Here is a 66,196-nt window from a genome sequence, read left to right as displayed (position 1 = left end):
AAAACAGTGAACAAGTGTGTGATGCTTCAATCCATTTGCTTTAGTGGGTACGGAGATACCATCTTACATATAAAAATTTAACAAAAAAAATCTAAGTCGAAAAAGGGGCAGAATTTTGTAAAACGGCAAAATAGCGTTATTGAACATGTGCAATGTAAGTAATTTATCACAATGAATCAGTTTGTGAAGTTTCAATTCATTCCAATAAGTAGTTACTGAGATAACAGCTTTCATACAAAAACTCAACCAAATCGGGACGCCGACGCCGACGCATGAGTGAGTCCAATAACTCTACCTATTTTTTGAATAGTCGAATTAAAACACGTCTTTTTTCTTGCCACAGACTTCGCAACCAATCAAATCGTCTTTTGTTTGTTCAGGGTCATTTAAGAAAATACAGCTCTGAAGTTTACATCTGAACATGAAATAACCGGGAGTGTTCGGCCTCCACCAGCGTCTAAAATGCAACTATGTTTTTCATATTCAAATTGAAATTATTAAACTGTGATCTTGTATTTTCAGCTATGGATTTCTAGTGTTTTCACATTAATGCGGCTAATTCAGTGTTGCATACTTCTAAAGATCTTTAAAGCAACAAAGTCGCCAACTCAGTGTGGCTATTGTAAAGCAAATGTTTTCCATTTATGACGGGCAGTAAAATGCACGTATCTTATATGAAGTATACCATTGTGTACCATTTCATGTGTGTGAAGTTGGCAGTGAGTTGTGATATTGGATACTGTATTTGTTGAAAATTGTCAAAAGTGAGATGAATATTCGTTCGAAATGTATTGACTATTTGTCAGATCTGTCAAAAAAAAGTTGATCTTTCACTAAAAGGTTCTGAACATTTTACAGAAAGGAGTTCAGCTCAGGTTTTACATTTCTAGTGAATGTTAACTACTTTGTTGACTTAACTTCTTGCGATTATTCAACCTCTTCCTGGCCAATATTCATTTCCTTTCTAGCGACTCCTTTTTAACGACTTTTCTCCTCACCTTTTGCGAATGTTCATCTCCATTCTGGAACTGTCCATCTCTTATGTGACGAATGCTTCATTCATTTCAAATGCATTCACCAGTGATACTGTATAGGTTTCATAAATAATATTATATATGCGTACACTTACATATACAAGTACATTGGCAAATATATACTTGGCATTTACAAACTTTGTAACATTATGGGTCATGAGAATTTGCCAGAACTATATGGTTAAGTTATAAAAGGTTTATTGAAGGCTGTTTCGATAGTTATTACATAATTGGTGTAACCTTTTACAATAGGACGCTTTCTCCTTTGATTATGGCTAATTAAGCATGGATTACAATCCTGGTAAGCAGTTCTAGAAGTCCATAGGGACTGGCCTGCTTTGATATTTACCTTCTTGATGGCTTTGTGGAGTCTCTGATTGTGGTTTTCGTGATGCTTTTCTGTCCGCAAAGCATTGAGTACATACGTTTATTGTTAGTTAGATACTATAATTGTTTTAGGCACAGTTGTAATAAGCTAATCACTTAAAGTACAAAGACATATACCTCGTAATTAAGCTTGCAAATCATACTGCTTGATAACTTATCATATATAATGTAGTTACAGTAAACATATCTACGGTCATGTCAGAATAATTTGTATATTTAATATATTGCTAACCTAACAAGTTAGCACAGATAGTACTTGACTCCTTTTCGTTCTATCATTGCTTTAACTATTGTTGATTTGTTGTAAATAATAGAATTTCGGTCATTTATGATAATTTTGGTTAGTTACAGTGTTAGCTGGATCCCAGCATCACAAATCATATTATATTCAATAGTTAAACGGAACCAAATATGTTTTAAAGCAGGTACCCGTTGTAAAATACTATGTACTAATTTGGACCAATCAGAAACAAGTTCTATAAATAGCACAAAACAAAACTCACTTCTGCTATAAATAGGTAGATGGATGACAGAGAATTCATTCTTCTTCTGAGCTGCCGAGACTTTCATGTCTTGGAGAGGGAACATATGTCGCTTACTAGGTCACGCCTGACCTAGTTAGCGGACATGACGAACATCAGTGGCAGTGCCCGTAAAAAGGGACCAGTAGCCGAAGGAAGATCATTTCGCCAAGATACTGTTGATCTTGTTACCGTGGCGCCTGGATTCGTATTCCCTATTCGACGACTGCCGGCTTTTATGTTGTTTTTATCGGGGCTTGATGTTACATGGCGGCGTGTTCATGCGGTTCCGCTGTTTAATCCACTACTGCCGGCTAGCGTTCAAGCATATTTTCAGTATATTGTCAAACGGTAGGAGAAGATATGAGTTCCGGCTTATTGGCTTGATGTAACGTTGAAATGTTTGAAAATGGTGAACAAGAAAATTTGAAAAATAGTGAGAAGAGTGCGTAACGATTATCAAATAATAATCTTAAATAAGCTTTTTCATAGCTTCATTTTTAGAGCAGTAGTAATTCAAAATAGTAACTATATCTTGTTAAATATCGCTAGTTGTTTTACCTATGCAACTGCGTACTGAAGTATGAAATAACTACCTCAGTTGCTAACTAGCAGAAAATAATAATAAATATTGAAAATTGGCGCATATGCGAAGTATAAAAGAGAGGTAATTTTGAAAAGAAAGTAGAGAAGATTGAAGAGTCGGGGAATGGTTAGGGTTCGAGTGACTTATCAGACCGAACATACTTGGCATACTAACTGTTGTCAAATTGCCTTGACGCTATAATGAAGCGATGTACAGCGTCAAATATCAACTTGTTTTGTTGCAAGCTTAAGTTACCATCGCCGTAGAGACGATTCTTGAGCTTGATGTCCGCTAGAGGTCTCATGCTGTCAAAGAGTTCTATTCTGATCGAGAAGTTGGGACAAAGGCATAGATAATGGTATGTAGTTTCAGTGGCACCACAAGCGCAGAGAGGCGAATGAATAATGTTTTTTGAGAATAAATCTTGGTTGAGACCGCTACAGTCAGTTCTAAGACGAGTATGAAGAACCTGTGCTCGCCGAGCACCATGATATAACAGTGAATTTGGTTTGGGTTTATTAGGGTTTAGGTAGGACTTGAAATAGTCTGAATTTCTGATCTCTTTGGCCTCGTTGGGTAGAGCATTCCAGCTGTCAATTGCAGATGGGAGAAAGGAATTTATGTATTAGACAGTTCTACCACGGATATTGAGAAAATCGGCCTCATTTGTGTAGCCTGACCTACCGTATCTGGAGTACAAGGGACGACAGGTAGTCAGGAACAAGTCCATTTACCATCTTAAAGAAAAGAACAAGTTTATGTTTGTGTCGCCTTTCCCACAGGGGCTCCCATCCAGTTTCTTGCTGTAAGTTACGAATGGAGCATAGTTTGTTGCAACTCGTTTTGAATTTTCTCCAGAACATCTTTTTCGTATTGGCTACAGTTGTCCCAAACTACATCTGCATATTCCATTATTGGGCGAATAAATGAAAGATTAATGACTTCGAGTGATTTTCTATCTAAAAGGTATCTCAATCGTTTCATGATGTTGATTCTGGTCCAGGCCTTAGCTTTGATCAAATCAATCTGTTGATGCCATGTGCAATTATTCGAAATCACTACCCCGAGATATCTGTGACTGTCGACAGAGGGGATTATAGAATTGGTCATGCTGATGGAGGGATGAAATGGTTTCATCCTTTAAAGAGAGATGACAAGAGATTCTGATTTTGCTGGATTACAATTGACAAGCCATGTGTCAGCCCATTCCGTAATCCTGTTTACATCAGATTGTAGCTGAGTAGCGGTCGTAAGAGGGGAATCTACGATCATAAACAGACTGGTGTCGTCTGCAAAAAGGTTTATATTACATTCGAAATCAGTGAAAATGTCGTTGAGTTATACAAGGAAACCTAAGGGACCAATAGTGGACCCTTGAGGGACACAGGCTTGTGTTTTCGCGATGCTTGAGGAAGCTCCAGGAATGACGACCCATTGACACCTGTTAGATAGATAGTTGGAGAACCAGCGCAGTAGATTTCCACGGATACCCGCGCGCTTAAGCTTGTACAGAAGACCGCGATGCCAAACCTTATCAAAAGCCTTGCTAATATCAAAAATATAACCCTGACTTCTAGTTATTTATCGAGAGCACTGCAAAATGTATTGTAGAGGTAAGCCAATTGATTCACAGTGGAGTCACCTGGCATGAAACCAGATTGGCAACAAGTAAAGAAATTAGTGTCGTGGAAGAAATTAAACAGATGTTTGAATATGATTTTTTCGAAGACTTTCTCAATAGTATCAAGAAGTGAAATGGGGCGATCGTTGGATGGTAAAGATGGGTCACCTTTCTTAAATATGGCACACGCATTCGACAGTTTCCACACTGAGGGCATTGTTGTTGAGCTCAAAGAGGCATTGAAGAGATTGCAAAGGGGATGGAAAGCTGATCACATGCTTCGACAAGAACTCGGTTGCTAATACCATCAGGGCCAGACGCTTTGGCTACATCTAAACACTTGATAGCATCGGTAACTTCCGAAGGGTGTATTATAACTGAGTCCAGAATCTGTTCAGGCTCTTCAATTGGAATAACTGTAGCTGGTTGTTTGAGTCATCGATTTGGGATTGTTGGGCAAAGAATTGGTTCAAAACGTTGGCCTTTTCCTGGTCGTCAAAAACTAACTGGCCTGAGACTGGGTCATAAAGAGGTGGTATTGATGAGGGCATAGAAGGAGATATGAAAGATTTAAGAATTCTCCACCAATCACGAGATGAAAGGTTACTAGACTTTAGTTTTGAGGCAAGAGATTCGTAGTATAAGCTTTTGTGAAGACGTATGAGACCTACAACACCATTACAAAGTTCTCGAAATTTTGTCCAGTGAGCATTTGAGTTTGAAGATTTAGCCTTTCGGTAAGCGCGTTTCCTCTGCCTAAGGTTACGTTTGATGTCCATATTCATCCAGGGAGGTGCTCGGGGGTTGATAGAAATTTTCTTATTCGGGATACACTGGTGAGATATGTCAACAATAGCGGACGTGACATTGGAAGCATACACGTTTACATCATCGTTTTTCAGACCGTTCCAATCAGCTTCTGCAATTTTCCGTCTCAACAAGTCGAAATTGTCCTTGTATCTCCAGATATGTCGCTGGAGATTTTGTGAAGTAGGTTTACGGAAATTGAACAATCCATAGATCGGGCAGTGGTATCGAACATTTTGTTGAAGGAAAGGGTCACCGACACCCGAAAGAATTAGTGAAAGAAAAACAAGGAAGAATATCCACCAGGGAAAGCCACGTTCAAAAGACACAGCCTCCCCAAAGACACACGAACAACCCTCGCACACCACACACAAAAAATGAAAAACACAAAAGGACAAAACAAACACATACAGGAACACAGTGGGGTACCGCCTTGGAACGGTCAGTGGCAAGACTTGTTAGAAACAAAGGGAAGATCAATGATAGTAATAGAGTGTTCTGTGAAATTTGTCGGTCCTTCAATGCACTGATTCAGTCCGAACTCTTGACACAGAGAGTCAATTTTCCTATAACTACTATCGACCAGTGTGTTCAGATTAAAATCGCCCGTAGTAATAATATCTCTAATTCCTGTATCAACAGCAAGTCCAACAGAATTTTCAATGAGAGTAAGGTAGTTGTCATTTAAGTTCGGTGGACGATACAATATGCCAATTAATACCTTTTTAGTGTTACACAGTCTCAGTTCCAACCAGATGCATTTAACATTGAGAATCTCTAGGTCCTGTCTTCTGACGAAGTTTATATGATCTTTTACGTATGCTATTACCCCGCCGTGGCTGTCGCCAAGACGGTCCTTACGAACTGGCTTGTGAAAACCTGGGAACGGTATTTAGTCAGCGGAAAAAGTCATTTAACAAGGTTTCAGAAAAGGTCAATACATCAAAAGAGCTCAGGTCAGCTGCAAGTAGGTCAACCTTATGTTGCAGGCTTTGGACGTTATAATGGATTACTGATAGATGCTTTGGAACATTGAGAATTCCATGAGCGAATCATTGCTAGAATTTGTTTCAGAAGATGAAGCTATTGATGTTTGTCCCGGATTTGGATGAACGTCCCCAGCAACTACTAAGAGCCAATAAATCCACGTGGCAAATGTAATAATGAAAAGACATTCACCTGCAATAATGCTAAATTGCGTATTTGATCGGAAATTTTTTCCCTTTGGTCAGGAGTTGATGAGTAGCGCTGCATTACATGAGACAAGAATATTGGATTTCATAGAGCATAAGTACTGAATGTTGCAAAAGTTTGCAAAAATTAGTAGTGAGCTGAAAAGAAGCGAAAACTTTGAGCAAGGGCGATAATATGGCATGACAAGGGTTATGTACGATTTACGAGGGACTACGAAATACCTACTAAGTACAGGAGAAACCGATAACCCGATGTCATGCCGAATGAACAAGCTACATGTTTGGTGGTTGTATGCTGGCGTCCGAAAAGTCGTCTACCTTCACTCCCCCCCCCCACTCCCCCAACCCCCACGATAATATGCAAGCAAGAAAAGAAAAAGTAATTAAGATGAGAAGCATTTGTGCTACAAGCGTAGGCGTGGGGCACTGTTGCCGAAGGTAAAATATACGTTTACGCTTAAGTAGTTAATTCGCGAATGATATTTGTGTTCAGTAAAAACATATTGACAAGCGCACATCACGTGCTAATATGTATAATTTTGTTGAATTTGATGAGCCATCTGTATTATATAAACTAAATACGAAAGTGCCTCTAATCAAAGAGTAGAAACAGGAACAATGTTATTGCATATCGGCTAGTGTATAAACAAGCGCGTAAAAGATATTACTGGGCAAAATGCATCAACATGGCATTCATTAATATAAATATTGAATCTATGTCTGTATGAAATATCATGATTGAAATTTCTAACAAACGTTCTTAAGATTTCATGTTATCTTCATCTACAACTGTAAATAAGTTCATTAAAATAAACAATAGCAGTTTATGAATACGCATTTTACTAAACCTATGAAAATTGTGAATTATACAAATGATAGTACCTGTATTATTCACCGCAGTTAATCGCTGTAAAATATACATATATACAAAGTTTGAGCTTTGTAACAGGTATTTATCCTACAAACATACCAAACTCAAAATTACTAAACTTTCAAATATGCACGCTGCTGAATTAAACTCTACATCGTGCAAATCGCTGTAAAATATACATGTATACAAAGTCTGAGCTTTATCTACAAACATACCAAACTCAAATTGCTAAAATTAAATTATGCACGCTGCTGAATTAAACAGTAACAGGCATCTCGAACGTGCATTAGTAAGATTCTATATCAGTCTGCATGTTGCTATGTTCATTTATATCTGTATGAAATATCATAGTCAAAATTTATAGGATTTACACCTATGTCTGTTAATAGTACCATGAAACACATGGTAAAGTATTTAAGTAAATTCCTGAAAATTGCACATCTGTTCATTAACTGATTCATTTACTATCGTATAAAGTATAATACAGTACACAAAAGTAGTACATGGGAAAACATAAGAATAAACCACTGAAAATTATACATCTGTGAGCTAAATGACAGATTTACTTATATACATGATGTAATAAACCATATAGCTTCTCTTTTCACAATGAAATGCTATTTAGACATGGTAGAATGTTGATAGTAAATGATGATACATGTTATAGATAAGTACCGTACAATCACATGCTTCGTTGATTCGTTATTCAGTTGTATATTTAAAGTAAGAATATCAGGTCAAATGCACTTGCCCAATACACTTAGCAGTGAACTACACTTCACGTAGAAAAATAGCTTGAATTTCAACACAGTTTGGTGAGGTCCTCCACAGTGTTCACACGATGTATTAGAGTGCTACCTGGAACTTTCAATGATGGTACCATCAAAGGTCCATGCCCCCGCGAGCTTCTTTTCTTTAACACGTTTCCTAGAGAGGAAAAGCAAGCGAGAACGTTTCTTTGTTAGATCTTCGTTCACGTATACATGGGCGTATTTACCGATGTCCTTTGCCTTGGTTCGAGCCTTATACAGGCGGTTACGCGCACAGTATGTAGCGAACTTCACAAGAATGTCTCGATGATGCTTCGTACCATTACCCACACGGTGTGACCTATCGATATCAGAGAGGGACATATCGACGCCAAGCTCTTGACACATTTGCATGACGTAAATGTCAGTGTTTTCTCTCGGTTTAATAGGAGGTGCTAGGCCATCGTTATGGGTCGAAAATGGTTTGTTGGTGTCCTGGGAGTCACCGGAAGGCGGAGGGTGCGACATAACCTCTGCAATACCGTCGAGAGTATTGCTGTGCTGCGTCCGCTTGATTCTCAAGAGCCTTGATACGAGTCCGTAACTGAATATTCTCATCTTCCAACGTATTGATGCGATCACCGAATGTAGAAGATAAAGCTTCAATAACACGAGAGGTTAACAATTCAAATCTATCATCATTTAATATATCAGACTTAGAGAAATGTTCATGTAGATGAGCAGCAATAGACTTTAGATTGTCTTCTGAAAGCTCAATTTTAGGTACACTTGACATTTCACAGGACTCAGTTACAGCAGCTACAGACATATCACTTGAGTCACTTCCAAAACGATTTCTCTTTAGATCGGCAGTTTCAATATGAGATGTAATAGGTCTCTTTTTATGCCATGTGTCTGGTTAACAGAAGTATCATTCATTACGTGATGCCGGTTATTTTTATCTGCAGTATACTTTTGATTTTTTTAGCGTCACTGGTTTACAATTTAACCTTCGATTTTTCATACATAAACGTTTTTACTTCAAACTTAGTACATGTCAATTCATCCGAGAATACATACGGAGTATACTTTCGGCTTCATAACCCTTTTTAAAGTCAGAAGATCATAGTTTACATTTGTTTTATCCGAGCGAAAACAGTATCATTGTTTAGCCGGCCATTATCGGAAGCAGATTGTTTTGAGTACAACATTAAGTTAGCAGAAGACGGAACTGAGGTCAACATAATTGCGTCTTTAAAAGTCGGACAACACAGATTGTGCCACGAGATGACTTGAGTATAATAACAACGTTAGAAGACTACCAGCGAGAAACAAATCAACATTAGAAGACAAACATTGCAGACGACTCAACTTTAGATGACGAAAACTTAAAGACGAAAAACTTCGAAGCTAAAACTTAGTTTTTATGATCGCCCATATGGGTTACATTCTACCAATTCAATTCCTTATTTATTTCATATTAATAACACAACATTCAGACCTCATTTCCAGCACTTTAGAGCATTTCAATGATATGAAAATCATATATGGTCATTTAGTATAACATGTCTTCTTATCAAAAAATAGAAAAATATTGACAAGTTCTGTTGAATATAAGAAAAATAATCTGTTCTGAGAAACATCACCCTCTAAAAATGCCCCCATGAAAACAGCCGTTTAGCAGTTACGCGTAGGTAGACATTTTTCGCAAAGAATAAAACTTATTCCAAGAAATTTACAATGAAAATGGTCTAGATCTATTCTCAATACTATAAGCAATAAACATAAGCCAAAAATTTAACTGTCACCTCCTCATGTCACTCATTATACCAGATTTCATCCATAGCATGGAACTACATTTTGGACTACTTCACATGTAACACTGAGTAGTCACTTCCGGTTTAGTGTAATCCGTCCTTTGGCAATAGCCGGTGGCGAGGGTAAATAAATGCAAGAACAACAACAGAGAATTTATTCTTCTAGCGATTGATACAGACACATCGAGGATTCAATTAATATTTTTTCCCAGTATCTTAATGATAACGTTATTGCAACTACGCTGTCATGGCGGATAAATTATTAAAAAAAAGTGATTTCACCTTCTATGACTAAATAAAGTTACAGAACTATATCTAGGTTTCGAGCAATAGGGCCAGCGCATACATGTAGGTGTTTTACCTTAACGGCAGATGAATACTATATAGCCTACTGGCATCGGAAAGCTGAGGCAGAGACACAGAAGTTGGTAATCTACTGAGATAGTAGGAGAGCTCCAGCTTATAGTTGAGGTTCAGCGTTATTTTCGAAGTACAACCAAGCCATCGGATGTCAGAATAATTTTTACATTTGATGTATTGATAACATAACACATAAGCACAGATAGTGCTTGACTCACTTTTCCTGCTATCATTGCTATAATAATATCTGAATTGCTATAAATAATAGGATGTAGGTCATTTATTGACGATTTGGGTTAACTACAGTGATAGCTGGATCCCAGCATCACACTATGGATAAGTTCACATCGGAGCTCTGGAAAAGGGTAGGCTGTTGTGTAAATGATACTTACTCCCACCAGTAAAGTAACCGACCAATCAAAAATTGGGCCCTGGAAATATGTTAAACTTTTTCTTCCCAGCACATTGAGCGCTGTGATGAAAAGCAAGGAACCAGTAAACCCCACCTCGCCGTGGAGTTTGCAGAGTTCAGCTCTTCAACAGGGAAGGTACGATTGGTGTACTAAGTTATACCGTTCAAGTGGGTTATCGAGTACAGAGTCGGTCTCTACTCTACCCTAGACCTTCGATGTGAACTTACCCATTGTGTCATATAAAATAGTTAAAGGGAACCAGATATTTAATAGAACACGTACTCGTCGTAAAATACTATGTATAAATTTGGACCATTCAGAACACGTTCTATAAATAGCAACAATCAAAGCTCACGTCTGCTTAAGTAGAAATGGGTAGATGGATGACAAAGAGATCATTCTGTATCCAGCGATTGAAGAAGACACATCGAGGATTCAACAAATAATTTATTCCAGTACATGTACCTTGATAAGGAATTTATTGCAATTACACTGTCAGTGTGGATAATTTAATATTAAAAAGAAGACGTTTGATGTTAATAGACTAAAGAATAGTTGAAGAATTTCAAAAAGGTTTCGAGCTATAGGGCCAGCGCATATAAGTTTTACCATAAACGGTAGTTGAATGCTATAGACGATAGCAAATATAGGCTGAGCATCGGAAAGCTGAGATAGAGACCCAGAGTTTGGGTGACCTACTGAGATAGTAGAAGAGTTCCGGCTTATAGACGGTTCAGCGTTATTGGCAAAGTACAGCCAAGGCATCGGGAATATACTTATATGGTTATTGAATGCTACATGTGATAGCATATAGGCGCTGAGCATCCAGGAGCCAGGGCAATTATATAGAGTTGTAACTTCAATTGAGAGGACAGAGGCCGAGCATCTATGCGATGGGACTCGTATATTGTTGATTCAAAGACATTGTCTGACGGAAACTTCATCAAAAAGACCAGTCCAGCCTATAGGAGTTTGAGCTAATGTTTATTATTTGAAGATTGGTTGTTTGAAACGTTCAGTGATTTGCCTGATCCCTGAAATTATCTAGCTCATACTTGAAATCATTTACAAATCATTTAGGCAAGGTAGTCAGAGGAAAATTTAGGGACGAGATATTTGGTCTCACCAGCTATACGTTTTAACAAAGAACATTTTATTACGACACGCCCGCTTAGCTCAGTAGGGAAAGCGTTGGTCTATGGATCGCGGGGTCGCGAGTTCTATCCTCGGGCGGGGCGTATGTTCTCCGTGACGATTTGATATAAGACATTGTATCTGAAATCACTCGTCCTCCACCTCTGATTATTCATGTGGGGAAGTTGGCACTTACTTGCAGAGAACAGGTTTGTACTGGTACAGAATATTGGTTAGGTTAACTGCCCATCGTTACATAACTGAAATACTGTTGAAAAAACGGCGTTAAACCCAAAACAAACAAACATTTTATTACGATTGTCAGCTAGTCTAAGACATAGTCACCTTAGCGGTTGAACCCATTTCTTTGTTCAAGTTACTCAAGGCGTAGGCACTTTCCTGGGTCATATACTCGTATCCTGACATCGGAGTTTTACCTACTATATGATAGTTGAATGCTATATGTGATAACATATCAGCGTTAAGCATCCAGGAGTCAGGGCAATCTTCTTGAGTTACAGCTTCAATTAAGAATTTATGAGGACATAGGCTGGGCATCTATGCGATAGGTCTCGTATGTTGTTGATTCAAAGACATTGTCTGACGGGAACTGCAACAGAAATACCAGTCAAGTATATTATCTCCAGCCTGTATGAGTTTGAGATGATTATCATTAATTGAAGATTGTTAGTTTGAAACATCTAGTGACCTAAGCAAGGTAGCCAGAGAAATTTTTTATTATAATATGAGATATTTAGTCATAACAGACATTCAAAGTCCAGTTTTGAAAGGCCTAGACACTCTCAAGTGAACAGTCTTTTTCAAAAGTATTTCTTGTATTATATATTTATAGGAACATCATCAACTATATGCGATATTGTAATAGCTCCTGACGGTCTCTCTTATCAATTATCACTTCAAAATAATCAAGGGAATAGTAGTGTTGCACTTGGACTGACTTTGAAGTTGTATTGATTGGCGAAAGATACTTTTTTCAATTATTCTGCAATGACCAAAGTTTATGAGACTTTGTAACATAGTCGAGTTTATGATTATATTTTAACATCAGCCGGTTGCATATAGTTTTCATGTTCTAGAATGTTACATTCTTAGGCAAGTTGTTTTAATTTTAGATAATACTCATTTCGTAAGAGCGCTGCCATTATACCAGGTCACGCTGGCATTATACCAGGTCAATTATATTTTAGAAATGGTTATTTCGTAATAACATTGGAATTTTTCCATGAAGTGCATCATTTGTAACCTTACATATCGAATTCCAACACAGAATGCAACATGCGTCTTTTCAAAGCGCTCCATTTGAATACATCTTCGGACGTCAGAAGGGGAGTACTGCTCTTCTTAGCAGACGGCATATCGTAAAGCCTATAGCGGTAATCGACATTCATGGGAATAACGAAAACATGAACAAACAGTAATATAAGAAGTGACACTAAACTAATTTGTTGAGTTAACGGCACAGAATTAAATGTGCAAATTGTTAGTTTTTCAGTTATAAACGAACATCAAGAAATGCATGATGTTATTGATTACTTGTATGTTCTGATTATTTCATTTAGATAAGAAATGAAAATAATTTATAATCGTATGAAAACTGTTTCAAAAAGTATTTAAGTTAAATACAATGTTAATTTGATCTGACTTGTGTCCAATAATGACAACTTTTTTCTCATACCCTGTCTTTGTCTTGCTTTTTTCTAACATACCGTATTCTGCTGTAGGTATGTTTAACCTTCATTCAATGTCATCTATAAGTGTGTGCCCAATATACGTAATCAGTTCACATAGAAACAAGAAATATCTTTAAAAATGATGGTCGGCGAATTGTTATAAGGAAAGAAGTTTATGAATTTTTCATCTAACATTCATCTTTCATCTAACATTTTTCAAATTGCAAAACTAAACACCGCACTTTAACAATTTAAATGGTTCTCTTTTAATTTTTCGCAAAGGTTTCGTAGGGTTGCAATTTTGTTTCGTTTATCCTTAGACAAATAATTACAGCAGTAGTTTGATGAAGATTCATAAAGCGGTTCATGAGAAGAGGTCATTAAACGTGTTTATATTTTAGCTAAATTGGTCCCTATCCCCATTTGTAACAAAATAGCAGGAGACCTTACGATATTGTTACACATCGAGTTTGATAAAAATCCATTACATTTTAGTGGTTAATGCGAAGAAAGAAGGCATATCTACTTTTAGCTATAGTGGTCCCTAATAGGGCCCAAGTTCCTATATAAATAAATTTGGCAGAGGACCTTATAATGATGCTCCAGACCAAGTATGGCAAAGATCCACCAAGCTGTTCATGAGACGCTGCATAAAAGCATTTCTAGTTTTAGCTCTAGCAGCCCCTAAAAGGGGTCAAATGTCCCAGCTGAACAAAGTTGGCTTCGGGCCTAATAAAGATGCTACAAATCAAGTTTGATTAGAATACATGAGAAAAAATCAATTAAAGGATTTTTTATTTATTATTTTTATTTATTTCTAAAATAGGCCAACTGATCCCGCTTTAACAAATAGCATATTCGCTATTCATGAATCTTTGGACAATGACGTCACACCTATAAAAAAGTGAATGTCAAGCAAAACATACAATTGTAATTATTTCAATATTTCTGTTTCATAAGCAAAGTCTGACCGTAGTCATATCATAGATAAACTGCATGCAGCGTACCTTCATTTCAGTGTAATGAGATTCAGTCATTATATAGCATATATATAATAAAACAGTTTTCAACTGAGTTCAATATTTGCATATCATACTAACGAAAAATATTCATATATAATAAATCAGTTAAATAATTTATAACAAATATATCAAAGCAAACAAGTACTCATTTTAATATGCAATCTGAATAAGTCACAAAAGCAAGAAACCTTTTCATATACAGACGACAATTGTAACAAGAAAAATCTTTCAAAAAGCACTTCTATACATAAAAGACTCTTATCACACCCTTATTCATGTGATACGCAGACCGTATTCAGCTCTTTCTTTAATTTGATATATGTTGGTATTTGAACAGGTTTTTATCATATTTATTAAACTTACTTATCATTTTGAGATATATCAATATTCTTGCTAAATATACTGAGCCAAAGTTAGCTTTAAAACTGTGAACAGCGTCGTTTAGGATAAACGCTTTGTCTACATTTCACTCAGCGTAGCACAATCAACAGAGTGAAAGAAATTGACACTCTCGTCCAATCAGGCAGAGTGTTGCATAAATCTTCCATTTTGAGAAATTATCTATAATGCGTTATCAAGTAGTTTGATTTGCAAACTGAAGTCACGTGACATAGGTAACGAAACGAATTTAGACGGCGTCGCCGAAAAAATATGATATCCATATATATGCAGGAAAAGTCTGGTAAACTTATATTTTGAAAATACTGGTCCGTGTATTCCTCGTATAAGAAAAACCTAGCCCGTATATAAAAAAAAAGCAGGTCCGTATATCCCCGTATATCAGATGCAAATACAGTCCATATACTGTAAGTGTATATATTAGCGGGGTATAATTTTCGCGATATTGGCGGAATCGGACATGCGCTAATTCATGTTTAGCGCTAATATTAGACTGAAATAAAAGGCTTTCCTTAAAAAAAGTGATATTTATAGTATAGAAAATACCGTAATTGCAATGCAACAAAACACAGAGAAATATATATTTATTGTGTAAATATGACAGTAACTACATTCGTAACAAGTATTCTGCAGAAAGTTTTGAATAGAATAATTAAACCTGTTTGAATATTTAGTACAAAGGTCATCTATTTTTGTAAATTAAGTTGCATTTTTTTATCTTCGCCATTGTCCGTAAACATGGTATATAACACTTTCGGAGTAGATCGCCAGTTTGTCCTGTCGCGTTTATTACGAGTGTCATAACATTTTACTGCTTTGAAAACCAAGTGTAAATTTGAAAACAAACAATGATATTATCACCATTCTGTACTGTATACGTGTACAAACTTACAGTGTACCGATTAACACTGATCTCAATTTTATGTCATACTGTAGACCTATGCATGTTTATTTGCGTGCCTGGTCAATTTTTTTACGAATACCATTTAGCCACCAACTGGCTATTTTAGCGCTGGTAATACTGCGGTAATACAAGTACGCGCTAATAAGTCAAAACTACTCAATTTAAAGCGTTTGCGCTAAAATTTAACCGCGCTAATATAAGTACACTTACAGTATGACACAAGTACAGGACTTTTATTACGTATACGATGCATATACGGGACAAATCAGCCCGTATATCAAAACATACAGTTCCGTATACTAGTATTCCCCCTATATAACAAAAGTACGGGATCCGTATACTAAGTATACCATGCGTATACGGAAAAAATTTGAAGCCCGTATATTAGAAAATACAGGTGCGTATATACCCCGTATATTAGATGCAATCGCAGTCAGTATATAACAAAAAAAAAACGGGATCCGTTTACTACGTATATCCAGAATGTACAGGTTCGTATACTTGCTCCGTATATTCTAAAATAAGGCAAGTATACGGGAAAAAAGTCTTAGACCCTTCGAATACATGAAAATAAAATTTATGTTAAAGCATGACACGAATAAACACCATTTCTATAGAGAATTTCTGGAAACTCGTATATTTTATATATACTGGAAATAAACATATATGTATATTCGGCGTATACGGGATCCCGTATATGCATGACAAATATACGGACTTCCCGTATACTAGATGTTCCGAATACGGGATCGTATACTAGACCCGTATTTTTTATCCCCCCCGCCAAAGGCGAAGGGGATATAAGAAATGCTCTCGGTCCGTGCGTCCGTCCGTCCACAACGATCTTTGTCCGGAGCATAACTCCAAAAGTACTGGAGGGATTTTCTTCAATCTTCATACACTGATAGAACACATTGGGAGGAAGTGCAGTGTGCAAGAACAATAACTCTACTTGCCTATTTTTTGAGTTATTCCCCTTTATCTTATTTTCTTAAAAAAATCGGTCCGGAGCATAACTCCAAAAGTACTGGAGGGATTTTCTTCACACTTCATACACTGATAGAACACATTAGGAGGAAGTGCAGTGTGCAAGAACAATAACTCTACCTTGCCTATTTTTTGAGTTATTCCCCTTTATCTTATTTTCTTTAAAAAATTTGTCCGGAGCATTACTCCAAAAGCGCTGGAGGGATTTTCTTCAAACTTCATACACTGATAGAACACATTGGGAGGAAGTGCAGTGTGCAAGAACAATAACTCTGCTTTGCCTATTTTTTGAGTTATTCTCCTCTATCATATTTTCTTTAAAAAAATTGTCCGGAGCATATCTTCTTCATGCATGGAGGGATTTTGATATATCTTGGCACAAATGTTCACCACCACGAGATGGAGTGTCATGCGCAAGAACCAGGTCCCTAGGTCTAAGGTCAAGGTCACACTTAGAGGTCAAATGATACAAGAATGAAAACCCTGTCCGGAGCATTTCTTCTTCATGCATAGAGGGATTTTGATATAACTTGGCACAAATGTTCACCACCACGAGACGGAGTGTCATGCGCAAGATCCAGGTCCTTAGGTCTAAGGTCAAGGTCACACTTAGAGGCCAAAGTCAGATACAAGAATGACTTTGTCCGAAGCATTTCTTCTTTATGCATGGAGGGATTTTGATGTAACTTGGCACAATTATACACCATCATGAGACGAAGTGTCATGCGCAGTTCCCTTCCTTAGAATTGCTTCCCTTTGTTGTTACTTTAAATAGCTTTTATTGTAACTTTTTCATTACTAGTCGTAGGGAAAAATCGAGACCACTTTTCTGTAGTATAACATGCATGCTACATCCAATTTTGAGGTGTATTTTGTCCAATCTCTACCTGGTAAAGATTTTGGTGTGGACTTTTTTTTAAGATTAACTTCCCTTAGTTGTTACTATAAATAACTTATATTGTAACATTTTTATAATTGACCGTAGGGAAAAAACAAGACCACTTTTCTGTGGTACAACATAGATGTTACTTTCCAATTTTAGGTGTATTTTAAGGTATCTCTACCTGGTAAGGATATTTTTTGTGGACTTAGAAAAACAAAAGACTTACAATGATTACTAAACAACCACAAAATTAAAACTCCATTTTCAAATACAGCTGCTAGAGTAAAGAAATTTGCTGTGACGGGCGTATATTGTGACATTCTGGCACTCTTGTTCCCCGTTAGCTTTCCATTCCTTCTTTTTACAGTAGCCATATAGAAAAACATCATAGCTATACTGTTCATGAAAATTAATAAAATTTAGCAGTAAACCACCTCACCACTGACTTATTCTTTCTTCCACATCTTTAAAACCCCTGATGCGGACCACAACTAAACGGTTCTTCAAAGCTTTCCCGAAAATTAATACTTTCAGACACTAACTTGCCAGGAACTTTAGCCTTCAATTATAATATGCTCGGCGGGGGGATTAGCCATGTCTAGCATGGCTCTTGTTGTAATATACATCCCGTACACACCCGTAATTTCGAAATATACGGGACCGTATACTCCCGTATATTGACCATTTTTTCGCAGTGGGTCGCTACTATAACCCAGTAGCTGAATGATGCCGGATGTGAGGTTCGGCATATAATGTTTATGACCAGGCATCGTAACGAAGCATATGTGCGGTCGTGCAACAGAGGCACAAGATCAGAGCAGAAAATGAAAATGTCTAAAATCATCACCGAATTATCAACTGGCACCAAGGCAATTTCCCAGACAAATTCATTTGCAGCTGCCAACTCGAGTAGTCCAACTCATACCTATGAAAATAAAAAATCACCATTTTTCAACAAGATTCCGGGATAGGAATGTTTAATCCGTCTTTATGTACCTTTAGCAACTGCACATTCACCTAAATTCTCAAAATTACATTCAGATTTTTCAGGTGTAAAATTTGAAAACAGATTGAAAAAGCGTCTAGTCCATATTCAATTTCTTACATGTTACATTGTTCCATAATGATTGTTCAAAGTTTCCATGCCAGATCCAAATTCAATAGAAAAATATATAGTTCACAGGTACTAATATATAATGACCTGTTGGCTGTTGTAGTGACGTTTTAACTGATAATAACCAATAAACTGTTGACCTTTTAAAAATGCCACTACCAAAATTGTTCAATGTGAGGAAGTTTTCATTTTTGGTTTGTGGATCGTGTGCAGAGACTTTTATTGCAATATGATATACATGAAATCCTTTCATATATCACCATGATGAAGTAAATACATCCACTCAAAGTTTTTTCTTGCTTCATTTTCCAAAAATATTATTTCTGTGTCACTCTTAACTGTTTTTACCAATTATCCTTCCAAATAAATTACCTGAAAACTATATTCATGAGATTGAAAAGTGTTTGTCTTATGTAGGTGCGTGTCTGCACTGCTCCTTTTTTATATTCATCCCTGCTCCACTCCTCCCTTTCCCTAACACCCTCTCCTTTTTCTGTACTTTGCATTTAATTAAAATGTACTTGTTTGATTTTTAAAAGCAACCTGTCTATAATAGTTTCTTTTTGTTGCGGGCCTGCGATGCATGGCTCTATAAAGGGTTAGTGGAGAGGACGGTTTATCATGCCAAAGGTAAACTGTTCCAGATAACAAGTTCTGTAAATTAGTTTTTGTCTTAGGTATAAAATCATTTGTGGGTCGTGTTTGATCGTAAACCTGAATAGGTATCATTTGTCATATCCTTCATGTCTCATATTATATATTTCGATTTAAGGCTTTTTACAGTTCTAAATATATGCTGATCAGATCGTTGCATATCCAGAGTACAAAGAGACTGATAGAAGTCCGAATATTTTTATCCTGGTTTGATTCAACGTTGTACGCTTTTTAATATTACTATTTGTAGATATTTTTAGACGTTGTATATCTCATTATTATTAATAGTGTAGAAGCGGTTGAATATAGGCTTTATAGAAGAATAATCTGTAACTCTGGATAGCAAGCACACAGAAAAAATACTTTTGTTTAAGATAATTTCACGGTGTTCATTCCACTTCAGATTAACCATCCTGTAAATAAAGGCTAATGAGCTTCTCCCCTTTGTTTGATTACATCATTTTTGTATAGAATTGGTATTCCGTTATTTTCTAAATATTAAGTATTGTTTTGCTGCGTAGTAAAAACATCACTTTAGTTTTAACACCATTGCACACCATTTTCATTACACAAAATAAAATTAGTAGACAAAAGGCAGAATTAAGATTTGCCTATTAACTTAGGTTTTTGTCAATTTGCATAGCATTGAAATATGTGTCATCAACATAGTGACCTTTTGATAATACTATATTTCCAATGTAAGTCATTAATAGATTAAAGAAAAAAAACAAATGACGTAAAATTGGCCCTTTTGACATGCAACATGTAACCCTTCATGAACAACTTGATGATGCGATATTCACTACATGACTTGAATCGTATAAGACATAATGTTTAAGCTTTTTGAAATTCCATGATCTAGGATATCAAATGCTTTTCTGAAGTATATCATTGCAGTTCATAAAACAGTTCATTCTGTTGAAAAAAATGGATTCTAAGTACTTTAGATTTGCGAGTTTGCTACTGTACGAAATTGACAAGACAAGTATTTTCTCTTTTCTACATGAAATTATCGAAACAATTTTTAAAACATACTGAAAATATATGCTTGAAAATGTACCTTTTAACGAATGAGAACATTGTTTTTACAATCCTTTGTTGACTTGATTGACTAATTTTTAGTAACTATAAATATCAACACTGTATTGAGACGCGTGTGTAATTTACACCAAACACGCTAAAGGATAGTATGTATTGTTAACTTGAAAGCAGAGTTCGGTACGATAGTAATCAATCTCAATCTCCATTATCAAGACAGTGTTTTTTTTCACTATTTCAGTAGTATTGTTTAAAACGTTTCAAAAGTATTTATTAATAAACAACTATCTTTTTGGCGAAGTAAACTTTCCATAGCTTTAAATGTAATTATGTCTCCCACCACACAGTGGTGTGGGAGACATATTGAGTTACTCCAGTCTGTGTGTTTGTCTCTGTGGGTGTGTGTGTGTGTGTGTGTGTATGTCTGTCACAAATATTGTCAGCACTCTAAGTCGAACATTTCACATCGGAACTTCACAAAACTTGAACAGAATGTGTTTGACTATAAGCCCTCGGCCAAGTTCGTTAACTAGCAAAATCGGTCCAGGCACTTTAGAGTTATGGCCCTTAAATTACCGAAAGTCGGCCTTTTTCCTCTTGTTCCTGCTCTCAGTGGAACATTTCTCATCCGATCATTACCAAACTTGAACAAAATGTGTTAAAACTTTGACAATAAGACCTCGGCCAAGTTTGATATTTAGCCAAATTTGTCCAGGCACTACGACGTTATGGGCCTTGAATTGCCGAAAATCGGCTTTTTTACTCTTGTCCGCGCTCTAAGTGGAACATTTCTCATCCGATCATTACCAAACTTGAACAAAATGTGTTAAAACTTTGGCAATAAGACTTCGGCCAAGTTAGATATTTAGCCAAACTGGTACAGGCACTACGAAGTTATGGGCCTTGAATTACCAAAAATCGGACATTTTACTCTTGTCTGCGCTTTAAGTCAAACATTTCTCATTCGATCTTCACCAAACCTGAACTAATTGTTTTTGACCATAAGACCTCGGCCATGTTCGATAACTAGCCAAATCGATTCAGAGACTTCGCAGTAATGACCCTTGAATTACCGAAAATCCCGCCTTTTTATACGCCCCAAGGGACATACTTTGTTATACCCCGGATGTCTGTCTGTCAATCCGTTAGCAATTTCCTGTCCGCTCAGTAACCCATTGAAGGATTTCAAAGAAACTTGACGCGAATGTTCACCACACCAAGACAACGTGCAGAACGCATGTTTTGGATGTCTCGCTTCAAGGTCAAGGTCACACATATGGGTTAAATGTTATATCTGTTTGTTTGGTGTCCGCTGTTTAACTCTTAAACGGCTTGAAGGTTTGCAAAGAAACTTGGCACAAATATTCACCACACCGAGACAATGTGCAGAGTGTATGTTTCGGACAACTCGCTTCAAGGTCAAGGTCACACTTAGGGGTAAAAGGTCATATATGACTTTGCTTTGTGTATATTGCTCTGCATTGTAGTGCTCTTGTTTTTATTGGGCATATCCCTCTTTTGTTCACTTAAAATATTTCTTTTAATTACTTCCCTTTTATGTATCTATAAATAGCTTATTTGAAACATTTTTATTATTGCCCGTAGGGAAAAACCGATACCACTTTTCTGTGGTACAACATGGATGGTACCTCGAATTTTTAGATGTATTTTGACATACCTGTATCTGGTAGGGATTTTTTGTGTGGATTTAGAATTTTAGAATTTCTTCCCTTTGTTGTTCCTGTCCTTTTGGCTTCAACAGTCAACTTTTTTAAAATTTTGCTCCCATCCTCTGATGTAACCTTACGTGCGTATATTTAGGTCTTTGTTTGTTTGTTTGTTTTGGGTTTAATGTCATTTTCAACAGTATTTCAGTCATGTAACGGCGGGCAGTTAACCTAACCAGTGCTCATGGTTTATGTAAGAGTACAAAGCTTTTCTCTGCAAGTAACTGCCAACATCCCTACATAAATAACCAGAGGTGGAGGACGAATGATTTCAGACACAATTTCTATAATCCGTAGACCAACGCTCTCACTACTGAGCTAAGTGGACGGGCTCTAATTTAAGTCTCTTCCATCATTAAATATCTAATATGTTTTCATGAAGCCTTAATATCTTACAGGACGGCTGGCCACTGTTCATGGTACCGTAGATAATCATACTTAACGGCTCAATTCAGAATCAAGGAAAATGAGCAAAATTGCTGTTGTCATGGTCGGACGGCTAGGTTCAAAACAGATTTGTTTTAAACTTCTTAAAAAAAACAAAAGTCTTATTATGCATGCACCCCATGCCTTACAACTAAAGAAGAGCCTGGATAGCTCCCTAATATAAAAGAAGTCTACAAATGAACAACATGTGTGGTTTCTTACCGATGATATAAACGAAATCTCAAACAGCCATACAAAAGTTATGGCTCTTGACTTAGTCTAAATATGCATAACAGGGCAAGTTTATGTCGCATGTATCTCAATACGTATTTAAGCCAGGACTGTGACACTTTATATGAATATTATTTAGCATGTGTAGTTTTGCATGCAGCTAGAGTTCTGATAAAGATATATATCGTAGAATATTTAGCCAGTCCTATTAACGCCCTCATGATTGAATTTTTGGTTTGGGACTCTCTGTGACATGAATTTAGGCCACAATTTAAAGTAAGTGTTCCTTCTAGGGCACATCTATAAAAAATATAATGATCATCTTGTAAATTTTAGTTTGCAATCTCTCAGTACAAAAATATAAAAGGTTTAGGCCTTGTGGATTTTGGCAAGAAATTTTTTTACAATTTTTCATTCAAAAAATATATATTTTAGCTCCTGTGACTTAGTTTTGCAATGGACTGGCAGTTATCAGTTTGAAAAGTTAAAATTCTGCACTTGAATCGGATATTCATCCATTGAGTTATTGAGACAGTTGTCTAATATCAGGCAACAGGAACTAATGCCACTATCTTAATGACATATATTTGCTTCATTTTTATGGTCCCCGAAGGGCGAACATATAATTGCCGCTTTGACCGTCCGTCCGTCCGTTCATCACACTTTTGTCCGGAGTATGACTTGAAAAGTATTAATGGCATTTGATTCAATCTTCACATAATCACAGAGGCCATTAAGACAAAGTGTTGTGTCAAAGAATCATAACTCTACCGTACCTAGTTTTTGAGTTCATTGAAACTTCACAAAATGATAGAGGCCATTGACGGAAAATGCAGTGTCAAATAAACATAACTCTACTTTATCTAGTTTTTGAATTATCTCCCTTTATTATACAAAATAAGGCTTGTCCAGAGAATTATTTGAAAAGTATTTATGACGTTTGATTCATACTTCACATAATCATAGAGACCATTGAGACAAAGTGCAGTGTTTAAAGAGAATTCCTATAGTTTTTTCCCTTCATAGATTTTTTTCATTTTCACATATATGACAGGAAAATTTGTGCTGAAAACAATGAACAAATAAAAAAATGGGTCACCAGGCTTGTTTTTGTGTAAAATTGTTTTGAACACATCCACTTTTGCTGAAACTTCCAGGGATGTTTCAAGATTTTCATAATGTTCTGCTTTTTTATAAATACCAACCAAAATATGCATTAAGATAGCACAATAAGGTTTATTCTTTTAACCGGTTTTATTATATATGTATTTGATATTTTAGTCATATTTGTAATACTATATCGTTACAATGATGGGTACAAATGAAAAAAAAATATCTTGTTTCATATTCACTTTTGTGAACTTTTTTCAATGAAAAATATTCATAGTGAAGAATAGTTTTTTGAATTTTGAAAAAAACATTTCATAGACTTTTGTCCTTATTTTCTTGTGTATAAATAATTGTATTGTAAACATAAAAATGGCTAAAACGTATGGGTCACCAGGCTAAATTTTATGTTAAGACCACTTGAATACAACACCTGTTCGGACGAAAAATGGCGCGAACCTGACCAAATTGATTATATGTATATCTGCTAGAAGTTAAAACAATGTTTAAAAGATTCTTAATTCTTTCTATAACTGAACACTAAATAGTCTGAAAGGAGATATTGTCTTATCAATACAAAGTGAATTGTCTAACATTATATGAATAACACTGTCTTTGTACTAAAATGCGCTGTCAACAAACAGACACCAAACTGGAAAGATACATGTCAGGCATGATTCATGTCAATACAACATAAACCAGTATCAACATTTGATTACTGATAAAAGCTATTAAAAATGCTATTTTATTCAAGATACATCATATTTAAAATTGTCTGTCACATGTTTCAACAAATGTTGACTTCATTTCAATTTTCCATAGATAGTAGAAAGATGCGAATAAAAAACTATAGAAATTCCCTTTAAGAATCATAACTTTACCTTACCTAGTTTTTTAACTATTTCCCCTTATTATACAAAATAAGGCTTGTCCGGATCATTCCCTGAAGAGTAATAATGGCATTTCATTTAAACTTCACAGAATGATAGAGGCCATTGACGTAAAGTGCAGTGTCAAATTTTTTAATTGTCTCCCTTTTTTATACAAAATAAGGCTTGTCCGGAGCATTACTTGAAATGTATTGATGGCATTCCATTGTAACTTCACAGAATGATAGAGCCGATTGACGGAAAGTGCATTGTAACTTCACAGAATGATACAGCCGATTGACGGAAAGTGCAGTGTCAAACAACCATACATTTGTAACTCTATCAGACCTAGTTTTTGAATTGTCTCCCTTTATTATACAAAAAAGACTTGTCCAGAGTATAACTTGAAACGTATCAATGGCATATGATTAAAACTTCATATAAACTTGCTATATATCTACTAAACAGGCGGAAAGTGTAAGAATCACAACTCTACCTTACCTAGTTTTTACATTATCTCCCTTTATTATACAAAATAAGGCTTATCCGGAACATTACTTGAAAAGTATTAAAGGTATGTCATTGAAACTTCACAAAATGATAGAGGAAATGCAGTGTCAAAAAAAAAAAAATATAAAAAATACAGAAATCTATACCTTACCTAGTTTATGAATTATCTCTCTTTATTATACAAATAAGGCTTGTAGTGCAGTGTCAAAAAACCATAACTCTACCTTACCTCGTTTTTGAATTATCTCCCTCAAGCACATGCATCGGGGAGCATCGTTCGGTTTTACCGATTCCTTGTTTCTGTTTAACATCCTAATGTAGTGGTTTGATGCGCTAACAGTCTAAGTCCTTGCACACTACAAATTTAGTGGCCATTGATCAAGTAATTCATTGCTGTTATTTAGTAGTATCTTTTCTAATTCTTGTTTGAGTGTGACATCTGGGCATTTGAGGCGTGAATTTGTTCCGCACAATGAGAGGGTCGCAATGGGGTTTGTTTTCACATATTGACCACATATTTGAAGGTAACGACGTGTGTTAGCCTTTTGACAAATAAGAGTTTTTGCATGTTTCAACAACGCCATATTTCCACCCTCGGGTTTAGTGATCTGTAATCTGCGGAGAGAGTCGCCTTAGTTTGGAAAGAAATATTTTAACGTGAGAGGTTATATCTAAGATCATGAAGTTTGATTGGCGAACTTGTAATGACAACAGTTTTCACGATCAGATGCTCAGTCAATTGTGACTTTCCAGTTCTAAGTGCTCCTTCTATAGAGAAAACGATAACTTTGTCCGATAATTACCTGAAGTACAACTTTCAGATTGCAGAAGTATTGTCAAAATTAATATGAACATTGGCGAACGTATTCCTCACGATAGAGTTCATCAAAATATTTCATTTTACTATGATTAAGGTTGTAGGGAATAAAACAGGAGGCAAATTCGGTCAAGCAGTTTTGTTGTTGATATATATGTTTTAAATATATCAGACATAGCTGAGCTAGTAGTAATTCAAGGACATTATTCATGGGGTGTGTAAGCTCTGCTAAGCGTAACTACTAAATAACACATTGTAATATCATGTTTGTTTGTTTGTTTGTTTTGGGTTTAACGCCGTTTTTCAACAGTATTTCAGTCATGTAACGGCGGGCAGTTAACCTAACCAGTGTTCCTGGATTCTGGACCAGTACAAACCTGTTCTCCGCAAGTAACTGCCAACTTCCCCACATGAATCAGAGGTGGAGGACTAATGATTTCAGACGCAGTGTCGTTTATCACGGAAAACATACGCCCCGCCCGAGGATCGAACTCATGACCCCGCGATCCGTAAACCAACGCTCTTACCTACTGAGCTAAGCGGGCGGGCCGTAATATCATGTAAACAGTTTAATGTAATATCATGTAAACATTTTATTTGCAATTTCAATTGTTTGCTTATACGCCCTTGTTCAAATATACATAAATTTATTTTCAGTGATTGACTCGGAGCTGACATTGAGTGCGCCTGTAAATGAAAACGAACCGGTGGAACTTGCAGAAGAAATCATAACAACAGTAATTAACCAAGCAATTGAGGAAGTTGGAGATGCCAATAATTATCCGAAAATTCGTTTAGCTGTTAAGAAGATACTCGAGGACATTAAAAAAATACCACATGTAGAAATTGGAAAGGCTGAACACAAATGTGTAATTTTGAGATTTAGGTGTACAACATATAAAGCTGTATTAGATCTGTTGTTGTACATGGAGAGCGAAATGTACAAGACCCGTTTAGATGCATTAGCAAATGCAGTCAGTACTGAAATGTTTGACAACCCTTCCAGTTGTAAACTGCATGCAGCTGTTGTGACAGAATGTCTGACTACTATATTGCACGAGCTCAGTAAGTACCTTTTTAGCTCAACTAAGCACACATTGTTCGGGGTAAGCTATTGTGATCGCTCACCATCCGGCGTCTCTCCGTCGTCCGTCCACACTTTCCTTTAAACAATATCTCCTCTGAAACCATTCAGTGGAAGTTTATGAATCTTCGCCTGGATGTTCCTTGGATAGTTCTCTTCCAAATCTGTTCAAATGGGTACGCGTGATTGTACGTAGGGACCGCCAGGGCTAAAATAGAAACATATTTAAACGGCATGTTCTCTTAAGCTGCTGGTCCGATTTTTAAATAAATTTACATAAATGTTCTTTATGCACAAAGGTTGTTCAAATTATTCCGACGATTCTCAAAACATATGGGCGCCAGTAGGCGTGGTCAGTTTCTTCCTATGTGTGTGTGTTCGGATTTAACGTCTTTTTCAACAATTTTTCAGTCATATAAACGACGGTCTTCCTATATGTAAAAAGTGGACACTTTAAAATTATCTTGTATGAACTTAAGATAATTATACACAAACTGGTTCTTCGGTAGCCCTTTACTATGTTTGTACTTATTCTGTTTAATCAAAAAGTACTGCCACAAGGAGGTCTGGTCATTCTATTGTTTATTTTCATATCACATCATTCCCCCAATGTCTTATCCCACCTCTAATAGCCCTAATATCTTAATATTATGAGGCCTGTTCAGTGGATATATAGCAATTTATGACACGTTCGTGCGCAGTAAACGGAAAAATGTAGGTTAATTTAATACAAACAAATGTGTAACTTTTGCTTTACTATACCGGTGACTTAGATAAAAATGATTCTCCGCACTTCGTCTTTCGCCAAGTTTATGTAGCTGAGTAGCTGTAAACAAAAATAACATTTTAAGAGCTGAATAACATAATTTTTACTTATTTTTTCTTTTGTTTTTGTTTAATGCAATAAGACTTTCTAAGAAATCCTATTCGATGTAACGCGAATCTCGTCAGCAAAATGTTGTTTTTGTCGTTGGCACTGACATTGTCATTCTATGAAAGTATCGCTATTTTGTAACATGTATAGATAAAAAGAAATCAAGTTTGTATTCATTATAACAATTTTGAACGTCAGGTCATACTTGTCATTTTGCCACAAAGCGCCAATAAAGAGCCTTCTGTTTATATTTCAGGAGCTGAATCTTCCAAATCCATGCAACACAAGAAAACAATAAAATTGCCTATCAAATTGCAGACAGTAGAAGGGTTTGAGAATATTTGGAACATATTTGAGGGCAATGGCGCTTTGGAGCAATTCCAGGAATTGTCGGATGCAATTTCAGAACACCTTGATACTAAAATAACAGTTACACCATCACTTAACATTGACGCTTTAATGACCTCAGGTAAAATACTTTTAAATGCTTTCGTACACATACATATTTCTAATTGTTCGTTCTTTTGGTCGAACTGTACACCCGTTATAATTGATTTAGGTTTCTCTATTATCGTCATCTGATGACACAATTATAGAACATGTGGTGACTTTCAAGCTTTTGAACAATTTGAAAAAGGTTGACCAAGATTCTCTCCGAAGATCACAGGTGGGCATCTGGGTAGAACCACCATCCATAATGTATGCCATCTTGATGACTCCCTCATATGAAATACTTCTACACCTAAGAAGCAAGGTTCCAAACCGACAGCGTCGAGGGTCAAATGATGGTCAGCTACCTTAAACTTACGACCACTGTAATAAGAACATTTCTTAAGTGTTTCGAAGCACGCTTAAACTAAAATTGTTAAAAACCATTCCATGACAAGAAACATTTATCTTGTTTATACTTATAAATAAACTTTGAAAAAACCCATTGACACCTTCAGATAAAAAAATGCAGGTTTAAGTAAATTTTGTTCTAAACTGTTGTTTTCAATTAATATATTGTTTTCGTGACTCGAGACGTTTCCTTGATAAAAAGCGAAACCTTTTCAAAACCAAATTTGTATTATGTTTGCAATGGAAAATTATTGTTTAACGTTCAAATATCCCAGTATGAGGTTTACTTGGGAAACTTGTTACAAAAGGTTGTATGAGCTATACAGAACCCTATTAGATTAATGGAAATCGTTATGGGGAGCTCTTTTATAACCCTATACCTTGTCCATCCGTTTTCGCATACGAAAGCTCGTTCGCGCACAAAATCTTTTCCTGGATATAACTTTCTTGTGTTGTATCGGATTTTGGACTATCTACACACCTACCTTAAAGTTCCAGATCAGTATTTGAGGTCAAAGATCGATCGTATTTAATTTCGTTTTTATCTGCTTTCTAGATTTCTGCATGCATTGATTTTCAAACAGCTTGGCACACATTTTCACAGTAACATGAAGGCAACCTGTATTTAATACCAATTATCTGTATCTAAGACTAAAATCACATTGTGAGGAGATTTAAGGGAACTTTATTGGTCGGCGCTATTATGCATGTTTGGATATTTAAATGCATTTGTACAAATATTCAAACCAACAAGACTACGTGTCGCATTTAGTGTCATAGCCATACTTTAAATATCAAGATAACACTTAGATGTAGTTTGTGTGCCCTTCCACTCATTGGAGGGGCATATAGATGCGCGCCTAATTAATAAAAATCTGATAAAACCTTTCATTAATATTTAATATAATATGAACTTGCACACCTTCTATTTTTCGTCTGGCTCCTCCACCTATTTCTAGAGTTAAGGCCCCTGAAATAATTAAAATGCACAATTTCACCTTGTGACGCGCTAAACTCAAGAAGTATTTCATATAGATTGGTGAAACCTTGCATGAGTCTTTATCATGACATGAACTTGCGCACCTCCTTATTTTGCCTGGCTCCACTCCTTATGTCTAATGTTATGGCCTTTGGAATTGTCAAAAATGTACATTTTTACCTAATGACGTTCCTAGCTTCAAAGTATTTGATGTAAGTTCATGAAACCTTGCATGAGTCTTTTTCAATGTGTGACCTAACACATGTGGTATTCTACTTGAACTTTTATTGCTAATTACAGAGTTACGGCCCTTGAAATAGTAAAAATAGTGGAATTTTTGTCTGTGATGCTCATAGCTCTAAACATATACTAAAACGTAGCGGATCGGTTAGTTATAATATAGAAGGATAAACTAAAACCTTGAGTGGACTAGAGGTTTACTACTACATATGTTTCTACGTTTAGAACTTAAAAAATTTAAACCTGATTTTAAGGTGCAAAAGTTTCGCCCAATATTGTTTCTTTATGAAACATTACTGAAAAGAATTTTTCAGCATGTGAAGTTGTGCAGCTGAGGTTTGTTAAAGATATCGCTCAGCCAGAGTGTTTTGGTTTTTGTTGTTGTTTTTTTTTTTGGTGGGTGGTGGGGGGGGGGGGGGGGTGTTAACGCCGCATGGACATAATTATAAGTTATACGGCGGCTTTCCATGGATGGTGGCCCCTCCGAGCAGGCACCTGGGAAGAAAGACTGACCTTCTGAACAATTCAACGCCAAAGTAAGGCTCGAACCCACATCGGAAAGGGACAAGTGATTTGAAGTCAACGACCTTAACCACTTCACCACGGAGGCCCCACTCAGTCAGACTAGAGCTATGGCTCTTAACGTAGTCAGAAATATGTATAAAAAGGCACAAACGTTTTTATCGCACGTATCTCAAAAAGTGCATGTATTTGACGTACGAACAGTATACATTTTTGGAGTAATCGAGTATTATTAAAGATGTAAAGTTTTGCACATGAGATTTTGTTACATATATCATCAGTCAGGTCAGTCTTTGATTGTCAGAATATGCATCAAGGGGATACACGTTTATTTCGCCTGCATCTCAAAAAGTATTTGACTAAGAGTAAAAAAGAAAACATAAAGGAATTGTTATTTGACATGTGATGTTGCGCCCTTGGTATTTTTACGCAACCAGATCAAAGTTATGGTCTTTAACTTAGTGAACACTACAGAAAAACTGCATAAAAATTGTGTTGGATATATAGCTTAAAATATTCACCAAGAGTCAGGAAATAATTTTGGATTTTTATCCGTCATGTATGTTTTTTTTTTTATTTCACTTTGCAACACCAGTTATGGTCCTTCACTCAGTCAAAAGTAAAAGTTTGTTTCTTGTTAGCTCATCTGAGCACGCAGTGTTCAATGTAGAGCTATCGTGGTCAGTGATTGTCCGGCGTCCGGCGTCGTCCGTCGTCCGTCAACATTTTTCTTTAAAACAATATCTCCTCCTAAACCACCAGACCAATTTTGATGAAACATCACAGGGATGTTTCTTGGATGATCCTCTTTACGAATTGATCAAATAATTGAATTCTGTAAAGAACTCTCGTTGCCATAAAAACGAAGGAAAAAATGTAAAAATTCTTCTTGTCCAAACCATAGGGACTAGGGCTTTGATATTTGCCATGTAGCAACATCTAGTGGTCTTCTACAAAATTATCCTCCTAGGGCTAAATATGGCTGCACTCTGTGTGTCATATGTTTAATATAGACTTCTATAGGAATAATTTTGAAAATCTTCTTGTCCAAAGCCAAAGGGCCTAGATCTTGGCTATTTGATATGTAGCATAATGATGTGGTCCTCTACCAAGTTATTTCAAATTATCCCCCTAGGGTCAAATATGATCCCGACCTGGGATTCACATGGTTTATCAAGACTTATATCCTTTCGGCTACCATAGCAGACTAATACGTACCATAAAAACGGGGGTCGCTATTACCGCCATCATACACCGACCGACTACCGCAGACGCCTAAAACGTACCATCAAAACGGGGGTCCAGATTACCGACATCGTACAGCGTAGGACTACCGGAATTTTTAAATTTTTCTTTGTATTTGAGGGGAATTTGAATGCTTTTTATTTATTGCAGAATTTGATCTGAAGTGTAAACTTTCATTTATGTTATTAACAAAACGGTATAGAATCAGTTAAACTAATAAATTAAATCATTCATATGACATACTAAATAATATTACGCAACAAATTACAGGTCTCCATAAAATTTTAAAAACAAAACCAAACGTCTCGTGCGCAGTAATTCTAAAATCATTTTTATCGCAATTTGTTGATAAGAAAATCCTTTTCAGACAATTAAGGGATCATTACTCTCCAAAAATACCCATTAGTTGTGATGGTTGTTCGTCGCGGTAATTACCGAACTCAGTTTTTAAAACTTAATTAATTACTCATTTCTACGCTACGGTACTTAAAGCTATTTTACTACGTCTGCATTATGCGGCTCCGCATTCTGGAAGTCTGAAAACCACGGGTCTGCCACTGATGCGTTTTGTAGACTTTTTACCAGTTACTTTCACTATGGCACTACGGTAGTTCTGAACTTTTTTCCATGAAATACAAAATTTCACTCTGGTAATTAGAAATAGTGTACATTTATACACTACGGCAGTAATATTTTAAATTGTTATTGCACTTGGAACATACATATATACACTGTGGTAATTCTCTACAGAACGCTTCATCGTTTTTACGCCGCAACGGTAATACATATGCACACATCGCTTCTTCCAATTGCATACTAGTAGTGTGTAAATTTATCCACTATGGAAGTATTGTACTTTTCAAATTTAAATTTCAAATTTAAAACTCAAACTTTAGGTAAGAATGCATTATTAAATTATCCCAAAGTACACAATGGTAATTTTGACTTTGAGCTCTGTGAATTATGCATTATAATGCATGAATGCTCTGGAATGCTTTATAAATGGTTCAGTATTCAGTATTTCACATGTGCCTTTGTATACTCATTATATTAATTTACAGTCCGGGTCCGTAATGTAGGAGATACATTCGTGCACTTGTTATCTCTGAATCCTCTCACTGACGGAGGGTCGCAGGTTCGAGCTGTGCTACCGACTAGGATTTTTTTATGTGAGAAAGTAGGTAGTTGCTTACGGACTTTGGCGTCTAGTACTGGTCTTTCCCAGGAACGATGGTTAATTGAACTGGCTGCCTAATATAACAGGAATAATGTTGAAAATGACCTCAAATTCAAACAAAAACAGACTCTAAAATGATCTGTTTCCAAAACCGTACATGAATGTGCTTTCGGTGAAATGAGATCTTACAATTCTTCATTATATGATTAAACAATTGATACCTTAATTGGGACTTTAAAGAAAAGTATCAACGGAATACAGCTCGCAAATGGGATACGCTCTAATTCAGATATAATTCTATTAATAAATTCAGTTATTTTAAAATCTGTTTGAAAGTCAGTAAGGCATAACAAACTAAGAAAAAGACACTTTTAGCTACTATTATAAGTTTTACCACGAAGTATCATTCGACATTTTTGAGTTTTATTTTGGCACTTGCATCGTATACACCACAAAAACAGATAATGAATATTAATAAATTTAAATGAACCTTAATAACGTATAGTTGACGCGTTTACATGGTCCGCTGACATAACTGGTAGGTGACTAAAAGTAAAATGCAAACAAAAGAACATCTTTATAACAGAAAATAATAAGATAAAACAATAAAATTAACAACTGAATGAAAACACTACAGTACAGACAATCTCCTATGAACGGGTATGAGTAAGAAGAATCATATATCAAATGCTACACAACCTGACCAACGTATTTTGGACTAAATTTCATGATAGACAGTCTACATATAGTCCGATCCGGAGAAACAGGTAGAAGACTAAAAGTAAAGCATTAAAAGCAAACAAAAACATTTGACAGAAAATAAAAAAGAAATGTATATATTTAAACGAACGCAAGTTGTGAAAGCTATAACAGATGAAGATCATTCATTACTTACAAATCATCGCAAAAGGTAACATAGAGCATATGTAATGTTACACAAAATGTTAACTGAAAGTCATGAAATAATTCCTGTTTTTTGTTGAATTTGTACTGTAGTCCGTTTAGACTGAGTAAGAATGTAACAATTTTGTCAACAATTTACGACAATAACCGTTCATCTATATTTACATGTACTTTTTTTAATAGCCGTCTAAATGCCAGGGGGTGTGGGGTAGGGTAATTAGCATTGTTAATGACGCATAGAAAGATAAAATGTCCAAAATTCACTGTGATAAACATGTCATCGGTAGAACTGTTTATTATAATAATAAGTTAGATATGTGTCTATATTTAATATGCCGGTTGTATGATTATTATTTCTATACCATATTACAATGTATCAAAATTCACAAGAAGCCAAACTTTATGAAACATGTTATTTTTGAATTGCAAAACTTTAACTCTAAACGCCTTTTCCCTTTTCCTTCAATCAAACTTTCTCATTCGTACTAAAAACATAACGTACATATACACACGACATATAGTAAAAATGTGTACATCATGTAATGTTGTCCCTAATCTTAGACACTGTTTGTTTCTTTCTCCAGTTTGTGCTTAGTGTCCGCTAGTCAAACATTCATTTCTTCTTCGTCGATTTCCAAGATAATTTTGTTGGCATTTTACGGGGTGTTTCTATTTTAATATGTACCTTCCTGGCTGATTTTTTGCGACCGCTATGTAGCTAAATTGAAGGAAGGGATTTCTTATTAAAATGTAGTAATAATGAGCAATAATAAAACGTATCAAATTATAACATTTAGTGATTTGCAATGGTTATATATACTAAAATCGATTTTCTGGAGTTTCCAGTTTTGCTCTTGTTGCCATAAGTTTTACGGGCGTTCTCGGATTGGAGGTCTGTATGGACTTGTTCTTTAGTTAGCCAATCCCAGTTCTGGACGCATGATACGAAAGAAAGCATTCCCTGAAAGTAGTATTTAAAAGATCACGGGGATTAACCCTGAAAATAGATGACAAATATTTTTATGTAAGCAAGACATTTTGATTTTCAACTACAATTATTGCACAGCTTCTCTTGAACTGGCTTTTGTACTTAAGGGCTAAATTTCTCGAAACATTTTATCCTGTACTATGAAGATTAACCTGTTAAAAGCAGTCGAATATATAATGCAATTACAGACTTTTCCTCTTCTGACATGCTTAAACATTTCGGGAAATTTGACCCAGAGCGATAATTTGAGTACATGTTTGGATTTGAGCGACTTCTTGACTCAGACCCAATTTATATACATGGAGTAAAACAAGTAGGTTCACGTAACATAGCAATGACTCAATAATACCATGAAATCTTTAAAACTACTCATTAGATCAATATAACTTTTTAATAAGAAGAGTATTGTTATACCTGTGTAAATTGTCTTTACACTGCTTAGAACCAAATGATGACGTTGGTGTTCGGAGACAACCGGCGGTCTTTAGTTTCTTCTTACTGCAAAACTGACAAGCATTTGTTCGCCCTGACATTGAGATAATTTCATGTGAGTTTTCAAACTCTCGGTCAGTGGTATTAACTACCTGCGTTTGTTTGGGTTTCCTAATTCCTGAACGGTAACCTTTCATACTCTAGCTACCATGTTTCCATCTTTAATCTGACGTGTCATATGCTGTCCTTTGTTCATTGCACTAACCGAAACCAGGAATTATAATGTATTACATGTATTACATTATTCCTGCCGAAACATCCTTCTGTCGGACTAATTCCTGTGGTTTCAAATCATATGGCAAGAATTTTCGCCCTTATTAAAAGACCCACAAAGATGGGTTGAGCTGGCAAGGAACACCCGTGCCAAAGGGATGTGTCTAGAAGCACTGTACGGTTCAAATAGATGTTCAACAACCTTCCTCGTTAGTTCTACTTCTTTTTTTTCCTCTAATATAAACTTTAAACTTCCAAAGATATGCAGAAACTGCATCTGCTAAAACGAATATTTTAAAGCCTCTCTTTAATACATACTATTAACTAAACGTTTATCTATTTATCTTTTTATACTGCATCACTCCTCTTTACGAGTATTACGTGCAGCTGCGCGCGTGTACAATAATTTTAAAAGTAGAATGGACAGGAGAATTAAAGTAATACACGATGTGTATTGCAAGCATGAATACAGCTGATAGTGTTAAAAACAAAAAGGGCTTACAGATAAAAGCAGTTTAAAGAAACAGGTCTATCATGTTAAGCATTGTGTGCAAGTTTGGTTATACCTTGCCTAAACTGGTTCAGGGTTGGGGCTTGCATAAGTTGTACTGGAAGGGAATTCCAAAGCACTATGGTGCCTGGAAAAAAGAGTACTTATAGTAATTACAGGGAGTGAGGATTTAGTTATAGGTGTGAGGATGCATATGTCTTGTTAGACGGGATTAGGGAGGGGGAGGGGCTGACAGGGAGAAGTGGTACAGCAACCAAACCACTCAAATAATTACCACAGTAGACGTTTGCAGGAAGAACGAATTTCAGTGTAGTACCGCAGTGTAGTTTTACTCGTCCTGTTACTAAGACCTATAGTAGACTTTTGTAAGAAATTTGAATTTTAAGGAAGTGCTATAGTGTAGTTATACATATTAAATGAAATTAAGTGCACTTCCACAGTGTTGAGAAAGTTACCCTGCGAAAGGATTATACTAGTAATCAAAACTTATCCTGTAGGCATTATTTATTCCCCGATTACCACAGTAGTTTAATGCAAGGCATGCGAAACCAAAGAGAGTGCCACAGCGTATTAATACATATTCACACAAAATAGCATGTACTGCCGCAGTGATGCAGTGGCCGTTTAAATATGTGACTTTTAATAAATAATATTAACTGTTTGTTTTAATCTGCATATATAATACCATAGTACTATTGCAGGAAACAAGAAACTATAAGTTGTACCACAGTGTAGTTATACCAACAACCACACAATGGACATAACTACCATAGTGTAGCAACCGTTTTACATAAAAATTACCGCAGCATAAAAATGTAGTATATTTTTGTTAATTCCTTCTATTTTCAATTGCGAAAATATACAATTTTTACCCAAATACTGCATTATACGCTATGGAAATGAGCACCCCCATTTTTCTGGTACGTTTTAGTCGTCTGCGGTAGCCCGTCTGCAAAACAGTAGCAGTAATGGAGAACCCCAAAAATATAGTCTGCATTTGGCGTCTCAGGTAGTGCGTCGGTGCACGATAGCGGTAGTCGAAAGGATATAGGAAACAACTTTGAAAATCCTCTTGGCCAAAAGCACAGGATATAGGGCTTTGTTATTTGGTAAATAGCATCATCTAGTGGTCTGTTACCAAGATTATTCAAATTATCCTCCTAGGGTCAAATATGGCCCAGCCCAGGGGTGTGTATGATTTATATAGAATCTTTGAAATTTGTCTTGTCTAAAAGCACAGGGTCTAGGGCTTTGATTGATATTTGTTGTGTAGCATCATCTAGTGGTCCTCTACTAAGATTATTCAAATTACCTCCCTCCACTCCCCCCCCCCCCCCCCCCCCCCACCACAGGCCCTGCCCTAATGATTACATGGTTAATATAGATTTGTTTAGGGGAAAACTTTAAACATCTTCTTGTAAAAAACCACATAGCCTTGGCAATGTAGCATCGTATAGTAGTCCTTTACCAAGATTCAAGTTATTTCTCTGGCGTTGAGACTGGCCCCGCCGATATTCTTAAAAATGACCATGACCTACAGACATGCCTTCTTGTTTTTAAAAATACACCATAGAAATTTGGACCACGTGTATAACTTTTGACTAATTTGTGATACTCTTAATCCTGATCAACTTACCTATTTCTTGTTTTTGAAGCTACGGGAAAGAGATTTGGACCTTGTGAATTATTTTGATACAGATTTCAATACTTATCTTGAGTAGTCTCAATTTTCTTCTTGTTTTTAAAGTTATGTAGCAAAGTAATTTGGACCACAAATATTTTTTGATACAACTTGAAAAGTCTTAATTGCGACAAACTGACCTCCTTTCTTGTTTGTGAAGTTACAGCATAGAAATTTTGACTACCTGTTTAATTTTTGCCAATAACTCATCTTTTATATTATTACCCCTGACCCACTTTCTTGTTTTTCAGCTACGGAAAAGAGATTTATACAACCTGTATATTTTTTTCAATTTTTACAGAGTTCAGTTATCTTTTATTTAAATTATCTTTACCGCGACCATACTTTTATATTTTTTGAAGCTTTAGCAAAGAAAGTTGAGCCGCATGTATAATTTTCAATACTTATGTCGAATAATCTGGTTAGAATTACACTAAACCTGGTCAGTAGCATCATGTCATAGACCTTTATCAAGTTTGTTCAAGTGGTTTACACATTTACATGTATGTAATAGAAACTTTAAACTGTTCAAGCAAGCAACTAAACTCAGTTGAGCGATGAAGGGCCATCATGGCCGTCTTGTTACTATTTCGTTTCCTTTTTAATTATGTCCCCCACCACACAGTGGTGTGGGAAACAGATTGATTTACTCTTGTCTGTGCGTCTTTGTGTCTGTCACAAATCTTGTCTGCGCTCTTAGTCGAACATTTCTCATCCAGACTTAACCAGACTTGAACAAAATGTGTCATCGGCCATGTTTAATAACTAATTCAATCGGCCCAGGCACTTCGGAATTATGGCCCTTGAATTACCGCAAATTGGCCTTTTTACTTTTGTCCGCGCTCTAAGTCGAACAGTTCTTATCCGATCTTTATCAAACTTGGACGAATGTTTTTGACCATTACTCCTCGATCAAGGTTATTAACTATCCGAATCGCCAAAGGCACTTCAGAATTATGGCCCTTTAATTACCCAAAATCGGCCTTTTTACTTTTCAAAGGTATATTTGTAGTGAGTTAACAGTATATAAAGACTGACTTACTATTTAGATGATTAGGCAGTTGTGGGAGACATACGCTTTTCTAAAAAGCCCTAGCCTTAAATGCAACCGTCTATTTCTTTAGTTTTTCGTGTATACATTTTGTTTTACATCTGATACTTACAGGGGTATATACTATTAATAACTACTTCTTTATCTGTTGTTTTCTTACTGACAGCTAGTATGACGATAGCAGAGTCACAGATTGATTCCCATGCCGACATAGCTTTCATAGAACCGAGTGAAGCACAAAATCAAGGTAAGTTTGTCCGTATATTTAGATTATCGATTATATTTAGATGGAAAACCAAATATGCACAACAATGTTTCATATATTTTTTAACTGAAAGCAAAGGAATATCTTTATATGATAAATTAAATCTAGTTTTGCATCTAGAAATCCCTACTATTTTAGATCACCTGAATCAAATACTCGGGGTGAGTTACTAAAATGTGCTGATGGTCCTGCGTCCATCGTCCGTCGTAAGCATTTTAAATTAAACATCCCCCTATTAAACAACCTTCGATAAGCAGTACATGCTAAAACCAAGAATACATCTCTGTACTAATAATTTGTTTTTCAGCTTGAAAAGATATCACTGCACTTAATTTACATATGAATCTATAACTGATATTCCTTGTTTACACGTTGTATTGTATAAATTGATGTATTGTTTTATATGGAATGGAAAACAAACGGTTTATCACTAGATAACTAAAAATACAAAAAAACATCCCCTCTTCTGAAGCTTCTGGTTAAAATCACACAAAACTTTACTTGTAACATCCTTGTAATGTTCAAATTACTTCTTCTCATGAACCATAGGTTTTTAACAAGTTATGTCTTCAGCATTCTTGTACGTTGCTCAAACAAATTCTTTCTTTTTCAGTATTCTGTGTGTCATTAAATATCAAGTTTATGATGAGATAGTATAAATAACACGTTTATATAAAATATACCACAAATAACATACAATCTTGATGTCATATATAATAAAGTAAGATACCATGCATATTTTGTCTCATTTTTGGCGGCCATCATTCATATTCTAAACATGCTTATGTCAATAAAATATCAACGCTTATTTAAAGTTTGGCTCTTTTGTGGCGGAATGTCTTCAGACTGTTCGTCAACTGTAATCTTAAACTTGTCATTAGGAGCAATTATATTCAGACTGGCTATCATCCTCTTGTAAGATGTTTACGTTTAGACCTTAAAGAAAATAAACGTGATATTAAGAGGCTTAAGTGTCGCCCAATGATGGTTTCATATAATGTGCGTAAAACTTCTTTTTATATATTGAAAGGTTACAATTCAGACTTGCCCACTTGTTAAGTCGCTACTTTAAGGATTGAATTAACGTCATTTATGACCCTCTAATGTTTTTATATTATATAATATATATATTGTGTTTCATTCTGCACGTAATTACTGTATTAAGTTTTGAACATTGTTCGAGTCCCTGCATGCTTGGACTATTCAAGTATCATAATGGATATGTAGGTTAGTGTTTCTGCTTAGCATGTTGGTCATCTATAAGTCGTTCAGTACGACATTTATTTCATGTTTGTTAACTGTTTTAAACATTTCGAATAGGGTGCTTCCAATACCCCTGCTTTGAAGGCTTAGGATACTGTTTAATCACCTCAATGGTATGTTGCCTAAGGCCGGTATTGACTTTACCTTTTCTTCCTGTAAATATCTGGGGTAAAGGTCTTTTAACAGCTGATTAAAACTGTACACTTTGATTGGTGAATGAAAAATTCCACAGGGTTTCGGATGGAATAGATAATATTTTCTTAAGGGGTGTGTATGTGCGCTGCATTGTAAGATAGTATCATCCGTTTTTGTTTGTTTTGTTTGTTTTCGATTTAACGCCGTTTTTCAACACTATTTGTCATGTAACGGCGGGCAGTTAACCTTACCAGTGTTCTTGGATTCTGTACCAGTACAAACCTGTTCTCCGCAAGTAACTGCCAACTTCCCTACATGAATCAGAGGTGGAGGACTAATGATTACAGACACAATGTCGTTTATCAAATAGTAACGGAGAACATACGCCCCGCCCGAGGATCGAACTCACGACCCCGTGATCCGTAGACCAACGCTCTACCTACTGAGCTACGCCGGCGGGTTAGTATAATCCGTTGCAAGACTCCTGTGGAAATAGGTTTCGTCATAAACCTGAACCCCTCGGTAGTGAAACTGCGGCAGAGTTCGACTACCAACATTCTGATACGGAATGATCCCCCGTAAACGATTTATAGTCAACTCGTTCTCTAGTCATCTCGTCCCCCAGTCAACTCAAATCCATTTTCGTCATTAGATATCCCTTGAGAATTTCAAATTCGTCATTTTGTCCGCCAGTTTTCGGCCCCTCATTTTAGTCTTATTTAAGGCAAAGATTCCTAGATTCTGACTGATATAATTATGAAGTAAAACATGTACTCTGTAAAATATGTTCTAAAAGAAACAGGAAAATTCTACCTTAAAAACTAAAATTGATTTGCTTCATACATACCCAATCGTATGTAAAGGTGCAGAGTGCATGCAAGTAAGTGTACATTGGCTAATGCGACCTCGTATCTGTTTCAAGGATTCTTCTTGTTAATTTTGTCTTTTGGCAGTTTATTTAATTAAGAGGCTCCATAACCTCAGTTCACCTCTCAAATATCCAGTTTGTTAAGTTCTGCCAATTGTGTTCCTGTTTAAGGAAACCCGATTATTTTAACTGGTGACCATACGTCGCTTTTCATGGAAGGAATTGCACTCTGTTTATCATTGATGGTTACGCATACCGCGGGTGTCACTAAATTCTATTCTGGTACTTGTAACATGTTTGAATGTTGATTTCTGCTCGACCCGATGCTATAGGGTGTGAATTTACACTACTGTCCACGAATAGGCTCAAACCGAACCTGCAAATTTTTCATTTATGATATATTTCGCGTCCACCATTTTTTGTTTGAATGTTCTGAACCTCCTCGGTATTCTAAACCCGCTGCGAGTGCAGATGGTCTTGGTTTCTCTTCCTGGCTGCGTTTTACCGAAGACGTTAAAAATTGTACTAGTAACATTGATTGGCGCTCAGCATTAGGAGGATGGTACTATGACAGGTCATCCATATGACTGGGTAGGTATCATGTCACTTGTCCACGACATGATATTCAAGTGAGGCAGCACATTATATTAGGACATTGTACTCATTGCTACAGGTGACGCCGTCGTTTATATTACTAAAAAAAAAAAACTAATATAAAAGACGCTAAACCCAAATATATATATTTTTAAAGTATTGACAACTCCTCTTTTGGCAAACTATTATGGAATAATGATACATATGATAAGTTAATGCAGTTTTGCAACGAAGAATTTGGCAATATAGTATACAGTATGACTAAAAATACCTTTGATCACCTGAAACCTTTTTCGACATTGTAGATACGAATTTTATCTTTGAATACGTGAGGAAAACTAAAGATGATGACAGTGCGATAGGAGGGAGCATTATTGTAAGTATGACTTTCTTCTAAATAGCATCATATCCATTCGTGAATACAACGGCACGTTTCCGAGACGAAATAATTAACAGATCATATTTGACAACTAATTAGTACCTTCTTTTTAGCTCACCTGAGCACTTCGTGCTCAAAGGTGAGCTTATGTGATCGCTGTTTGTCCGTCGTCCGTCCGTCCGTCTGTCCGTCGTCAACAATTTGACTGTTAACACTCTAGAGGTCACAATTTTGGCCTCATCCTAATAAAACTTGGTCAGAATGTCACCCTCAATAAAATCATGGACAAGTTCGATACTGGATCATCTGGGGTCAAAGACTAGGTCACCAGGTCAGATCAAAGGAAAAGCTTGTTAACACTAGATGTCACAATTTTGGCTCAATCTTAATGAAACTTGGTCAGAATGTTACCCTCAATGACGTGTTGGACGGTTTTTATATTAGGTGATCTGGGGTCAAAAATTAGGTCAACAGGTTAAATCAAAGGAAAAGCTTGTTAATACTCTAGAGGTCACAATTTTGCCCAAATCTGAATAAAACTTGGTCAAAATGTAACCTTATAAAATCTTAGGCGAGTTTGATATTGGGGCATCTGAAAAATTTGTTAACACTCTAGAGGTCACAATTTTGGCCCAATCTTAATGAAACTTAGTCAGAATGTTATCCTTGATAAAATCTTGGACGAGTTTGATATTGGGTGACCTGGGGCCAAAATTAGGTCACCAGGTCAAATCAAAGGAAAAGCTTGTTAACACTGTAGAGGCCACATTTAAGACTGTATCTTCATGAGACTGTGTTAGCATGTTAATTTAGATGATCTCAAGGTCCAGTTTAAATTTAGAGTATGTAGGATCAAAAATTAGGTCACTAGGTCAAATCCAAGGAAAAACTAGTTAACACTCTAGAAGCCACATTTATGACTTATCTTCATAAAACTTAGTCAGAATGTTAATCTTGATGATATTTAGGTCAAGTTCGAATCTGGGTCATTTGGGGTCAAAAACTAGGTCACCTGGTCAAATCAAAGCAAAAGCTAGTTAACACTTCAGAGGCCACATTTATGACCATATCTTAATGAACTTGGTCAGAATGTATTTGATGATCTTTAGGTGATTAGTAATATCCCTTGAATACATGATGTGTAAAGAAGAGTTGAAACAGTCTCAAGCGGGCTCAGGCGTCTCTTTTGACTTTTACTTTCTACTTTTCTTTATGCAACTTCTTAACTTTTCAGCTTTTCTGTTATGATATCATTCTTCTGTCAAGCGTTGAAGGATTTTAATCTTAATCTAGGTCCACTGTTAATCAATCAATCAAAGAATGGTATTACATTAGACATATGACTTTATTTAACAAGAGGTCGTAGAAGACGAAATGCATCCACTTCATGTATTCAGAATCTGCACCAGGAACAGACATTACTCGGTCACTAGACACTGGAAGTTTAGTATACCTAACCTCAAATCAATAATTAGGAGTTAATTACCTCCGTGTCAAATGTGATCTTAGACCAAAGCTTTCTCAAAATATTTGTCAAAAAAATGTTCTACGTTTCGGGGTCAGTATGACCTTGACCTTTGACCTAGTTATATCAAAATCAACAGGGGTCATCTGCTGGTCATGATCAACGTCCCTAATTAGTTTCGTGGTCCAAGGCCCAAGCGTTCTCAAGTTATCATCTTGACCTTGGCCTTTAATCTACTGACTTCAAAATCAGTATGGGTTATCTGCTGGTCATGATCAACTCCCTCTTAGGGTTCGTGATTCTAGTCCCAAGCATTCCAAAGTTATCATCCGGAAACAGTTTAACTGTTCCGGTTCACTGTGACCTTGACCTTTGACCTATTAATCTCAAGATCAATATAGGTCATCTGCTGGTCATGACCAACCCACACCCCCACCATCAACTCTCATGATGCTAGGCCCAAGCTTTAACTGTGAACTCATATCACTCTGAAAAGGAACTACAATTTTTTATATCAAACAACAAGAAAACAAAAACACGGGCAGAAAAACACTTGGTGGCATAAAAAAAAAATGAAACAATTTTTAAAACAAAGAAAGTCAGGATACTGACGTTAAATATTTGGATGAGTACTTAGTACAGTCTGTCAAACAAGAGCTGTCGGAGGACAGCAACGCTCGACTATTCAACAGCCTTTCAATTGAATGAATACAAACGTCGATAAAAGGGGCATAATTTTGTAAAAATGGGAAAAAGGGTTATGGAACCTTCACAGTGCTTATCAGCTCATAAAGTGAACAAGTGCGTGAAGTTTCAATCCTTTCCCATAAGTGGATACTGAGATACCAGCTTACATACAAAACCTTGATCAAGAATTTCTAAGTCGAAAAAGGGGCATAATTTTGAAAAAAATTGCAAAGTAGAGTTATGGGACCTACACAGGGCATGTCAAATCATGACAGTGAACAAGTGTGTGAAGTTTCAATCCATTCCCATTAGTGGGTACTGAGATACCAGCTTACATACAAAACATTCACCAAGAATTTCTAAGTTGAAAAGGGGACATAATTTTGTAAAAAGCAAAATAGAGTTATGGAACCTGTGCAGTATAGATCAGTTTATCACAGTGAATAAGTGTGTGAAGTTTCAATCCATTCCCGTAAGTGGTTACTGAGATACCAGCTTACATACAAAACCTTAACGCCGACGAATGGGTGAGTCCAATAGCTCTACTATTCTTTGAATAGTCGAGCTCAAAAGCAATTCGATCCTCAGCGTATAAACTTTTCTTCCGAATTATCCAATAAGCTTATACTCAGGAAAACAATTACCTAATAGTGTCTAAATAGCGCTCCTATGATCATTTATACATGATTCTAAAACAGGTTAATATAGTTATTGCGAAAGTGAATAATTATAAGCACGAACATATTGGTCATTGGTCGTCTTCGCACTGACCAGGAACTGCGTAAAAATATTGTCAAAATTGATAAGAAGAAGTAACACATCGGCATGATATCTTTGCACCGCTCAGAATAAATGTATTAATTACGTGATATATAATAAAGTCCATGCTTAATCTCATTTTGTTTTATTTCTAAAATTATAGTTGATTACTGTAAAACCTAGTATCACGCATTAAAGTACAGCAGCAAAACCCCGGTTTTAGCATTTTTTAGTAAAATATGTTTATGGAAGGACTTAAGTTTTATTATCAGAAGCCTTACATAACAGTTTTTTGTTGTGTTTTTTTTTTGGTGCGGAGCAGAATATTCAAGACGATGTACAAGATGGCCTCCATTTACAGCCCTTATTGGTAGATTCGAAAATAAGGCTAAAAAGTGTTTATAAGGAAACACATTTTACTTAACTGCATACAAGTATACACAGAAAGTGTAAAATAAAGTTATATTTTAGCTAATTGAAGGTCATTTCAAGGTTAAACGCAAGATCAATACGGTCTAAAATTACTACTCCTCCAAATCTTCCAAATTGAACGGCATATTAATTATTTTTCAGAAGATGTCTTTTTGCAACTTGAAGACAATTTCTTTTCTAATATTTCAGGGAATAAGATTTGTTTATTATGGTTCCCAGGGTAAAACCAAATTGCTTTTGGTATACCAACTGTTTTAGGTTAAATTGTCGGATTCAAATGCAAGTGTGTAAATTGTCTTTGAAGATAAGACATTATACAAACTCACTTCTAGTAAAAGAGTTTTATATCATAGTATAATATTGTATGGATGGTTAAGGTTATTTTCAAGATCAAGGGGAAAATTAGCATATAATCAACCATTTTATATCAGAATAGTCCTGTTTTTACATTTTTAATTCTATTGGAACATGTCTGATAACTGCGCTGTTACTAAAATGGTTTTCAATAAAGGCGATAATAAAGCTCTGTCAGCCATATATAGATATAATTTTGTAATTAATAATGATAAGATACACATGTTGTTTTTTATTTCTGTCAAATTTGTTTAATACCCATTGTTTTAAGCAATCACACTTTACGGAATGTAACAGTTATTTTGGGGAGATATTAACAGCCGAAACAAGCTGTTTCTCCTTGCCAAAAATAGTTATACTTTCTTATGAGAGTGTTTTATTTTCCCCAAAAGAGAAAGTCACATTTTTCCTATAAAAAATAAAGAACTTCTTTTCATGTCGTGTAAACCAAGTCATGTCATAACATTTGTGTCTACTATTCTTTGAATTGCTGCAAGTATGTCTTTTAAGATTTGTTTGATATTATATTTCTGTAATATACAATAATCACTAAGTACATATTATCATTTGCATAACCCCATAGTTGTCAGGGAGGAGCAAACAGCATTGTGACTACCCGTATATGCGTACGTGCGCACAATCTCGTAATTAAGATACTTATATAATGTTAAAAATCACGTATACTTTTCTTCATTACAACAATATTTTTTAAATTGATCTATACGGTCAAACCGTTGCGACCGTCTTCGACGCCATCTTGGATTTTCGGTCCACACCAAAAATCTGCAATTTTGCCCGCAGTCTGATAGATCTCAGATCCTCCAAACGATTTTGGTATTTATTTATTTATTTATTTAGATCTGATCGGCATGACATAAGCATGCACAGTATATTAAAACACACAATAAAAACATGTATGCAGTGCCGCCACTCTAGCAGTTATAAGAGATTATAAATGTTATATACATCATACTACGTAAAATCACTTATCTAAAATCGTAATGTACAAATCTCTAGAACGAAAATTTTTCATATTGTCTGTTCTCAAATTTATTAAAATATGAAGAGATGCAGTCCAAATAATGGTTAAACTCGTCAAGAAAAAATACTTTCTGAGCTTGTTACCTTTCTGCCAATACATCAAGTTATCCGATTCATTGCAACTTGAAAACTTGCATCAATTCCGAAAAAAAAAACGAGAAAAAAAAACAACACCTCTTTCTGAGCTTGTTACCTTACCAGTGTTCGCGTTTACGGCGTAAAAGTATCTAAATACGCAACGAATTTGGTTGGTACGCAAATTTTTCAAGACCATTGCGTACATGGGACGCAAAGTAAAAACGGAACTGAATGTTTAATTTAAAGACAAGAAATACTAATCACGATGTCGGAATCCCAATTTCATTTTCAGCAGCATTATTTTCTAAAAATAACACAGAGTGACGTAGCCTGTAGTCATTCAGTGACGTATTCAGACTGGTTTAGCGTACTGATCAAAATCTCTACTTATCGATGTAAATTATATGGAAACAGTCCAGGTACTTCTTGCATTGCAAACCGAAAGTAAGATGGGAGTCTCCGGCGAACGCGAACACTGGTTTTATTTTTTCAAAGCAGTGCTTTAGCTAGGGGTCGACATGAGTGAAATTCAAGTCACCCAATTTTTGTTATTCATCCACTAACAGCCTATTGTGGTACAGCCTGTTGACACTTTACTCGAATACACATGGCATAATTTCGCCTCTGTCTTCTGATACAGAGAAGTTTGAAAGCAATTATAATGGTCGCTGACACCTTTGATTTGATCAACTAAACAGTAGGGATTTAGAGCGCTCTGTATTACATTAACTTGTACATTCTCCTTTGACTTTTCAAGAAATTATCTTACCTTGAATAATTTCCTTAAATCCGCGTAATTTGAATCATTTTACTCCGAACTTAGAAACATATCACTGACACTTTCTGTGACGAAAATAACCTTACTGAAATTTACACAAATTTCTGACAACTGCTGCAGAAACTGGGTTAAGCATGATTGACAACTTTTTCTTTTGATGTGTGCCCATACTAGGGGATCAAAAGGACCGTGTTACCCTTTGTGTGACGTCACTGCTGCTGATGTCATGATGGCATGTATTTAACTCACACAGTCAGTTCTAGTACAATATTGCTTTTATAGATTTTAGTGTTTTGACTAAACATTGCACTAGGAGCTTGATTTATTTTTTGCTGGGCTAATTTTAGAATATGAAATGATCAAACTGTTTTGAAATTGTATTCATAGATCTAACTAAAGGGTGTTTGGTTTTGGCAGTGATTAGGAAATTAACTGGAAAAAATACTTAGAATTACAATTTATAGTAATCACATTATATAAATTCACAAGAATGAGAAATTAGATTAACAAGGATAAGAAAGCAGATTCACTGATCTTTTCAGTTGGTTTGTTGTATAATTTAATAGACTTGAAAAAAAAATAGATTTAAACAAAGAAGTGACTTTTTCCATAAAATCTTAGTCTAGTGCTTAAACCTGTTAAAGTAACTATTAGCTGGTCAAACCCATTATATTTGATGTAACTTTGTAGATTCCAATATTTTTATACCTCTTATTAGAACTGGAATGCATTTATGAAGTTAAAGAAGAGGTGTTATTTATTGTGAAACATGGACATTTGTCAATATTGTAGCCGCAAAACCTGGGACTCAACCATATTTGGCTGGGACTCAAAATTTTTGGGAGTACTGAGTCCCAGGGACTCGGTGAAATTTTCAGAAAACGCGAACACTGCTTACTGCTAATAAATCAAGTTATCCAATCCAGTACATTCAGAAACAAAAAGGCAAACTTGCGTTCTATTATCTGATCACATAGTCTAGCATAATAAAATTACTATACATGGACTCAGTAAAACAAAACCCAACCACAAGACGACTGCAACCAGCAGAGACGCAGAGTAAATTAGCCACACCAAAGCCAAGCTTTGGTATTTGGCATGTTTTGTATTTTTGTGGCTATGTTTCTCCTAAATAAGCCATTTATTAGGATTTGGTGCTCTATTATTTGGAAATTCACCTCTTTGGAGCAAGTACTCGTTGAAATATAGTTACAGTATAATGTGGCTCGCCATCAAGGTGAGGGAAGCATAAGTCTAATCTGCAGGTAGCAAACTGACATACTCATGCTTTTCTTTTTTCTTGATGAATAGACCTAGTCTTGGCATGCATTGTTTCCTGAGCAAAATGACATTTATATTTTTTACCTTTGTAAATAGACCAGATATTAGATTTATATGTTACCTTTTAATGTTTTCAGACAAGTCAGTCAAACAAGCCTTTTTCAGTTTCGGAAGGATACGGTAAGAATATAATTCTTTTCCTACTCTTAGTTACTCGTTCTATTAAAATATTTTGGTCTTAAGGCCTTCATCAGTATACGAAAATATACAAATGCTTCACATTTCCGTTTTCAAGTACGTCAGAAGCTTTATTAAGTTGAACCAGATTTGTTACATTTCTGCCATTTCATAGATGTTGCAGATAGTATACATACCAGTACCTTGGGCATAGATTTACTAGAATTTTATTGCACCGTTCTAACGTAATGTCTGCTACGGTTGGTTAAATCCAGGGCAGTATTTGATAACGTACTGGTTCTGGTAATGGATAAGGTGCTGTTATTGCTGTTCGTTTACGTATTTCTAGTTGTTTGCATATCATTTTTCTAACCACCAAAATCCACAATTATCATTCCTTGGTTGTAGTGTTCATTATTCATTCGTGAGTTCTCAGACATTGTAAATTGCATGAAAAGTGATCATTATCAAGTATGGTAAGAAATATATTCATTTGGCACCTTTGCAACAAAGCTGTTCAGAGCTGAAAACCTGATTAATAGATCGGCGGTATGGAAAACGAATGGATAGAATGATGGACAGCAAAATGTTTTGGTTTCCGTTCAGTAAGTTAATTTGTGTAGAGATATTGAATATAGATCATTTAGAGTAATGCCAATGTTGGAATTGAATGTGGGGTCAGTGAAATCAAGGTCAAGGCTACTGTAACTGAAAATAAAACAAATAAAAGAAAACGTTTTTGAGCAATATCCTAAGTTTCGATTGATGGAATAAAATTAATCTTGGTATATAAAGGTAGTGTATAGGAAAATGGGGTCAGTGGGGTCAGTATTTAAAATGCACACTTCGAAAATTCTAATGTGTTGCAGTGGACTAAAGTGCTGGGTAACTGTACCATTTTTAATAAAACAGATATAATTTTTCAGGCGAACGAGTAGTGTTGAATTTTAATCCTGGGCCGGTCTTACTTTTTTGACGTAATACAAAATAAGCATATATACCATACGACCAAGGTTAAGAACACAGTTTCTAAAACTGGATTGTATTGAAATGAAACTCGCTTATAGGTAGCTTAAAGTAAAATCGAGGATAAAATTGTATTACGGATCAGTGGAGTCTAAAATGTTGTTTCCTGTTGATAAATTTAGTTTCAAATGACAAACTGTAACCAAACTAGATGTCCAACAATCTTTTTATGAAGAACTAGCTTTTGATTGTATTTTGAGTCACTGTTGATAAAATATAACAACTTGATTTCCACTCAAAAACTTTTTTTGAGTTAATAATGAGATGTTGTGATGGCCGCTTACTACAGTTTGAGTTTAGATATTTAAAAAAAAGACTAGGCCTACAGGTAGCTTATAAGAAGACCAAGGTTTTAATTGAATTTGGGGTCAGTACAGTAAATGTACAGGTCACTGATACTTAGAAAAAACGATTCTTCTCAATATCTTAAGGTTGGATTTGTGTGTTGAAATTAAACTTGTCACATATGTAGCTTATAGAAATAAATCTAACTGAGATTGCATATGGGGTCAGCGGAATCAATTTAATATTAAGCATAACTTACGTGCATAGTTTTATTATTCCACGGTGGTGCAGTTGTCTAAAGTGTTGGGCTAATGCACCTTTTGTTATGTAGTAGATTGGGAGTGTGACGGGTGAGAAGTGGTTCTAATCTCGTGGGTCAGGACTTATTTGTTCAAAGGAACCTTTTAGATATCTTATGGTCAAGCTAGGCTCAGTGTTACTATAATTCATTTTTATTCATTTATTTTTTGCGGGAATCATCAAAAAGGTGGTTTCCGGTTTAAAACTTAAGTTACGATTGCCATTATGTTACCACATTTCGCGTCCAGCAAGCTTATTACAGAGAATTAGCTTTGAATGGTACTAAAATATAAAATGTTTGAAAAACCATTCGTAATAAGGATAGAACTTTTACATTATTATGACCGTTATGTTAAACCGGCTATAGACAAATTTGTTTTCCTCTTTAAATGGTTTAATATTATTATTTGAATTATTTTTATCGGCATTAGCTTTGAACAAATTTGATGTAGTACGGCAGTTTATTATGTAAATATAAAAAGTAATATCTACACAGAAGTATCAATCGAGTTTCTCTATTAATAACATAATGCTGCCTATCTAGATAGTATTAATGTTGATAATCGACCGCTGAGCTATCTAACGTAACGTTATAAACAACGCCTTTGTAAGAACAACACCACCACTTACGATGACCAAAACATTAAATATTGGTATGAGCTAGTATACATGTAATTTATTTTGCGACACCCGCCCGCTAAGCTCAATAGGGAGAGCGTTGGTCTACGGATCACGGGGTTGCGAGTTCGATCCTTGGGCGGGACGTATGTTCTCCGTGACGATTTGATAAAAGACATTGTGTCTGAAAACATTCGTTCTCCATCTCTGATCATTCATGTAGGGGAGTTGGCAGTTACTTGCAGAGAATAGGTTTGTACTTGTACAGAATCCAGGAACACTGGTTAGGTTAATTCTCCGCCGTACATGACTGAAATAATGTTGAAAAACGGCGTTAAACCCGAAAGAAAAATTGCTTTGCCGCTCACTATTATCTTACTGAAGTGTATTACTACTAAGTAAATACAGCCTAAATTTAGATGTGATTGACCCCCTTCCTGTACGTTTCTTTTTTCTCGTGAACTTGGTTTATATTTCAGTATATCATAGTACTTTCATTAAATTACTGTTATTTTTTATTGATATTTACATGTATAATTTTATTCTCCCTGCTGAATTATTTTTCAAAATAACAAAACACATCAAAGAAAATAACTCTGTTTGTCATAGTGATTGTTATATACATAATTTGTAGCAACAGGATGAAGCTTGCTTGTTTAAGGGGCCATGTAAAATCAACCATGTAGTTTTTAAGGTCTTCCAAGAGAAGACACATTCGACTTTCAGTAATAATGTTTCAGGTGATTTTTCATTCTTTGGGCAAAGTGTTACCCCAGATGGATGAAAGTATTAACTTCAAATTATCATATGTTTGATTTCTTTAATTTTAAAAGTAAAATAACATCATGTGGTATGTTTGCTAATGCGCTACCGTCATTTCTAATGTAGAAATCATTGGTCGATTCTATTCTACAGTTCCAGCTGAACCACGCTTAGGAGACTTGATCCAAATACAAATGGAGAGCGACGAGATTTATATAGGACGCTGTACTGTAGGTCCTATTGTTTCAGTCTCGGATGCTGAGGAAAAATGTTTCATTACAGTAGGCAACAATCCAGGTGTTTTGAATAAAGCAAACGTACACGTCAGCATTGATGAAAATCCAATGAGGATGTTAGCATGGGACTCAACTTACGGTACCGTTTTAGTAGCGCCTGACCTTGGAACCCAAGCAGAAGCAACTGCTCTAGGTAATAATTATTATCTCCTTATCTAGCGAATTTAAGCAACCAAAGTTTCGTCTTTGCTTTTGATTAATTGAAGCTTTTTACTTTTTACCTCATCTGAACTTTGTTCAAGGTAAGCTACTAGCGCACGTGAATGTCCCGGCGTGCGTATTCCTATGTCCATTATCCGGCTGACTTGAAAATTTTCTTCCCTGAAATTACTGATATGAGTTATACCAAACCTTAACATGGACCTCTTTAATATGTATTTAACTGTTTCAGCTTTGTCTTTTTCATGGACCGCCGTAATTAAAGATTAACGACTTCTCGTGGATCTTCAACAATCGCTTGGTCTGAAGTGTCAGTGTGCGCACCTCTTGCAAGTGTGTTTAAAATGTTCAACTCGCCACAAAAGCTAACAATAAAAAAGCTGTAAGGATGGATCATTACCGTGGAAATCACCTCGGTAGCTTAATGGTAGAGCGCACGTTTCGAGTGCGGGATTTTGAGGGTTCTTTCTCTGGCCGCATCATACCAAAACCATAAAGAATGATACTAGTAGCATCCTCGTTTGGTGCTGAGCATTAAGAGGATAGTGCTAGGACTTGTCAGCCTAGTGTCATGATAATTTTACTGGGAAGGGTATAACGTCACAACAGACAACACTATAAAATTAAGCATTCTTTTCCCTGCTATAAGTAGACACCGTCGTTAAAATGATTGAAAAATTGTCGAAAAGACGTTAATCCCGGTTACTAACAAACAAATCACCGAATCTGCGATGCAGTATCTTTCTATTGACATTTCAAACAATTTCGCTTGGCCACTTGTATGAACCAGCAGAGCTAAAATTAACAATAAGTTTAACAACGTCTTCTTATGAACTGTTAATGGATCTCTATTAAATTTATTTAAATGGTACTGTTTAGCTTCTTGTATGCTGCACTAGAGATAACATGAAAAAATAAACAACATATAAATGACTTTCTCTTGTCATTCAGTTGATCCTGAGCAAACTTAGTCTTAGGCTTTCTTGCATTGAGCTGCTTCAAAGTTTGTCTTATTGTTCTGCTTGACATATGTTGGCTTCCGTTTGAGATACAAAAGAAACGTTTAAACATTTTTTATCCTTTTTACAGATTCTCATTTAATTCGATTAATACGTATCTTCCAAAAAGTGTATAAGATTAAATGACACAGTATGTCATAACATAGTTTTAGGTCAACGCCAGAAGAGCGTCTTCAGTGTTCTTTCATCTTATTGAAATATACTCACGCTGCAATGACGCACACTTACATGAAATACCTGAAAGCACATGATGCGGTATAGACAGATAAAACTTGAAACGAATTCAATAGGTTCCGACTATCAATCTGAATGTGTGCTAATTACCAAGTATGATACGATTTGAAACGTGTGATATGCGATATTCGACCACAGTGAATAATATATAATTTTTAACGTTTATTTACAGGCAACGCTATGGCGGCAAATGCAGAAGATCTTGGTGATGCGGCATCTGCACATGTGAATCTCTCAGGGTTGAGGGTTTGTAAAATTGGGGCAAAAACGAAATTAACAGAAGGAATGATAATTGGTTCTGTTGAAAACATGATAGTTGGAGGCACTCAAGAGGCTCTTAAAAACGCTGTATACGTTGAAACACTGCCAGGTGCTGACGATCACCCGTTTGCAAGTACCGGCGATGCAGGGGCAATGGTATATCACGAAAAGAGCTACGGGTCTTTTAAATGTATTGGGGTTCTGCTCGGAGAAAAAATAAGGATAGATGCACACACTGAATATTTTGTTGTCAGACTTATCGACGATATTCTTCAAGACTTTGAGAAACGTCTTGGAAAGCAGATAACTCTTGATTATTCAACAATGAAGGAACAAATTCTCTCAACAATCGAGGAACACGGCCATGAGAATTTGTTTCTTGATTAATACTCCCAAAATGATTTTGTTTATACGACTTTTGTAAAAAAGGAATTGTGCTCACTTGAATCAAAGGGACCACCACAGCAAAAAATAGAAAATCCGTTCAAAACATTGTTCGTATAAAGAACTTAAGGTTTAGGAGTAATACATCAGAATACAGAAATATTTGATAAACGAACAACATATTTACCAATGTTTTATTTGACAATTACATGTACTTCCGTCCTGTCCCGTACAACGGATACTAAATCTATTCTAAAAAAGTAGTTGTTCCCCTTTAAAAATGAATGTCATTTGTAAAGTAATAAAACTAAACAATTGCTGCAAATTACGTTCCACTTAGTTATGTGAAATTTAAACACTTGTACGTTATTAAAGATGCATCTAAAAAGAACATATGTAACAGTTCTTTGGAAACGGTGCGTTTTTAAAGGAGGTTACATGTGGCCCCTTTATGCAGTACTTTTCCGGAATGCAATGTTTATATCAGTATACTGACACTTGTTTCGTGGAATAATATACATGTTTTACATGCTGTTTAATGTTCGTGTGAAACAACTCTTTCTTTCTATGAGTTGGTGTTGTTTGAATGTTTTTTCTCTAAACTTAAGGCTAAGCGTTAATGAACCTTGACAAAAATTGGTCTGTAATATTTTATGATCCTCTATAACAAAAAAACTATTTAAACTGTTCAGCTTTGTCCTTCTTAGGGTCTGTAACATCCTCGTCTTCTTCTTTGAAATGTTTTTCTTTACGTATGTGAATCGCTTGTTAGATCACCACTTCACCTCTGGTCTTTAGCATATTTGTACAGTCATCCCTCTGGTTTGTTCCAATGATTTGGTTTGGTCACTTTAATGTCATATGTCGGTATTTCTATATACTAGTAATTGTTGTCTTAAAAAGACATGTCAAATACAATAGAAACAATGTTTCGTGGCATATATTTGATGTCAATGTCATGTTAGCAATTTAAGGCTATCACGGCTCTCCTATTCTATCTATATACCATTCTGATCGGAAGTTTTGAAATTTATGAAATGTCTTATCATATGAAATAAACCAATCATCATATATGTATTCAGATGCATTTTTTGTCTTTGTAAATCAGTGGTAATTTTCATGATTCTTAATATGTCAGTGATCAAAACAGAAATTTGAGATGTGATGGCGCCATGCAGTAGTGGTGGCGCTGTGGCAGACTGTTAGCGTTAGAACGTCTGACTACGTTTAAGTAGTTTTATTCCTGAGAAATCAGGTATGATTACAAGGATTGCAATTTACGTTTCTCTCTTAATTTTTTTTTGTAGTTGCTTTAGAACTAAAGGAAGCATGTGTGTGAAAGATGATGGAACGATTAATTATTCAAACAGACAATGTTTATCCGTTGCAGATGGGAAGTCTCAAGCGGAAAGGGAAAAGTGTACCTCTTCTAACAACTAAAAAGAGCAATATCTTGACCTTTTTAGCTCACATGTCACAAAGTGACAATGTGAGCTTTTGTGATCGCGCAGCGTCCGTCGTCCGTCGTCCATGCGTGCGTGCGTCCGTGCGTGCGTAAACTTTTGCTTGTGACCACTCTAGAGGTCACATTTTTCATGGGATCTTTATGAAAGTTGTTCAGAATGTTTATCTTGATGATATCTAGGTCAAGTTCGAAATTAGGTCAACTGCGATTAAAAACTAGGTCAGTAGGTCTAAAAATAGAAAAACCTTGTGACCTCTCTAGAAGCCATACTTTTCAATGGATCTTCATGAAAGTTATTTAGAATGTTCATCTTGATGATATCTAGGTCAAGTTCGAAACCGGGTCACGTGCCGTTAAAAACTAGGTCAGTAGGTCAAATAATATAAAAACCTTGTGACCTCTCTAGAGGCCATATTTTTCACGGGATCTGTATGGAAATTAGTCAGAATGTTTATCTTGATGATATCTAGGTCAAATTCGGAACTGGGTCAACTGCGATCAAAAACTAGGTCAGTAGGTCTAAAAATATAAAAACCTTGTGACCTCTCTAGAGGCCATACTTTTGAATGGATCTTCATGAAAATTGGTCAGAATGTTCACCTTGATGATATCTAGGTCAAGTTCGAAACCGGGTCACATGCCATCAATAACTAGGTCAGTAGGTCAAATAATACAAAAATCTTGTGACCTCTCTAGAGGCCATATTTTTCAATGGATCTTCATGAAAATTGGTTAGAATTTTTATCTTGATAATATCTAGGTCAGTTTCAACACAGGGTCACATGAGCTCAAAAACTAGGTCACAATGTCAAATAATAGAAAAAAACGACATCATACTCGGTTTAAAACTGGGTCATGTGGGGACAGGTGAGCGATTCAGAACCATCATGGTCCTCTTGTTCTTTGAAGGGATTAATTCAAATGAACACAATTATCCCATTGAAGGCAAGTTCTACAACATGAACACATACTCCTCCAAAATATTGTCATTCAAGAAAGACTTAATTTGTTCTCCAATCCAAAATAGGTCATAAAACTGAAATCCAAACAAACAAAACATTTGAGAAAACAAATCAACAACATTGTAAGATATGAGACGATTCTAATCAATGAAAATGAAGAAGTACTTGAAAATATAATCGAAATGGAAGAATGTAACACTTAACTGTATTAATTTGGTGCACTTGAAGACTGTCATTCGTAAGGGACATAAGTCGACTGATTCCTTTCTTCTTAACATAAAGAAAATCATTTAAGAAGTATTAATAGATGTTCTGGAAATATTTGTAAAAGGAAATGTAAGCATGAGTTTCTGTCATTCCACATTCCACATGCTTATGATACATTTATATCGTTTCTAGATGTAATAAAATGATTGAATGAAGATGGAGTTCAGCAGGATAGACACATGATATATTTCTAGAGAAAAATTACCATAAGAAATATTATATGGTGGACACTTTTTTCTGAAATGCTTAGCTAGAAACTGTTGTCTTTTCTGTGTGTTGTTTTATTGATTAGAGATTTGTTGGCTATATCAGAAATAAAACTGTTCAATTTGTTTAGGTCTTATACAAGGTAGACGTGTACTTTGGTATCCGTAACTAAACAGAAAACGTGGCAATAGTCACAGCGCCACAATTACTGTATAGCGCCATCATTGATGCAATAGCGCGACCATTTATAACCCTTTTCCAATCAGTACTCCACTGGAAACCTATACCCACTGGGAACATAGATCTGTTTGATCTGATAAGCCTGTCTGATATTTGCCTATGATAATATTTTGCCAGTTATTCACATTAAAATGATTGGGTGTGTCACTTAAAACTATTCAAAGTAACAAAGGCCATGCAAAAAACATAACAACACATGCACAGGATGGGAGATAATTAAATAAACTTACAGTAGACACTTGCTAAGATCTTAGTGGGGAATACGTATGTCTTTTTAATCCCCACTCAATTAACACTAATAGTTTCCAGTCATTGACACTTAGTTGATATTTGCTGATTTTCTCAGATCTGAATTGAATTTCCTTTTTTATTGCTTAATTTTCCGTCACATCTTACACTGACATTATGCACAATTAAATTCTGATTATGTACAGCACTTGCAATACATTCATAATTATATATTATACCCATGAAAAATATACTACAGTCCATAAAATAAACAAACGTGTTTGTAAACATGGACGGATCCAAACAGAAGGGGAAGAAGCATTTTATAGAAATATTTCGATGGCAAAATGCAATACATATCCGTAGCCCTGACCAACCTTTAAACCGGGCCAGTCTGTTTTATAAGTGCAACAACACGGTTTGCCCATTTAAACGAGCTGTATATAGGAGAGACCCTGTTTGTGTACAAATCCGTTGTATATTCTATTTTTAGAACTGATAAGACAAAGGTCGGGTGGGCGGACGCCGAGCGTCCATGTTTTTTTTTTTTGTTAACAGTGATGTTTTCTAGCGGCTTAAACTTTCTTAAAACACAAGTGATATCAATAATTTTTGATCAATGGAAAGATATAAAACAAGAAATTTATTGATAACTTTTAATTATTATTTCGAAATAAAATGAATTAATTATTACACTTAACTTACAGCATTTTTTCTAAAAGTTTGGAGCATCGCTACGCCGCTATTAAAATCATATGTCATTTTAAACGGTTACTCATTTTCAAAAGATATTTGAATAAAAAAATATGAAAATCGTAAGCATTTCAAAACTTTTTGAATTTTCAAAATCCACAAATGAACGAAAAAGTTATCAAAAAATAAAAATTCCGCTCCCATATACAAACAATGTAAAAATATTTTGTTTTGCCCACCACCAGATAAACAGGTGTTGATGCGTGACGTCAGGGCGATCTCTCCTATACTGTAAATGAAATTGTATTATATACATTAAAGTTGAAATGTTTGTCTATATACATGACTAAACAATGTCTCCCATTAATATTTACATAACACTTTCTTGATTTGTTTACTGTTTATTAGCTCACCTGAGCTCATCTGTCAAATATAATTTATGTCTCAACAATGCTATTTTTGAGTTAAGTTTAGTGCAAACTGTTTCAATTTGAACATTCCACGACAATGTGTTGTCTATATAAAACCTAATAGTTTTTGCACCTTGGCATTTTCTATTACTAGCATGCAAAATGCTTAAACTAGTTCTTTACAATTGTAACTTTTTTGTTTAATACACAAAATTATGCATTATGTTTTCTTTGGATGAAGAGACATACATGTATTGTTTAAATTGCACCATTGTTACACAACATCTGAATTCTGCTTGAGTTAGTTTGCACTTTATCTATTATCATAATCTGATTCACACACAGTAGTCATCAGCATAGAGGTCTATATTGCCACTCTTTGAAGCTAAAGTGATATCATTGATATAATAAGAATAAAAGCGGGCCATAAATAGAACCTTGAGGAAATTGAGGTTACAAACATACTTTTAGATTTGAGGTTTCCCATTTTTACCATTTGGGTTCTGTTTGAAAGATATGATTAGAAAAATACAACACTTTTATTTGAAAACTGATAAAGTTTCAGTTTATGCAATAAAATGGTATGTTCAACAAGATCAAAAGCCTTTCTTAAATCTAAATAAACAGTTCCGACATGTTTAACAGAATCTGTATCAGAAAGGCATGCATGCTTCTATTAGTCTAGTTAGTGCTGTATGACATGAATGATACTGTCTAAATCCTAATTGAGTTTTGTGAATGATGTTAGTTTTCTTAAAGAAGGAATGGATATGATTTAGAAAGAATGGATGTGCCTCTCAAATGTTTTTGAAATTGTTGGCAAAATAGATATGTTTGTTTGTTTGTTTGTTTTGGGTTTAACGCCGTTTTTCAACAGTATTTCAGTCATATAACGGCGGGCAGTTAACCTAACCAGTATTCCTGTATTCTGTTCCAGTACAAACCTGTTCTCCGCAAGTAACTGCCAACTTCCCCACATGAATCAGAGGTGGAGGACTAATGATTTCAGACACAATGTCGTTTATCAAATAGTCACGGAGAACATATGCCCCGCCCGAGGATCGAACTCACGACCCTGCGATCCGTTGACCGACGCCCTACCTACTGAGCTAAGCGGGCGGAAAATAGATATGAGCCTGTAGTTTTTAAGTTCTTCTTTATCACCACCTTTGAATATTGGGAGTACGTAAGCCTCTTGGAGAGCATCGGGAAATAAATAATTTATAGTGTTTGTGTTTATTATGAAAGCAATCAATGTTGTAATATTGTCACCACAGTAGCGCAATATGTTTGGACCGATTCTATCCAATTCGGTTGATTTATGCACATCTAATGTATCAATATATTTTTTAACTTCGAAAGGTGTTATAGGTTCAACAAGCAAATTCGATGAATTGGTATCCCCCGCCGAAAGGGTTTGTGGTGAGGAATGGCAAAAAAATATATATCCGGCAAAAAGTTAAGGATGTTAATAAGAAGCAAATAATTTTATTAGTCAAAATCAATTTAACAGAAAACAAATATTTAATTAAAGAGTACATAATAAATGTATGATACTTTGATCCTGACTAAAGAATTTATTTTGAATGGGATATACTTTCTGTAATAAGATTAAATGCAGTTAATTGAAATGTGAGCTTGAAGTTTAACTGGAACGAAATATTGTCTTTGAGTGGTTTGGCACCAGGTGTTGCTGATTAACATGTACATTTGAACTTAAAAGAACAGATGTCCTTAAGAGAACACAATCAATTAAGATATCTTGTCAAGATATCTTGAACATGGCTGAGGGCAAGGTTTGTGCAGTCACAACTTAACATGTTGAAGGTTTGAACATTTTTTTTAAAAAAAGGAATGGAAATAAATATATATGTATATATATGTGTGTATATATTTATTTTTTATTTGTGGGGGCGGGGATGGGAACGGGTGAGGAAACAAATTTTCACATGTTGATTATAAATATGAATGGAAAATTAAAAATGAAAAAAAAATGGGTGAAGTGGGGTGGGGGGTTGGGGCAGAGGATGCATAATCAGTGGTGTGCATGACTGGGTGGAGGAGCGAGATAAGGGAATGGTACAACTTGCATGTTGATAAATATTCATGGAAGGTTTGAAAAAAATCTAAAATAAGGAATGAAAAAAAAAAATTGTAGGGGGAGTGGGGTTGGGAGGGGGAGAGGGTGTGACCAAGGCAAGTGGGTGACCAGGTGTGAGTGCACAACTTCACATATTTATAATAAATGTTCATGGAAAAGAATGAAAACAATTTAATGAAATTCTGCCAAATGGTAAGTTTGTTATGTACAAATATGTGGATGTTTAGACAATTAAAGGGCAATAACTCTGAAGTTACAAAAAAATCCGTACGAAATTGTGTGTGCACAACCACATTATAGTGCTCTAAATTCTGTTTCATAGTTCAAGGTCAAATATATCAAAAGTTATAATGCAGAAATTGCCATATTTATAGTACCCTATATAGTTAACACTAGAAACTTCTAAGGGCCATAACTCTGGTTTTACTGGGGCAGTCTGAATAAAACTTGATGGGCCGCAAAATCTCATAGCGGTGAAAATGTATAGGAAGTTTTATATAAATATTCCCAACCATTTCCTAGATATGGCTCCGGACGGACGGACGGACAACGCCAAAACTATATCCCTCCGACTTTCGTCGGGGGATAATAACAAAATATGTATGGGTGTTAAGTTTACTATCAACGAAGTCCTTAAGGTTTGAGAAATCTGATTCTACAAAAGCTGTTTTCATAATTATAATATCTGATATTTTGGTGAAATGTTCATGTAGCATATTTTAAATACATGTGTCAGTCTGTCCCTCAATAGCTCGACCAGTTTACTCATTGACTTAGCTGGTACTTCTATGTATTTTTGGTGTAAGAATACATATTCACCACATTCATGAAGGTAAATCACATTTCAATTTATAAAACCACGGCAATAATTCCTTGAATAATCAACTATAAATTATAACATAGAATTCGATCCTATTCCCAAAAGCAGATTATACAGTCCATTCAAATAAAAACATAATTAATAACACTTTGAAACTGTCCCAACATCATCACCCCACAAAAAGCTGACCGTAAATAATATATATGCACAAATAAATCCATATATTATGGTATATGATCCATATATGATCTGTATATTATTGTACATGTATATGTTGAAACAGTTCGATATAAATATGCATGTTGAATGTAGTTGATCCGAAATGTCACTCGGCAAAGTCCGAGAGATTATGTATGCTTGATATGCAAATATAGCTCAATGCGCGCATGACTGTCCGTAAAATACGGAAAATACCGAAATCGCATACAGATATTACGTAACTTGCCGACTGTCATTATGGACCTTAATTCAAATGAATGCCTTCATGCTGTCATCAAATGCTTCAAACATGGGGACCTTTGGTTTTGGTGCTACGGTTCCGGTCCAGTTGGCAGCATGGCGTTGATCTTTGTAAGTGAGAATATTTTCTTCCTTATGCCCTATCCAGTCGTGCATGAGTTTTCCGAATTTCACAGCTCCAGCCGGATAACCTGTGTCTTTGGTCAAATCAGCAACAAAATCTGTCTGTAAATCAATGCCCTCGTGACAACCCTTCAGTTTAGAGCATTGTTATACCCATTGTCGTACATCGTCCTCCATCTCTTTCCTGAACTTTGGTCCCCCTTTGATCTTACGATTATTGTACCTGTGTTTTATTTGAAAGAAAAAAATAGACACAATTAAACCAACATAGTGCATATGCGACCAGCATGGATCCAGACCAGACTGCCCATCTGCACAGTTTGGTAAGGATCCATACTGCTCGCTAACGGTTTCTCTAATTGCATAGGGTTTCAAAGCGAACAGTATACATGGATCTTGGCCAGACTGCGCGGATGCGCAGACTGGTCTGAATCCATGCTAGTTGCAAATGCCTTACGTTGGTTTTCTCATGGTGTGGCTCAATTATATATAACACTTTGAAACACTTTAAATTGAATATACATCTTTAAGTTATTAAAGTATCAAATAATTTCAATCAGCTAAGGAACTGTGGCGTCATTGTTGTTAAAAACTTTCATAATACTAAGAGAACACGTATAAATTTGTTAACACATTTAGACCTTTATGTTGCTAATGACATACACACCATATCTATATACATGTACATGTAAAATGCACATTTTAGACCTAAGGTGTGTGTTGGATGACTTCCGCCCTTTATAAAGATCACCCCTCTGTTAAGACAATTGTTATGTAAGTAGGTGTGAAAAAAAGCATTTATCTGTGTGTTTGCCTGTAGTTTATTAGCTATAAAAGATAAGCTTAAGTTCTAACCATTTCAATCTAATAGGGTGGAGTTAACTAATCTATTGGTGTACAGGTTTAGTTTTCATAAAATCACACTTTTTATGCACCCGAAGTCGGGAATATTAAAATCGCACTGTCCGTCCGTGCATGTCTCCGTGCGTGCGTGTGTGCGTCCGGTAAATTCTTGTCCGGACTGTAACTCTTTAATCCATTATGGGATTTTGAAATAACTTGGCATAAATGGTCACTATAATAAGGCAAGGTGTCGTGCGCAAGACCAATACTCTTAGCTTCAAGGGCAAGGTCAGGCTTTGATGTCAAAGATTTACATGGTCTGTTTCGTGTCCGGTTCATAACTCTGTCATCCATGAAGGGATTTTGAAACAACTTGGCATAAATGTTTACCATAATGAGATGACGTGTCATGTGCAAGACCCAGACCCCTAGCTCCAAGGTCAAGGTCACACTTGTAACTCTACACTTAACATGGTAAGTTTTGTGTCCAGTCATTAACTCGACCATTCATTAAGGGATCTTTAAATTACGTGGCATAAATGTTCCTCATAATGAGTCGACGTGTTATGAGCAAGACCCAGATCCTTATGGTCCGAGAGCTCACGGAATTTTATTGCAACAATTGAGGCCAAAAGAAGTTTATACATTTTTGGAAACAATATTTCATATCCTCCATGAAAACCCATTTCTTAAGTGTCAAAGCCGTGCCTATCTATATTTTGTTCACTTACGTTTGTGATAGGGGAGGTAAAACTCACATGTAAAAAATTAGGGGGTAGGTTAAAGTTTACGTCCACCAGTTTTTTCACTGTTTAATTACAGTAGCTATATGATTGTCAGTAAATGTATATATGTCAACCAATGTCAGCAAAAAGAAATTCATCAAAAAGGAATGAAGGGCAAACTTGATATTTAAGGTCAAAGGTCAAACTTATGTATAAATCACATAAATTGGCATATTTGACATTTATTTTTATTCTTAAAAATTAGTTTGTTATCATAAGTCACTCAGCTTTATATATGTAATGTGTATATATCAGTCAAAGTCAGAAATGCAAATCTTATTGCAAAACGTCAAGGTCAACTCTGACAATTGAAGGTCAAAGTTCATTTTCATGCAAAAATATGAAAAATGGTACATTTACTTTAAATTTTCTAACGTTTTTAATTTGTATTCACATTGTTAGTCACTGAAGTTAATTCGTTTTAATGTCTGTATGTCAGGTAAAGCCAGCAATGCAAAGGTAACCCCAAAACTGTCAAGGGTAAAGCTTATATCAAAGGACAAAGGTCAAATTTTTGTGAAAAATTGCATGAATAGTTTCCTTTTTGAAATATAACAGCTATTTCTGATCATTATTTGTAATTGCTCGTAATTTATTTTAATGTATATTTGTCCGACAATATCAGTAATAAAGATATCGTCTAAAATCAGTCAAGTTCAAATGTGATATAAAGGGTCAAAGGTCTTTTTCAAGTAAAAGGATGAAAAAATAGCCCTTTAACTTTTCTTTTTGTTTATGATATTTTGTCGATATTAATCAACAATATCAGTTCATTTTAATGTATAAAATGTAGGCGATATCTGGTATGCACATATTGTTTCAAAACATTTAAGGTCAACCATAATTTCAAAGGTCAAAGGTCAAAAAAGTGAATAAAATGTGCAATAATATCACCTGTTTGAAAAGATTTTATTGTTTAAAAGTATTTGTTTTGTCATTTTAGTAACTGATCGGTTTTTTTCATTTTACTGTATATATGTCAGACGATGTCATGGAAAAGAAAATAAGTCAAGGTCGAACCTGGTATTAAAGGTCAGGGGCCATTTTTGTGTAAAAGATCAAATTGTAGCATACTTACTCATTACTTTGTTCAAAAGTAATAGCTCTTGTTAGAATTTTCTGTTAGCATTTTATTTTAATGTATACATGTCAGGCAAGGTCAGAAATGTAGGTTTTATCCAAATAAGGCAAAGCCAATCCTATTATCAAAGGTCAAAGGTCAAATCTGCGTGAAAATTAGCCAAAAATCTAGTATTTTTGCAATGATTTTTCATTATTTTTTGAGGGTATTTAAAAACTATTACCTAATTATTATTCATTTTAAAGTATATATAACAGATGATATCATTCTTGAAATAATAACGAAAAATTAGTCAAGGTCAAATCTGACATTAAAGGTCAAAGGAGAGGGCCTTCAAAAAACTCGCCATTATGAAAAGAAAAATGGCTGGAACAAGTTGGGGAGTAAATGCAAAGATCCTCTGCAAGTCTACACAGGCAACGTTCGGTACATAGCAGAGTACGCATCAACCTCATTGGTACCTGCTTCCAAAACCAGTAAAGATAAACGGGGCAAGGTTAAATTTCAAGTCTGAGGATAATCCCGGGGCAATGAAAACAACTCAAATTGAATAAATCGAAAAGAGAGCCGACCCTGAACCATTAGAGACAAGACGAGAGTACAAAGCTTTTGTCCATGCAGAGAAGGCAAAGAGACTACCATTCCACCCACTCCGCTCAAAATTTGAGAGCAGAACCAAGAACAGACTGAAAAGACAGAGTCTTAACCACATCGTCAAAAAACTGCAAAAAACAGAAAGCAGCAGCACTGGACACAGAGGCAGAGCCGCTGGGCCCAATGAATGGGTTCCCAGACAATGTGCTCCCAAAATAAAATTGGAGGTGCCAAGAGTAGAAGAAAAGGGAAAGCAACATCAGGCTTACCAACAGTCTCTTACGCTAGAAATGATCAATAACCGCTATCCAGCACACTCTTGGATCCAAGAATATACCAATGGATC

The 66,196-nt window shown here is 35.6% G+C and overlaps 1 protein-coding gene across 1 annotated transcript; it reads left to right on the top strand.

Moving 5' to 3' along the window:
• Positions 1 to 25,527: 25,527 nt before the first annotated feature.
• Positions 25,528 to 55,459, top strand: LOC128553062 (uncharacterized). Its single transcript, XM_053534174.1, has 8 exons — positions 25,528 to 25,579; positions 26,530 to 26,937; positions 28,087 to 28,299; positions 38,839 to 38,919; positions 42,103 to 42,173; positions 49,189 to 49,231; positions 52,373 to 52,648; positions 54,100 to 55,459. Exons 1-8 carry the CDS (start codon positions 25,528 to 25,530, stop codon positions 54,573 to 54,575), a joined length of 1,620 nt encoding a protein of 539 aa, XP_053390149.1. The 3' UTR covers positions 54,576 to 55,459.
• The last annotated feature ends 10,737 nt before the right edge of the window (positions 55,460 to 66,196 follow it).

Source organism: Mercenaria mercenaria, unplaced genomic scaffold (assembly GCF_021730395.1).
Source record: "Mercenaria mercenaria strain notata unplaced genomic scaffold, MADL_Memer_1 contig_3443, whole genome shotgun sequence".
NCBI lineage: Eukaryota > Metazoa > Mollusca > Bivalvia > Venerida > Veneridae > Mercenaria > Mercenaria mercenaria.
The sequence above is the reverse complement of the archived record's forward strand: the minus strand, read 5'-3'. Positions and strand labels throughout refer to the sequence as shown.

Bases quoted from the DNA above. Each gene is read 5' to 3' on its own strand.
- LOC128553062 (XM_053534174.1), top strand. From the start codon at position 25,528: ATGAGAGGGTCGCAATGGGGTTTGTTTTCACATATTGACCACATATTT. The intron at 42,174-49,188 runs GTAAGTATGACT...TAATGTTTTCAG, and splicing joins CGATAGGAGGGAGCATTATT to ACAAGTCAGTCAAACAAGCC. The intron at 49,232-52,372 runs GTAAGAATATAA...TCTATTCTACAG, and splicing joins TTCAGTTTCGGAAGGATACG to TTCCAGCTGAACCACGCTTA.